Source organism: Pinus tabuliformis, chromosome Q (genome assembly GCF_031772625.1).
Source record: "Pinus tabuliformis cultivar Carrire ecotype Pingquan chromosome Q, CPIR1, whole genome shotgun sequence".
Taxonomy (NCBI): domain Eukaryota; kingdom Viridiplantae; phylum Streptophyta; class Pinopsida; order Pinales; family Pinaceae; genus Pinus; species Pinus tabuliformis.
Genome location: NC_142296.1, coordinates 1,081,220,972 through 1,081,273,739, shown reverse-complemented (window position 1 = coordinate 1,081,273,739; position 52,768 = coordinate 1,081,220,972). Strand labels below are relative to the sequence as shown.

Here is a 52,768-nt window from a genome sequence, read left to right as displayed (position 1 = left end):
TTTATAAGATTCCTGTGGCTTGAAATTTGGCATATGTTTTTCTTTGTCTCATATGTATCTTGTAATGTTTTTCATTTCATTCATAAATCATTTTCAATTTGAATGTTTCTGAGTGAGAAGGGTAAAATTAAGCTTACTGCTTTTCCCTGGAGAAGCATTCATGTTTTGTGTTTCTTCCTCTGTCTGAAAGGGATTCATACATTAATGCCCCTTTCAGCTTTCTTAACAGTCCTTCCATTTCATATAATTTCAGTTTGGATGCTTAAGCTCTTGCCTAGCTTGCCTTATGGAGTAATTTGTGCTTTTGATTAAATCTCTGCTCTTGCTGTCTTTGCCCCATGCAGCCCAGAAACCCAATCATTTGTTAAAAAATTCATTTCTATCAATTTACTAGCCTAAAATCAGTTCCAGTTTGAAGTCATCTCTGTTGACACCTAATCCGAAACGGATGGGTGAACTGGACAGTCATCTAGAAGATGAACTGATCCGTTTTTATTTTTGTATATAAACATGAGTTACCTAATGAATAATATCAATCAGTTTTGTCTCTCGTTCAATGTGGAGTTACCCTGGCCTGACATGGTATCAGAGCACAGGTCCCAAAATAGTGTAACTCCTGCTGAGCGCTGCATCATCCTGAGCGATTCCCTGACATATTCTCTGCGCATATAGTGCTGCCACTGCTGAAGACTGCGCCCTGTCCTGAGCGCCTCTGTCCTGACATTCTCTGCCCTGACATTATCTGCGCATCAGTTTTGATTTCCCTGAGCGTTCTCCTTCCGTCCTGACGTTCTCTGTCCTTTGCATGAATGCTGAGACTTCATTGGTATCATCGTTTGTATCTCCGACTATCAGAGAGAACTCGTTTTCCTTCTTTCGTGCTCCATTCATTCACGTTTGAATATACTGTGTGTATTGGTGTGTATTACGCAGTTTTATGCTGCCTGAGCGTTTTGTATCAAGCTCATTCACGCTCCATTCATTCACGTTTGAATATACGACTTGTCCACACAGCTCTGCAACAGAGTAGCATAAATATAATAGTCCGGGCGGCCCATGGAATCCAGAATTCGAATAGCTTCTTTCAATCGCCCTTGATTGCACAGGGTTTTTAAATCCCCAAAACTTGGTATTGCTGCCATCGCAATTTTTTTATTATTTCAAAAACAATACAATTGGTCTCTTTCAGAATCGAGCCTATCTGCTTCATTTTCTGAATCCATAAATGCTGCGGCAATGCCATGGCTATGAGTCCACGAGTTCCAGCAGTGAGGTATGGGATGGAGTTGCGGTTTGAGTTGAGCCAATAATATTCACTTTGAATGTTATATGTTCTGCGTTGAATGTCTTTTAAGGTCGTGACCTGGTGCATTTTAAACTGCTACATGTGTTTGAACTGTATGTGACTTCAAAGACTGTGTATGGTGCGTTTGAGATTTTGCTGTCCGTGGCCTGTATGGTGCGTTTGAGATTTTGCTGTCCGTTGGTGCGTTTGAGATTTTGAGATTTTTGCGTTTGAGATAAACTGTCTATTCTCCTTCTGCAAAAGGAGAATTCGTTGCCCAGGTGCGCTGTCGGTTATCGTGTGAAGTCGAAGAGCCAGCACTTCCACTGGTTTGTAACATTGTTCTCGTTGGAGGACAAGAAGCGGCTACCTTGGGGGTTGCAAAGTACGACAGTTGGGTGGTGAAAAGGAGAGATGGTGAACATGTTTCCATATTCTGCGTTCGAAGGTGAAAGAATTCATGTTTCGATTTTTCTGTGAGAGCATTGACATCAAGCTCCTACATAGTTTGTTAATCTGACTTGTAGTGCATTTAAAAGGTTGATGTAATATGTAATATTTTATGGGCATTTACTACATTTTGAAGTGATACTTAATATTTGTAATACTGGATGCTTTTGGAGGGATTTAAAGAAATAAATTTGGAGAAAATATGTTGCAGCTTGAAGTATTGAGGCATTTATTGGAAGAGATTTGAAATTTTTAAGAATGCCCTTTTGAGTACAGTTTCACTGTATATCAGCAGAATATTTTTTTATCAGCAGAAGTTTTTTTTTACAAAATGCATTCAATCATTTCTATGGTAGGAATAGTTCTCACTGGCAAGGAGAACTATTCAGAATGGTCTCGGATGGTAAAACACACCCTCATCTACAATGAGCTGTGGAAAGGAGTGTGTGTCGGAGAAGAAGACAAAGACCCTATGCAGCCTACATCAGATAAAGAACTTGTCATCTGGGAAAACAAGAACAGCAAAGCCTATGCATTGATCGCAGCATCTGTAAATGAGGAAGTAAGTCGTCATATTTCATCCTATTCCAATGCCTTTGAAGCTTTACAAAAGCTGAAAGAACTCTATGATACACATTCTGCACTTGAAGTTGTTCAGCTCATGATTAAACTCTTCACTCTTGAACTGAAAAATAATGATCCTCTTGCTCTTGCATCTGAAATAAAGTCTATAATGCATGATATTAAATCCACTAAGGTTGAGCTGGATATCTCTCTTATTGCCTTTCTCAAAGCACTCTATCCTACCTACTCTAATTATCTTGAGTCTTTACAAGCAAATGGAAATCTTAAAGATATAACCTTTGACACTCTTGTGAAAAAGTTTGCTGAAAGAGAGAAAGCCTTTGGAAAGAAAACAGTCCCTGAATCTTCTCAAGAGACTGTTTGCCTTGCTCATAAAGAAAAGCATCCTGCTCAAGATTCTACAAGAGGAAGAGGTGGACGAAGAGGAAGAGGAAGATACTTCAGAGGCAGGGGGGGCAGACATCCTCAAGCAGAAAAGGCAGATCTGCATTGCATTCGCTGCAAACGAAATGGATCACATGATGCTTCTACATGCAAACTACCATGGGACAAGGTTGAGCAGAGAAGAAACCAGCAGAAAGTTAAAACTGATGACACAGACAAAGGTAAAGCACCTGAATCCCCTCACTATATTGAGGCACAATGTAACATTGGAGTAAATGAAGATCTGTTTAATGCTTCACTTACTTCTTCGAAAAATGACTGGTTGCTTGATTCAGGAGCAACCTGTCATATGAATCATAGGAAAGATTTTTTTGAAGATTTCACTGATAATGTTGATGGAGCAGTATACTTTGCAGATCAGTCAAAAATCAAGCCATCAAGGCTTGGCACAGTCAGGCTTAAACTGCCTGGTCTTCCAGACTTTCTTCTGGATCATGTTCTATATCTCCCACAGCTCAAGAGAAACTTGTTGTCCCTCGTCCACATCCGCCAGCAAGGTCACTCCATTCATATGTTTGATGGAAAGCTTGAGGTAAGAAAGGCATCTGACCATTCACTTGTCATGAGGGGTATAGAAGAAGAAAGACTTCTTAAACTGCAAGGAACCTCTGCTCATGCACAACATTTCTCATATATTTCTCAACATGAAGAAGATGCACTTCCATCAAGTTTATTATGGCATGCTAGATTTGGACATTTAAACTATGATAGTCTCCGCTTGTTGAAGAAAAATGGTGTTGCTGGTTTGCCTACAATTCCTAGAAAACATAAACAATGTGATGCTTGCATTCTAGGAAAGCATAGCAAACAGTCTTTTCATGATTCACATTCAAGAGCACATAGGAAGCTTGAACTTATTCATTCAGATTTATGTGGTCCAATGCTTGTTCCTTCTGCAAATGGAAATAAATATATCATGACATTTATTGATGATTACACCAGAATGTGTTGGGTTTATTTTTTGAAGAACAAATCTGATGCTTTTCAAACATTCAAGAATTTTCATAAATGGATTGAAAATGATGCACAATCTCATATTGGGTCTATTCGCACTGATAATGGAAAAGAATATACATCAAATGAATTTGAACACTATCTTCGCCAACATGGGATTAAACATCAAACAACTGTGCCTTATAATCCTCAACAGAATGGTGTAGCTGAAAGAATGAACAGAACAATTTTGAATATGGTACGATCCATGCTTTTCTTCAAAAATGTAAAGACAATGTTTTGGGCTGATGCTGTTCTATGTTTTGCATATATAAAGAATAGATGTCCATCTAGTGCTATAAGAAACAAGACTCCTTATGAATTGTGGTATGGACATGTTCCTTCGGTAAAACATCTCAGGATATTTGGTTCCACCTGTTATGCTTTAATACCAAAGGTACATAGAAACAAACTTGGTGCTAGAAGTCGTAAGTGTATCTTCCTGGGGTATTCAAACACATCTAAAGCATACCGCCTTTATGATGAAGTAAATAAAAAGTTTGTTTTATCTAGAGATGTCATTTTTCTTGAATCATCCAAATCTGACAGTGTTGTTGAGCGGCAACTTGATCGCTTGGATAGATTCACAAAACCAAAATCATTCCAAGAGTTTGATAATGAGATTCCACATCTTGAAGGGGGGATTCCTATACTAGATCAACATGTGGAATCTCCTTGTGAAGAACAATCTCCCCTGCATGAAACTCCAACAACGGATGATGCTTTAAGTGATGTAATTGATAGAATTGGGAGACTTAATCTTGATTCAGTCCCAACTCAATCAACCGAACAGCCTGGACCATCTCAGAAAGGTCCCCAAAGTGGCTGACAAAGACACTTGAAAGTGTTCATCCTGATGAAATTGGAAAAACAGGAACCAGAAATACAAACCGACAAGATGGAGGTGATGTAGATAACTCTAATTCACCTGTTGATATGGATGTTACTTATGATTGTGAATTGAACTTGTCTACAGATTTTGAACCAACTTCCTTCAAAGAAGCTGCTTCTCATGATGAATGGAAAGAAGCGATGCAGAAGGAGTATGATGCCCTCATAAAGAATGGCACTTGGAAGCTGGTTGATCCTCCATTTGGAACCAAACCAATTGGCTGCAAGTGGGTCTACAAGAACAAGTACAAAGTTGATGGCTCACTTGACAAGCACAAAGCTAGGCTTGTGGCAAAAGGTTTTGCACAGAAGGAAGGGGTCGATTATGAGGAAAATTTTGCTCCCACAGCAAAATGGGCCATCATCCGGACACTCTTTGCACTAGCTGCTCAGAACGGTTGGAAAGTCCATCAAATGGATGTAAAAACTGCATTCTTGAATGGAGATCTAAAAGAGAATGTTTTTATGTCCCAGCCTGAAGGATTTGCTGTGAAAGGACATGAACACAAAGTATGCAAACTTGTGAAGTCCTTGTATGGCCTCAAACAAGCACCACGAGCCTGGTATGAAAAACTAACTAAGCATCTTCTGAAACTCAACTTCAAACATTTTGATCTTGATGATGCAACTTTATTTGTCAAGAAAGTTGGCAAAACAGTTGTATATCTTGTGGTATATGTAGATGATCTTTTAATGACAGGGAACAATGAAAGCTATATTGCATCCATAAAGAAAGAATTAGGAAAATTTTTTGAAATGACTGATTTGGGCTATGTTCATTACTATCTTGGCATTGAAGTAACCCAACATCCAAATTCCATATTTCTTTCTCAAAAGAAATACATTGGAGATTTGTTAAACAGATTTGGCATGACAGAGTGCAATCCCCTTTCTACTCCAATGGAACAAAACTTGAAACTCACATCTATTGAAGGAAAGGAATTTGAGGATGCAACAAAGTATAGACAGCTTGTAGGAAGTCTCATCTACCTCACTACTACCAGACCAGACATTTCATGTGCTGTTGGAATCCTCTCCAGGTTTATGCAAAATCCTTGTGAGGGACATTGGTCTGCTGCAAAAAGAGTTCTAAGGTACTTGAAGGGAACTCAAGACCTTGGAATCAAGTATACACAGGTGGACGACTTCAACTTGATTGGATACTCTGATTCAGACTTCGATGGAGACAAAGAAACTGGGGTATCTACTTCAGGATATGCTATGAGTCTTGGATCAGGAGCTGTCTCCTGGAGATCACGCAAACAATCAATACCAGTAGATTCCACAACAGAAGCAGAATATGTGGCAGCAGCTGAAGCAACGAAAGAAATTGTGTGGCTGAGGAAAATTCTTGAAGATTTGCAGGTAAAACAAATACAATCAACTCCACTCATGATTGATAACACATCTGCAATAAAGTTGGCCAAGAATCCAAAGTTCCATGATCGTACTAAGCACATCAATACTAAATATCATCTGATCCGACATCATGTTGAGGCCAAAACAATCCATCTCCGTCATTGTTCCACAAACGAGAAAATTGCAGACATCTTCACCAAAGCGCTTGGAAGAGAAAAGCTTGAAAGATTCAGAACGATGCTTGGACTCACCAACATCCCTTCAGATTAAGGGGGGGAATGTTGACACCTAATCCGAAACGGATGGGTGAACTAGACAGTCATCTAGAAGATGAATTGATCCGTTTTTATTTTTGTATATAAACATGAGTTACCGAATGAATAATATCAATCAGTTTTGTCTCTCGTTCAATGTGGAGTTACCCTGGCCTGACAATCTCGCATCCAATTGCTCATTTTCTCGAGATCGACTAGAGAGAGCCCTCTCCTGTCCTCGTAGGGCTAGCTACGAGGCTGAGCTTGGTTTGATGTTGCCTCGAATTTTTCCTTCTTCAGCCTGAGGCAGATTTGAGCGCTAACATAGTGGCGACCATACTAGGAAGAAATTTGCTTATTACTGTCATTTGCTATAGACGGAGTCTGAAGTCACGCCAGGTAGCCTTCGAACTGTTCTTGCTCTACGATTGCATAGTAGATAAAAGCTGCTTCAATCGATCTCCGGTTTAGCTTGTGAATGTGCCCCTTGATTTGCGAATTTCCCCAGTACGTGTATCGAGTTCAGATCTGATGGTTGATGGTGAACAACGATTAGACATAAGAAGGCTGAAATCATTCACCTGATGACTTCATTCACTGAACAAATCTAGAAATCAATGCTTCATGGTGACTTGACTGCAGGGAGATCAGTAGTTGTGAGGTTTTCAAGATGGACCGAATCACAAGAAGATATGCTCCCATGAGCCGAGACCACATTCCAGGTTTTCCAAATAAGATGCCCAAGGTAGATTGGTCAAGGAATCTGCCTACATTTAATGATGATGGTAAGAAGGATGCTGCTTAACATCTAGTTAGATTTCATATGCATATTCGCAAGTTGAAGGTTGATTTTCCTGAAGATTGCTTGATGAAGATATTCCTGGCTGCTCTGGAAGGTGAAGCCCATTGTTGGTATGAAAATTTTCCGTTGGCCTGTATTTACTGTTTAAAGGATTTTCATGCCTTGTTCATTGGAAGATATCAAGTATCTTACCCATCATTAAAATTAGTTCATGACTGTTGCAAATATGCTTCTAATTTTATTGAAAGCCTTGAGAAATATTATGAAGATGATAAATTCATGGATGATGAGATCATGGAAGCCCTGTATGAAAATCCATTTCAGCAGCATAGAGACAATCATGAAAATTTGCAGCAGGACCAAGATCTTAGTACGGTGGAAAATGAAACAATTTCGCCTCCTGACAGTCAACAGGAATTGCATGAAATGGATCAATAGTATGAGGAAAATCTGTATACTCCTTCACTTGAAATCAATGAAGACAATCACTGTTTGAACAAATGAAAAAAAAATGTATTATCTCCTCTATCTGAAGATGAGATAGATCTACTTTTGAGAGGTCTTGTTCCAGCTCAAGTTAACGCAGATCTGCAGTGTGCACATGGTCAAGAAGGTGATGGTGGACCTTCTTCCTCTTCTTAAAAGGATGATAATCCTGTAAGCAGCTTTATAGATCAGCAGGTTGAAATTTGCTATATGGCTGAAATTGATGAAAGAGAAGAGCTTGTTTCAGATCTGCCCACAGAAGAAGACAACATGCAGATTGCAGAATGTGATAATGTTAGGACAACTACTTCAGTTCTAGATTCAGATTGTGATGACCAAGCATACCTTGTGCTGAATCCTGAAAAGGAGAGTTTTGTTGTTGAGATCATAAACAGAGTTTTTGATCCAAATGTTCTCATGCCATCAGAACAAAGCCTGCATGAGGAGGTAATTCAGTTAGTTCATGAAAAGCAAGATGAGATCTTCATTCAAGTAAGTGAAACAGTTCCTTTGGATGAATTTATGGTAGATGATAGAAATGTCATTTTTGCACTTCAAGAATCAGCTGAAGTTTCTTTCCTTATGATTGAAGAATGTAATAAGGAACTTGATAATTTGGTTGTGATATCATATGAAAATGACCTACCATATTGTCAGACTACAGAAGATCAGAGCATACAGGATTACCTTTCAGATTCTTCATATGTTTCATGTGTTGAAATGTTTTTACAAGAGGAGATCTGCTCATCTACCTGTTCAGAGTTTTTTGAAGCCCAGGAGCATACTTTTACTGAAGTACATGATAAAGACAGATCAGAATCAGAAGAGAAAGACACCTTGTTTCTTCAACAGGAGGTAAATCTTCATGTTTTTCAGGATCCAATGGCAGATTTGTTACAGTCAGCAGTGAAAGTGATTATTGTAGTGTTCAATGATGAAGGAGATCATGGTCAGCTATGTTTTTGGATGCCCAGTTATCAGTTTGTATTGTTGACCAGCAGATCTGATCAGGGAAATCAGCCAAGAAGCTATCTGCTTGATTGGTTACATTAGAAAGCCAATTATACATGATTGTACATATTTCATTAGTATGCAGGTGGTTGTCATCATGATTCCAAATCTTAATGGATTGCTGCCGTTTTTCCAAAAGCTTTCTAAAGTCTTGTTTTAAGTCAGTCATGAGTCATTTGTGTTTGGTCTGTTGAGTCAGTTTTTTCAAGTTATTTCAGTTTGCCATCGAGTCGGTTTGAGTCAAGTTTCAGTCAAGTTTCAGTCAGTTTTTAGTCAAGTTTTCATTCAATAAATGTGTCAAAGGTTTTGTGTTATCTATTCAAAATAATGATTCCATCGCCCAATGGATGAAGGCACTGGTCTGCTCTCCCAAAGATCTGCCGTTCTTGGCACCTCCAAGGAGCTACCATCCCCATTGGAGCCAATGTTAGTGTCAGTCTTTGCAGCCTTCCTCCAGTGATCAAACATGCTCTTACAAAGTGATTTTAAGGTGTCAAGGTCAAATTTTGTCATTTCAAAGAGTCTTCAAGCAAAATTTGGTCACTAGGCATTAGGTCTAGGGTTTGTTTTCACTCTTTTCAAAGTTGTCCAAATGGTAGTCCATGTCATCATTCAGCTGAGTGTATCATCATTCAGAGGGTTTTCATCATCATGTCAAGTTCCATTGGGTCATTTTACAGCTTATTCATGCTTCAGTTGTGCCTTGGTAAGGTCCATTTCCCTCTCCTAGGGTTTTGGAGGTAATTTCTCTTGGATGGTCAAATCATCGAAAAAATTTGTATCCTGATGTTCATACACCTTCCCCTATCATTAATGTACCTTATTAAACACTTCCCATCACTGATATTCCCCAAATTCCTCATTTTTCCACAAACCCTAGTTTCTTGCCACAACTTGGCAATTTTTTAGGCTATGCCTGTGTTTTGCCCTTTTGGACCCCTTCCCCTCACTCGATCTCTGAGATTCCACTTTCCCCTACTTCCTAACATCCATCCCTACTTCGAAAAATTTCCCCAAGAATTTAGAAGCCCCTTATCCCCTTCATTTCGCTTCATTTCGACAAAATCCCTTGTTTCACACATCGGGATAGGTTTCACTCAAATGATGTTTCAGAGCAATAAAGATGCATTTTGGAAAGTTGAGAGAGGTTTTTGTTCACAACATGCCAAGGAAGAAAAACCTCCTTCACTTTTTACACAGGTATAATGGTTTTGGAGAAATGTCAATAATAGCGTTGCCTTAGTAGAATTGATGCACGTTGGGAGATTTGATTTATGACACGGTACATGAACTCCAAATTGAACAATTCTACTTGTTTTGGAAAGTAGACTCTAATGTCTTTCCAACGAGCTATCACACACGTAATTTGGACATCAGGAAGGCCTCCAAAAGCCTCCTGCAAAATGCACTATGTGGCGCGCTACGCATATAAAAGTGGGCGCTACGCATATAGCCCCAAGGTTGGAAAACAACAGTTCATCACCCAAAGTCTCATCAAACCACTTCATTTGTCTGCAAGTAAGTTATTTATGCCTGCTCAGTGATTCGTGAATTTTTTATGGTGTTTCGAATGTGAAGAAAACAAGTGTTTGATATGCTGAACATCAAACCCTACCTTATACCAAATCTGCTCCTAGGGTTATGCATAAAGTTTGAAGATTGTGTTGGTGCTAAATTCTTGCCATTTGTCAACCTTTTCTTTGTATTCCATCACTACTGTCACTACCATGTGATCATGTCGTTGTCCCTTCCGCATATTCATTATCCTCATATCCCTTTATACTTTTGGTTCCCATGTGAAATCCCAAACCCTATTACTTACTACTACATTCCTCCATTGATAAAAGCCTAATATCCATAACATTCAAAGGCTATTTCTTTGTCCTTGATTCCACTTGACTCACTAATATGTTTCCATTTCATTTCACTCCTGTCCTTAAAAACTACCCCCCATCACCATATCCCATTCCTCACTCACTTATAGGTGTTCTCAATCCCTCATTCCCCTTTGGCACACATTTGGCGATTGGAGACAAAGACATCAAGGTCTCATTTCTCATTTTCAACAAGCTGAACATACACATTGCAACACCATCACTGACAACAACACATCATACAACCAAGACAGAGATTGCACCACTGACCTGCATACACCAGGAGGACACTAAAGCACCGTGAAACACATGATCCACTCCGGATATTGGCCGAGGCTTCGTTTGCTGGGCATGATACATGATGGAGGGTCTTCACTCCGAATTTGAGCAAATTCGGAGAAATTTTTGTCATTTTGAAATTTTTTGGTCCCAAAACAGATTTTTCAGCTATACGAGTAGCGCGTCGATGCGCTCGCTTTTTATTGGGACACTTTCTGGTGGGAAACTTTATATTTTTGGGTTTTTCATGGTAAGTTATGCATGCTCAAGTATTGCCGAAGCATTTCATCAAGTTCTGGATGATCAAAAGGCCCAAAAACACCATGAAAACCACCTTGCTGCCACCTTTTGCACCAGCAGGAAGTACTTCTGGGAGAATGAAGGTGTCGAGGGGCAAATGAGCTTCAAATTGAGAAATTCCACTTGGGTTGGATAGCCCACATCCAGGGCTTTCCAACAAGCTATCATGAGCTCAATTTGGATGCCGAGAAGTTTCCCAAAAACAGGTTGAAAGTCACACTACGCTTATGGCTCAGGGGCGCTCCGCATACAGATTTTGGTCAATTTTTCACTTTCCATCTCAGAATTTTGGCCAGTTATGACCAGTTTCACCTCTTGATGTGATTTTTGACCTAGCATGATATAATTTGATGTACATGATGTAAAACTGGCACTTATTTACCATATTCTAGATGATTCATTCACAAAATTGCAAAAATTTAATGTAATGAATCAGTTTCCTTCTTCTTAGAGGCAGGTTGTTTTGGTCACCTAGATTCTTGCTCCATGTTTAGAATTCGTTCAAACTACTCCTAGAAGGAGGAGCTCAACCCCTAGAGGTTAGGGAATGGGTTGGCTTGGTCTATATTATGTAATTTTTCAGTGAGTAGCAAGGGTTGGACTCTTGGGAAGATTTTGGCACACTATTGTACATATGTTTTATATTTTGTCTAAGGAAGGATCAGAGATTTTGTAGCACCTGTTGGGATTCTTGTGGCTTTCAGTTCTTGATGGTGTTATCTCTCAGTTTATTGTAAGTTTATTCATGTTTAATGTATGTCATTCCCTTCTTATGCTTCTGAAACTAAATGAATGAGTAAATGAGGTTGAATCCATTGTTTACAGTGCTCTGCCTTTAAATTTGTTTAGTTTTACATGTTTTCACCAGTTTGGAGAGGATCCATGTTCTCCCTTCCCCTCTTCAGCTCCTTGTCATTCTGATCCATCCATACACCTGATCAAAGGCATCAATACTACTGCCTACCTCGCCCCAACTCGAATTCTGCAAAGATCTGGCCTTATCCCCAGACCCAATTTTTTTTTTCTCGTTTCTCGAACAAAAAACCCAAAAATCTAAAAAAAACATTCCTATCTCTTTACTAGCCTAAAATCAGTATTAATTTTTAGCCATCTCAACCCTTTTGAAAACCTTTTGCCGAGATAGACCCAGAGAGAGCCCTCTCCTGTCCTCGTAGGGCTAGCTACGAGGCTGAGCGTGGTTTGATGTGGCCTCGAGTTTTGCCTTCCTCAGCCTGAGGCAAATTTTAGCGCTAACATAGTGGCAACCATACTGGGGAAGATGGTTTTCTGTTGATGTGACATTCTACTTGAAGATTGTCTTGCCCCAGTACATGAAATCAAGTTGCAAATATGATGCTGATGGTGGACAGCAGTCAGACACATATGAAGGCTGAAACATTCACGTGGCAACTCCAACTCGATCCAGACATTCCAATGCTCGCTGATCCATTCATGCAATGGTAGGGTATGTGGCAAACCCTGCACTGTGTGAAGTTGTAAAGAAGTAAGAAATCAGTTAGCAGATTTTGAAATTAACGAAGTTTTTTTCAATGCCTTGCTTCAATGTTTGAAATCTCTGAAACTTCCTCTTGAAGCTAAAACTAGTGTCTGTGAGTTAGTTGTTGAAATAATTGAGAAGGAGATTCAGTATTTGAATGAGCAGATCCAGTCATATGATTTTCGAGACCCTAAAAAGTTTTTGGAAACTCTTCCTCCTTCGAAACAAAAAATAATAGAGTTGCCTACAGATGTTTGCATTGGCAGTGTGCAGCTGGAAGTATGTATTGCAGAGTTGGGGCAGGAACATATAAAGTTGGTTGGAAAGATTGTGCAGTGGCAATTCAAACTGATAAAACTATCTCAAGTGTGCATGCAGAGATCATAGTTGAGGTAGCCTCTTCTTAGAAGGCGTTGCAGTGATTTTCAAGCATCCCTTCACCAGAAATTCACCTGAAGGATCTTTCAAAGTTTGGCACATATGTCAACAAGGAAATTTGCTCAAAGCCCGTGTTTTCTTTAGCAAATAAGGAGACAATCCTAAGTAACAGGGACTTGATAACGTTTGGAACAAATAATTCAACTTTCAGGTTGGACTTCATTCCATTCTTATTCTGTATACCAGCTCTAGAAAAATTGAACCGGAAACATGGTTTATGTACCATTGTGTCATCAATGAGAGCCTACGCAATAGAGAAATGGATGTCAGAGTGTACACATCTTATTGTTGAAGATTCTTCTCCTATAACAAATGATGTGATGGAAGCTATTCAAACCATGGTGGGGCAAACATCTTTACCTTCAGAGATTCCGAACTGCTTGAGCTTTCCTCCTTCCATGGCACTAAAATGTGGGTGAGTTTCTGTACAAGTCAAGATTGCAGATCCAAAACATCGAGAAGCATGCTTATGTGGAACCACATTTGTTGTTGGGCCATTTCATTTGTACCATTACAAGGAGAAATTGCAGCTTCTGCTGGAAGTTGCTGGGGCTACTGTTATTCAAATTTCCAAAAGGTTTTCAAGTACACAGGCAGGTGTATCAAGAGAACGTGAAGTTTCCAGCAGAGGGCACAAAAGAGAACTTAGGACTTGACTCTAATGGATTCAGTTACATTAAGGAAATCGCTAGATTGAGTGAAGATAAAGTAGTTGAAGAGATTGTAGCTGGAGACTGTAGTGCATTTACCTTCGAAACGACCTTGTGCCCTTCATCATCTTCAACTAAAGAAACAGAAATGTGGCTGATTCTGAAAATGAAGAGGAGGTTACCACAAGACATCAACATTCTAAGGTCATAGATAGCAGCAAGACAAGCTTGAGTGGTAATTGTGTGTAGTTGCCACCAATTTGTAAGGAAAGACAAATTGTTTCAGATACAACTGAAATAGAAAGATTTAAGCATGAGGTCGATTCTATGCGGGAACAGAACTTGTTTTATAAATCCAACGCAGTATTGCCAGCGTTTCAAAAAGGTAAACGACACACAGGTGGCGCGCTACCCATATAAGGGGCACTACGCATATAACGCCCACATCCCATGTTAAATATCAAGTATGCTACGCACTTGCTGCGCGCTACGCGTTGGGTAGGTGTGCTACCCATACAGTCTCAGAGCCAAATAAATTTCTCTTATTCACCCAGATTCGTGCCAAATTACTGCATTTGCCTGCAAACTGAAAGGATATTGAGAATGTCGATGATGATATGGATAATGTGGAAATGCTTAGCTATGATGATTTGGACTGCGTTTTAAAGCTGGTCTAGTGTGTAGACATTGGCATGTTGCTAGTGTTCATGAAGACTTCTGGAGATGTTTGAATTTTGAGAATTGTCGAATTATTGCAGAGCAAGTGGCTAAACAGTGTCGTAGGTATCTAAAGGCTATAGAACTACATTTTCCAGGTTCTCTTTTGGATGTTCCTGTCCGTGAAGCATTACGTACTCTTAGGAGTCTTGAGGTGTTAACTATAGATTGGGGAAACTTTAAAGTAATGCATTTGCAAAGGATGAAACTTGGAAGGTGATTGTATGTCTTCAGGGTTGTGATCTAGAACAATGGGTATCTATGTGGCAGCATGGGAATGTGCCTTCAGCGGAGACACATGTTGTGACATTTTGGGAGGGTGGTATAACTATAATGGAAGTGAATAGACAGTCAAACCCAAATTAAACGTAGAATACCAACCATAAGCAGAGAAATAGGGTCGATTTGCCTATTTTTGACCTCAGTTGCATTTTAGATGGTCTACGCTCCAGATTCTATCTTTTAATTGGCCATCAACAAACAAATGTAACGCTGCTCCTTTTTGGAGCAGACCTTTTTTTTTCATCATTTCAGTTGAAACAACGCCCTTGTTTTGGGTCGATCTGTTTTCTCCTAGCTGAGTTTTATTTAATGTATTGAAAATCATTTGAAAAAGGAGGAGAGTTCTGAGAGGTGCGTGGAGGAGAACAAAGAGCTTTATTGTACAGTTTTTTGATAGAGATTAATTGAATATTACAGCTCTGATTTATAAGATTCCCGTGGCTTGAAATTTGGCATATGTTTTTCTTTGTCTCATATGTATCTTGTAATGTTTTTCATTTCATTCATAAATTGTTTTCAATTTGAATGTTTCTGAGTGAGAAGGGTAAAATTCAGCTTACTGCTTTGCCTTGGAGAAGCATTCATGTTTTGTGTTTCTTCCCCTATCTGAAAGGGATTCATACATTAATGCCCCTTTCAGCTTTCTTAACAGCCCTTCCATTTCATATAATTTCAGTTTGGATGCTTAAGCTCTTGCCTACCTTGCCTTATGGAGTAATCTGTGCTTTTGATTAAATCTCTGTTGTTGCTGTCTTTGCCCGATGCAGCCCAGAAACTCAATCATTTATTAAAAAATTCATTTCTATCAATTTACTAGCCTAAAATCAATTCCAGTTTGAAGTCATCTCGCATCCAATTGCTCATTTTCTCGAGATCGACTAGAGAGAGCCCTCCCCTGTCCTCATAGGGCTAGCTACGAGGCTAAGCTTGGTTTGATGTTGCCTCGAATTTTTCCTTCTTCAGCCTGAGGCAGATTTGAGTGCTAACACCTTCAAATCCAAGGAGGGCCTTTTTGAATGGTTGGTCATGCCATTTGGATTGAAGAATGCCCTTGCAACCTTCATGAAACTGATGGAAAACATCTTGCAACCCTTCACCAATGCATTCGTGGTGGTGTATTTAGATGACATCTTGGTCTTCAGCCAGACTTGGGAAGATCACCTCCACCATATTCGGCAGGTCCTTCAAACCCTATGCCAACACAAGTGCTAACTTGGAGAAATGCACCTTTGGCCTAACCGAGGTTCAATATCTAGGTACATCATTGATGAGAAGGGTGTACATGTGGACCCATCCAAGATACAAGTCATTCGGGATTGGCTAGCCCTAACCACTCTAAGAGAGCACTACAAATTTTTGGGTTTTGCCAATTGCTACCACAAGTTCGTGTTGGGGTTCTCTCATATCAATTGGCCTTTAGGTCAAGACACCGAGGGTAGAGTGAAAGAATTTTTTTTTTGGTCGGAAACCCAACAACAAGCGTTGTTCGAGTTGAAGAATCACCTCTGTCCTGCACCAATGCTCACATTACCAGACCTGCAACAAATATTTGAGATTGAGACAGATTCCTGCAACTATGCTATTGGTGCAGTTCTTACTCAGCATGGGCATCCAGTGGCTTACCAGAGTGAGACACTTTCATACACAGTCCAAAAGTACCCCACTTATGACAAAGAAATGTATTCCATTTTTCGTGTCTGCCATCAATGGAAGCATTACATTGTGAGGAAGGAAACAATCATCCACATAGACCATCGACCTCTACAGTTCATACAAACATGAGGGAAGTTTCAGAACAATTGCAAAAAGAAATGGTCCAACTATTTTTTACAGTTCCATTCGAATATCAAATATAAGAATGACAACACCAATAATGTTGTTGATTTCCTCAAGTAACCACCAGTCAAGACACTGATCACTGTGCTCGACTCCTGTGGGCACAAGACATCAGGGTTGCTGCATATTTACAAGAGCGATCTCGAATTTGGAAGCATATACCAGACACACCAAGAAGGGAAGCAAGTTCCAAATTTTCACCTTCAGGATGCACTGTTATGCCACCTGGGACACATCTGTGTTCCTTCAAGTGAGCATGCCATGATGATTTGGGAGGCGCACTACAGTTGGGTCACTGGGTATTTCGGAGTAGAGAAAATAGTGATGGTATTGTAGAAGTATTTTTATTGGCCGAAACTTCATCAAGATGTTGGGAAATACATTAGATCCTGCATCGCCTGCACCATTGCCAAACCAACCATCAAGAAGCAAGGCCTGTATACTCGTCTACCTACTCCTACCTGGCCTTGGGAATTTGTCTCCATGGATTACATGTCAGGCCTTCTATCTAATAAGCATGACAATGATTGCATTTTTGTGGTCATCGACAGATTCTCTAAGATGAACATCATGGTGACTTGTAAGAAAGTATCACAGTAGAGGCCTCTGCTAAGATCTTCTTTGAGCGAGTATGGGTACACTTTGGGATCCCACAGTCTATTATATCAGATCAGGACAACAGATTCCTGAGTGCATTTTGGTCAAGTCTCTGGTTGATGCTAGATAAAAATATTACTAATTCCATAGCTTTCCATCCCTAAACTAATAGCCAAACAGAGGTTGTCAACATGATGATCGTACACATTCTGCGCATGTACAACTTGAAGCATCCACGCACATGGGATGAAATTCTCCCCTATGTCCAATGCAGCTACAATAGAGCTCTACATAGCTCAATAGGCCATAACCCCTTTTAGGTAGGGTTGGGATTTTAGCTATTATTCCCCATTGATGTGGTCATACCATTTGCAGCCACTCGGGTAGATTCGACTCACATTTAGTCCGAAGCTAAAAGGGCTAACAAGTTCATTGAGTGTATTCAACACATCCATAAGTTGGTCCATGATATATCAAACAAAGGCAATGCTAAGTACAAGCAGCACCATGATCAACATCGATTGTTGCACAAGTTCTAGGTGGGCGACAAAGTTTAGCTACATTTGCAAAAGGAGCATCTTGTTGGACCCCACCACAATATTTGCCCACTCTGATATGGGACATACACCATCACCAAGGCCATCAATGACAACACCTTCGAGATCAGCATCCCACCATTCCTTGGTCTGCACCAAGTGTTCAATGTACATCACCTTTGGCCATACTTTCCACCATTGTTGGACACATCTGACATTGCAGAACAACTCACACTAACAAAGCTCAATCCAGACTGCATGGAACATGCCACAACTCATTAGATCATGGACACACAGATCAAGAACACTTGGCAACAGAGGATACAACTATGTCGATTTTTCAAAGTAGGCCAACTCCTTCACCAGGGAAAGTGGTTCACCAGGGACCAAGTTGAACATAAATTTCCTCACCTCATGGACGCTTTGCATGCAATTGGGACCATTGCTTCCTATGGGAGGAGGAATGATCCAAGTGGATATTGGTGGCCACCCGTCTATTCCACCTAGACCCCCCAGTCAGTTTCACCTGTTTCCTTGTTAATTTCAGCATTTACTATTTGTAGCATTTTTTCAAGTCCTGAACTTCTGGAGCAGTTTTGACCCCCTAAAAGACGTTTGTTTTGGGGTCTGAGATAGACCCATAGTCATAGGAAACGGCCTACAGTGAAACCTATAGTACTTAGAGAGACCTTTCCAACAAGGTATCTTACATGCCAAATGAAGATAATATGACTATGTTACGACCCCGCGAAGTTCGCTACCCAACTAACCCCAACGAGGCCCATAAAATCTTGGTGTTACATCTCCCAGGGTTAGGATTTTGGTTGTTTAGGGTTTTCTCATGTTTTCCAATAATAAATAGGCCCTTGAGCCTCATTGTAACACAGTTCAGAGGCATGTAGCTACCACATCTCTTCTCAGAGATAAGCTATCATCGCCCGAGCTATCTTATTTCCATTCTGTTTGTAAGCATAGTTCAATATTTTTCTATTAATGAAATGAAGTGTTTTTCCACTACATATCTGTTTTTATGATTATATATGTAAATTGTTGCATTCATGTTTAAGTTCGGATCATGCATGATCACTGAGCGAAATCAAGGAAGAACATGGCATGATGATGAAGGTGAAATAAGAAAATGATATTTTTGTTGGTTGTGACTATCTATCTCAAAAAGTGTCTCCCTTTCTACATGTCAGGAAAAGTAACTTTTTTCCTATGTTTTTTTAACATATTCTTTAAACATATTGATAAATTGCACAAACTTCATTATTGATTTGTTTTTGTTTCTCGCTCTCACCTAAGCTAATTTCCCCATCTAGACTACCAACTCCTAAGTACCCCTAACACTTGTATGCCAATAACCTCCTAACCCCTAATGCATTAAACCCTAATTCCCCAGCTTTAAACCCCATATAAATTACACCATAGCCTCTAATTAGTTGGGTCGGGGAAACTTTTTTTCGACACTAAACTTGTGGTCTCCAAGTGAAATCAAGAAAGAATATGACATAATAATGAAGGCAAAATTTCAATAGGTTGTTTTTGATGGTTCTAAATATATATTGCAAAGTCTTTCTCTTTTTAATTTTCAAGAAAACTAACAATTTTCCTATATCTCAGGGTGCAAACTTTTATGATTCATAATGTTTATGACGAGCTTCTTTGGATAAATCACATTGATGATTTTAATATTGACACATTTCGAACCACAAAATGTGGTTCATCATCAATACCAAAATGAAAAAACTGATCAACAAATGTAAATAGATAATGAGATATGCAATGGTTAGTCCTGATAGATATAAATTAAATAATAAAATAATGTTTTCAACTTAGAATTAAAATCATTATTAGACTAAAGAAACGTTTAAAAATAATAAATAAAAATTATATATATATAAACTAATTAATAAATATAAAATGTTATAACTATATCACTCATTTAAAAAAAATACCAAGAAGAGATTAACAAACCAATAATATATTAATATTAAAAATAGAAGATTATGAACCAATCAAATGAATTAAATAAGTTGAAAATTTTGAATTAGAGGAATGCATTAAAAGAATAAAAATACAAAAATGTATAATTATAAACAAGAGCTTAAAATTAGTGAAAAGAAATAGATTTAAAAACAAGAATGTACTGAAATAATAATGGATCCAAAATAAAATCTTAAATATTAATAAATAAGCATGTATAAATAATAAAATCATATATATATATAGGGATTAAAAAATCAATGGAAGGAACAATATATATGAAAATAAAAAGGATATATATCTAAAAAATACAATTATCAAGAGGACTACGGAATAACATAACGAATTAAGACCACATAAAACACTTTAACAAGAAAACAAGAAAAATGGTAAGATATCACTCTGAATCAATAAGAAAATGGGAAAAATATAAATTAAGATTGCACAATCGATTGAAAAAGAAAATATAAAAAGGAAATAAACCAAATAAATGAAATAAAGGGGGAGCAATCATGAAAACACTTAGGAGGATAAGGTGGGGATCCCACTACCGTTGAAATTCCTTCCATCGTCCTTATTCAGTGTATTGGATCTCCTCACAATTTTTATGGCATCCCTAAATTTTCAGTAATGGAAATTATCAGTGATGGAAATGCCTATGAATATTCTATACAAATTTGGTATTTTGTCTTCTTAGCATGCTCAACCGAGGTTGAGGAGCAAGTCCTGCAATGCCAATGCTAGTTGCTTGCTCCTGAATCTTCTGTTTTATGGAGTGTCTAGTTTCTCCAATGGAGGGGGTCCCACATGAACAAGGGACCACATAAAGGCCTTTCATGTCTTTGGGGTCAAAAGGGCCTTTGGCATATCTAAGGGAGCTTTGAATGGTGTTGAGGGGCCTAAAGGTCAAAGAGACCTTATGCTTCTTAAGAAACTGTGCAATCATGTTAGTGGTTCCTTGGATAAAGGGAATTTGAACTTTGGTAACCGAATCTTCGGGCTCTTTCCTTATTCTGGGACCATTTATACCTTTAAGAAAGCTTTGAGACTTAGGTGCATATCATAACCATTATTTTTGAACACTTTAAGAAGATGGAATTTCTCATTTTCCAAGTGAATTTCATTCGAAACCATTAAAGCTCAAGTAGGCAACTTGTTGAGAACTCAAAGCTCTTGGGTAGGGTAATGAAGGGAACTTGCATGAAGATATTGCTCAGTTTGAGTCTTCTTACAAAGGACCTGGTGAGAAAAAGAACCACCGTCTTTATTAGTAACAAGCATGTCTAGGAAAGGCAGGCTACCATTGACTTTTGATTCCATCGTAAATTTGATGGATTTAGATTTTTTGAGGCCAAATGATGAACGTAACATCTACAAACCTTTTTCCAGAGTTTGGGCCTTAATTGGGCTGAAGCCAATGCCTTAGATTTGAAATCTTCCATGAAGAAGTTAGCTATGACATATTTGATTCTTATTATATTTTTACTTTTGATTCTTTTTCTTTTTATTATTATATATATATATATATATATATATATATATATATATATATATATATATATATATATATATATATATATATATATATATATTTATATTTACATTTTATTTTTATCTTTAGACGTTTCTTTTTATCCATGATTAATAATGATTTTAATTTTAAGTTGAAAATATTATTTTATTGTTTAATTTAGTTCGGTTGGGACTAATTGTTACATCTCTACATTATTTATATACATTTGTTGATGAGTCTTTCCTTCTAGGTTCTGATGATGAACCACATTATGTGGTTCGAAACATATCTATTTGAAAAGCATTTTTGTAATATATTTAATTATGCTTCACCTTGAAGGTTGTGATAATGAAGGCAATAGTAATGGGGCATTTCCATGAGGAATGAAAATTTATCCCATACAATTCAGTAAGCTCCACTACTGTGAGAACCTAGAAAATGTTCATTTGTTTTATACAATGTACATTGGGAAGAATGTAACAAAAAAATTATGGCGAATCTTAGATGGAAGGAGTGACAAAGAAAAAATTGTCAAAATTTTTAACGAAATTAAGGAGGCCAATCATGCTATGATAAAGTGTGATTGATTCAAATAGCAATGGAGACCAAAATATGAGCACCCTTCCATGTTTATTGATAGAGAAGAAAAGGAAGGATGAAAGGAGGTCATTGAAAATTTTAAATTTCCCACTGCATTTCTTCAAACATAAAGAATATCCTAACAAAGAAAGGTGAATTAGGATGGGTAAAAACTCATGATTGACAACCCTTGATCAAGGTAATTATTTTGGTTTATATAATTGTATATTAGTGAAATACCTGTTAGTGTTTTTTTCCTTCTAATATAGGAATAAATAATGAATATTCATTTCTTTGTTATAGTATGTTCTACCTTTGACAATAATGGAAAACACATTATATATAATCTTGCAAATACATGAGGTAAGTGGTGACTTATATGCAAAGTGTAATTTAATTTGTTCAATTTGTCGTGCAAGTTATATTTGATTGCATTTGTTTATATATATATATCTCTCTCTCTCTCTCTCTCTATATATATATATATATATATATATATATATTCATTAAAATGTGTGCTTGCATCAATTATAGATGGTTACCATATAAAGAAATTGATAAAGAATTGTTAAACACAATCATGGCGAAGACGGGATGTGAAAGATAAAACAATGAATTGTGTTTTCTGTTAAAGTTGATGTACATTTATCAACATTGGAGTGAACGTTGGATTCCATATTCCAAGGTCCCTTCGACTCCCTTTGACTGCTCACATTCCACACCAACCCTTAGAGGATTCGGTGTCCAACATTGCCCTCCTTAATCCGAAGGGGCATGTATGAGTCCAAGAAGAGATCTGTAATACAAAATGTGTAAAAATGCATGGAAATACTAGGCTGAATGTGATCTTTGAAAATTTGGCATAAGCTAGTGGTTTAAGGATGACCACCAACACTGGAACACCTAGTGCAGTTCCTAGAACTCTTCCAAATATGGCACGAAGTTGAAGTCTTCTATTAGAGGAAGTGCTCCTAATGCTTTGAAGAGGGATACCTTCAAGTTGGAAAAGGAAGGTATGAAACCTGCATAAAAAGGTAGAACCTTAACCTAAAAAGGGAGGTCTCAACCGATGGTGGTTTAAGGATGACCACCAACTCTGGAATGCTTAATGAAATTCCTAGAACTCTTCCAAAACTGGTAAGAAGCTGAAGTCTTCTACTAGAGGAAGTCTCTCCAATTCTTTGAAGAGGGAGAAGCTCAACCTAAAAAAGGAGGTCTTAACCCCACACAGATGGTTTAAGGATGACCACCAACGGAAAGCATACTCAGGGGCAACTTTGTCTCTTTCTACAACTCTGGATTTGGTACGTTAGGTTATGGCTCTAGCTCGCTTGATGTGGCTTTGAAACTTGTATATGGCCATCACTTCCCCCAGTCAGATACAAGGTTAGAAGACAGAGAAAAATTAACTATAAGACGATTCAATACTCTAGAACAAGTTCTGACATATGGCTAAAATATCTTCTTGATTGTTAAATCCCATTGCCGAGAAGCGATCCATCGAAGATGAATCTTTGTTCTTGCAGGAGGTTTGCTTCTAAAGAATCTGTGTGAAGAACGAGTGGTTTTATGATATTTCTCACATGGATGAAGATCAAAACAATGATATTTCATATGGCGAACTCGGTCACAATGTTGGCATTTAACATTTTGTTGTTGTTGTTGTGGAAGAGGAGCATAATTTGGAACAAGTGAAGGTGAACTGTCATGAAAAAACCAAACACTTTGAAATTGAATGGGATTGGAATAGTCTGGAATATGAAAGGACACCTCCTTATAATATCCAAGACGAGTTTTGTGCCTATTGTTGACAAGCTCTTCCCAAGGTCTGATGATTGGCTTGGGAAGTGCAAGCTAAATTTCTTCTTTTGCATGCAAATCTGCTGTTGCACTAAGAACTAAATGTGAATCAACCACAGCTTTATTGATTTCATCACTTGCTGGTTGTTGATGGGTGTTTGTTTTAACCTTGAACAAAGGATTTTTTTGAGAAAAAAAGCAGTTTAGAATGACAAATCTATTGAACCTCATCTCGCTAGAACTGAGACTCTAGTTGCAAAAAATCAATCTTTTCATGTGCATTATGTAGGCAAGTATGAATGCAACATAGAATGTCTTTGTTGATGCTTACCTTCCCATCAACAGTGAAAAGTATTAAAGTATTCAACAATTATAATGCATCATCAAGTCTAGCCATTTTTATTTTGTTGAATGTTGCTACCCAAACTCTACAATGAATCGCTACAATGAATCTTGAGAAAAAAAACATGAATATTCTATTCATCAACCAGTGCAATCAACTAATTTATACACCAGCTTAGTGCTCAAATATGGACCAAACTCAGTTAATATACCATGAATCTTAGAATATATCAATGCACGTATAAGAACCATTTGTTGAACATCAATGTATGCTCTCACTCTCCAACATACTATATGGCCTTCACAGAGAACTCAGCGCATACCATTCAATGTAGAACATCATCCAACCATTGTTTAAACCGACGAATGCATCATACCCAACATTTAAACAACCATCCATAGGAAGAATATATATAAAAATTATGCGACATACCATAATTTACGTCCCTCAAAAACTTCAATGCAGAAAAGAAATATACAGAATGTATATTAAGTTTATGGACCCACTAATATTCATCCACAGTGGTTACCAATATCCAATGCACTAAGTATAATCATATGCCCAACACATATATATATCATGTCTCCTTTGCAACGTTCAATGCATTTCTAACACTTCAACGCCAGCATAACATATATATACCAGGGTCCTACATATAAAGATAAACAATGCATAAAACCATGTCTCAAAAGCATAATTCTGATCCAAGTCTTAAAACAGAAACAAATAAAGGAAGTAGTCACCACCATTGTCTGCCATGGCTTTTGTAACGTCTTTGGTGGCATTCGTCTTTGTTGCTACTGCCGCTTCCCATTCTTTGTTCAATGCCCCACAACCCAATAGAGAAATGGCAGTGGAAATGATAATGGCAATGCCAAGAAGAGGTCACCAATCCCAATCTCAACCAGAGGTTACCCTGTATTACAGAAGGGATGTAACCCTTCTGGGCATGATGGGTCTAATATCTCCAGAAATTTCTACACCTGTAAACATGAGCCTAGAGGAGAATTACTCAAAGGAGACGAAGGAGGTGATAAATCAGGTGAAGAGCACCATCGATATTGAAAAATCCAAGCCCAACACAAGCGCTGCTATGGCATCCCTGAGGGAGAGCTCCAATAATTGGGTGGCCAAGTATAGAAGGGAGAAGCAACTAGCAGGGAAGCCCTCATTCAGCAATATGCATTCTGTCCTTAATGCACTCTCTGGCCACTACATCAACTTCAAACCAACTTCTCCAATTCCTGCCAAGCACAAAGCCATGATCCTTGAAGAAGTGGACGTTGCAGAGAAAGCCATACAACAAAATCCTTCTCAATACACAGGTCACAACCTTTGTCAAATAATTCAACACAAAGTTTGAGATTTTTAATGCAACATGAGTATTTAATGCACCAATCCCAGTTTGTTTGAAGCAAGTGTATAAAATTACAATTCGAAAATGGTATTTGTAAGATTCTTCTGGTTGGTTTTAGCAGGCATGGGATTTATAGGGCCGAAGCCCCAAGACATAAAGCTGGCATATAAACTTGGCTTCCTTTGTGACACAAATCTCAAACCGTTCATATATAAATGAGATTCAACACATAGGATTTTTCTATAATCATCGTAGAACAATACCAAGAACGTGGTCCTGAATCAAAACTCATGCATCGTGGGGTTTATTTTCATAATTAACTGCTCAACCTTTTGTATTCCTTGACCAATGTATGCTGAGGATACATTTAGCCGATGTTCAGAAATACCAGGAGACTAGCGTAACTGGCAAAATGTTCGATTTACAATTTTTGAAATACAGAGAAATGCTCTATCCGCTAGAAAGAACCTCCCCCTTTTATTTTTCTATTTTTTTAAGGGAAGGTCAACGGTCACAGAAAGAGTGTGCACAGAAATGACGGGTGCATTTTTGTCTGTTTTTTTTTATTGTTATTGGAATTGTAGGTAGAAAACCTTACTCAAATCTGGGTGTCACAGGGTTCAAAACAACCGATTTGAGTGGTAGAGGGGAAGGAAAGTTAGCTAGCTTAGAAGTGTAGGACTGATGGGAGGGATCAAATGCACAGAAAAACCACAAAATTAGTGGTTCAGATTTGAGTAGGGCTAGAATTGGCTGGCTCTGATACTATGTTAAACACAACCATACAGAAGAAGAGATGCCAAAGATAAAACAATGAATTTTATTTTCTATTAACATTTATGCACATTTATAATAAATTGGAGTGACCATTGGATTCCATATTCCAAGGTCTCTTGAACTCCCTTTCACTAGTCACGTTCCACACCAACCCTTAGAGGATTAGGTGTCAAACAAGAAGAAATAAAGTATTGGAGGAGAAAAATTCCTCGTCTAATGTGTGAAATGAAAAAGTATCTACCTCCAATGTTTTTCAATGCAAAAGAACAATACCTCATGCACCTAGTTGATGAGTTTGAAAAGTGTGGATCTGTACATGCAAGGTTAATGTGGATGGTTGAGAGGCACTTGAAATCATTGATGGTTCTGATTAGAAAAGAGCATGTCATAAGGGTTTTATGTTATATCCAACCAGGTGTATATTACTCAACATATTCACAAAATTCTTTGCATGTGTTAATTTTGATCGCATTTGGGATGTAAACTCAATGAATAAGTTTGAAGGGGAGAACCTATTGAGGAAATGTAGAATGAGGAAAGAGACATGTAAGTAGACAATGGAGATTATAAGACATTTGACATTTTATTTTTATGTACATGGTATTTATTTAGTTTTTAGTCTTCCTACATAATCCATTATTATCAAGGTATAAGGTGGAAACTAATTATATGTGAATTCTTTTATTTTAATAAAGTTGAATGAGAATGGGATGCAATACATTTATACATTGAAAATAGTTTTGATTGGATGAAGGTATGGATTTAACAATGTAAACTATCTAATATAGTAACTTATCATGGGGTGGTGTGGCTACATTGGTCAAAGAAGTAGAACGACGCGGTGAAAGAGATACCAATATTACAAAAAGGGAATTGATTTAGAAAATAGTTTAAAAGATAAATAGGCTAGCATATACACCCATACTATTTAGTATTTTTTAATACTATATTGATGTATATGGTGTGTTTGTTTTATTGATTTGCATAATTTCTAGGTATAAATATGTTTATCAATTCAAAATGAATTTTTTACGTGCAATGCATATTTCAGTTGAAACATTGCAAATATATGTGGTGCAATCATCACAAATTTCACATAAAAAAATGGGATTACTGCAGTATTTCAGGTTACTAGTGTTTCCTCTAGAAGTGAAAAACATCCAACAATATTTAAAAATTGATACTGTAACACCCTCCTCCCACATCCACCCAAGCAACTAGCCAACCGGGGTAAACATGCAACAAGAGGCCACTGTGATATGATTCGACCTCATAAGTCACATTAAGGAAGTGGAATCAATAGAGGCACACCATACATACATTAATCATCTGCTACAGGACCTTCAAGAATAAAACCAATACTTGGGATAGCTTTCCTTGAGGTCCCACTAATCTTTTGGATGAATTAGGCCAAAGCAGCGCTCCCTAGATACTGCCCAAGTGAGTTATAATGCTCCTCAGACATTGTCCAGGGAAGTTATAATGCTCCCTAGACACTTCCCAGGTGAGTTAGTCTCTGGACTAATGCTTTGTGTTGCTAGCATTCCAGGATTTGAGCCACCTTTGTCATCCCTGAGCCTGGGACACTGCCTAGAATGGAATGATAAATTAAAAACAATAATATAACATCAAAATGAAAATGCCAAAGAAAATACTTGTTCAAGACCTTGACTAGACCCCTACTAACCATGATAGGAATTTGTTCAAACATATCGTGAAAATGTAATCTACATGTGTAATTAACAGATCTAAGCATAGGGGTCTCATACTTATCTGAGATTCACCATGAATCATTGATGCCTTAACACATTAACTTCCATTCTATCCATTAGATCATAAATGCATTGTTCATTCATTTACAAATATAAACATGATTAGAGCCATACATAAATGTTTTCATAAAACATGTACATAACCAGCATAATAGCGACAAAAATATAAATGAAATTACAACCTTGTATGCCACATATAATCCATCATAATACTCATAGAAATACCAAGAGAAATAACCATTCATTAATGATGCAAGATCCAAACCCGAGATGGGACTTCCACGTTCCACCCGATTGTATAATGGCACAGCCAAATCTCTCTTTAGTCATTCACCCCCATGCTATATTCCAAGCATGAATGTGGGATCTCATAGAACACATCAATCAGACTCATCCAAGGCTTCTAGAGTCCATTGACCTCAACCCATAAAACAATTTTTCCACCGCACCATCAGAAATAAAAAAACCATCATTAGATCGGTCTCTATCCCATCCTTCTAGGGCTCTAGAGCATTTGTTCCAACTCGGCTCCCAGGACTAGTAACTCAACCCATAGGTGTCGTCGGGCTCTAGAGCATTTGTTCAAGCAAGGCTTCCAGGACTAGTAATTCAACCCACATCTTTCACTCGAATTCCAAAGTATTTGTCCAACCATGGCTTCTAGGACTAGTAACTAAACCCACCAAGGGCTTCCAAAGCATTTGTCCAACCAAGGCTTCTAGGACTAGTAACTCAACCCAGGCTGTTACCAGGCTTCTAGAGATTTTTTCCAACCAAGGCTACAGGACTAGTAACTCAACCCAAGTCATTACAGACCTTCCAAAAGAATTTTTTCAACCAAGGCTTCAGGTAACTAATATCCCATCCTTCCAAGTTTCTAGAGTTTTTGTTCCAACTCGACTCCCAGGACTAGTAACTCAACCCATGGGTGTCACTGGGCTCTAGAGAATTTGTCCAACCAAGGCTTCCAGGACTACTAACTCAACCCACATCTTTTACCCAGATTCTAGAGCATTTGTCCAGCCAAGGCTTCCAGGACTAGTAGCTCAACCCACCAAGGGATTCCAGAGTGTTTGTCCAACCATGGCTTCTAGGACTAGTAACTCAACCCAGGTTGTTATTGGGATTTTAGAGAATTTTTCCAAACAAGGCTACAAGACCAGTAACTCAACCCAAGACGTTATAGAGCTTCCAAAGCATTTGTCCAACCAAGGCTTCAAGTAACTAATATGTCAGCCCAAGCTAAGGAGACATGATAACCAACCAAAACAAACAATTAAATAAACCCACAATATCCATGGCTATCCAGGAAATGGCAAGACTACGAAAATCCACTCTCAATCCAAGCAATTCTCCATGCTAGTGATAGATCATCACCAAGAAACCACATGCATGTGCCATGCATGCCAAAACTATTGAGGAAAACATACATGCAACTCAGTACTTGCAAGCAAGTCTAATGTAGCTACTAATCCTGATGCCCTCTGGCGCTTTCATCCTCTTCCTTTTCCTTGCTCCAAAAATCCAAGTATGCCACACTCTCCAAGAGTGCTCCAAGAAAACTCTAAGTATCCAAGGGTATGAGAGAGAGAGAAAGAGAATATAAGAGAGCTCCAAAATTGAACTGACCTAGTCTTGCCCACTGATCCTCGGAAGCCTTTTTATTAATGAGGCCTCTATTTTCTTCATTTTCCATTGTTTTCCTTCAATTTCTTCCTCACATGCAACTTGTGACCTTTCACCTTCCTTTTCTCCTAATTTCCATTATTTTCACAAATAAAATGCCAATAAATTCATTTTTCCTTTCCAAAGCCTTAGCCATTTCCTTTTCCAATTTCCTTAGCCATAATGAGCTGAATCAACACCCACCAGGATGCTTTCACTCACCATTCAACTTGGAATATGTGTCCCATCACTGTGGCCTTATATATATTTTTACATGGAAATTTCACCAGGTCTTTTACAAACCCCCCCCCCTAGAGGAACATCATCTTCAATGTTCAATGACACTTATAACCAACAAGACTAATGAAAACATAACATACTGCCCATGGAGCTTTATAACATAGTTCGTTGTAGTATTTACAATGACCACTACTAAAACATGACAAACATGCCATTTACTGCAACTTTATAACATAGCTCATTACGGTATTTACAATAACCACATATACACATACACATTCTCTTCAAACAACAAATAACCATACTCTCTATGGAGCTTTATAAATCTAGCTTGATACAATATTTACAATAATGCACACATATAAACATATGTACATTTTCTCAACCAGCAAATAAAAGGATATGATGCCTGCATATGCCCCAAGGGAATACAAAGGCTCACACCTCCACCCTCAAAGTAATACTAGGATTCACCTCCTTCCTAGGAAGTCCATAATCCACTACAAAGTCAAATCTGCATCCAATGTCAAGCACTACAATCCTGCGCCACTTGTCCTCTCAGTGAATAGTTACCGGCTCATTGTTTCAAGGCACACTCCCAATGTGCATCCGATTCCATCTGGAAATACTAATGACCAAAAAAAATATATCCATGACCTTCCCTTCTCTGCTATATAGTCTCTTAGGAAATCTGGTCACCCCTTCCGTGTAGTCACTCATCTCCCAAGTTCCGCTTGCACCCCCATTCCGGGCAATCCATTCCTTGGCAAGGCTTCCTTGCATCGTAAGATACAAAAACTAAACCACCATACCAGCCGTAGCATGCTCATGGAAATAAATGGACACTATTGGGTACCATTTTCGAACAATGGCCCTATTCCTAAATGCTTTACTAGCATACTACTGCATTTTCCAATTCATTTTGTTGTTGCAAATTCTTGCAATCGATTTCAATCACCCAACTAGGCATTTCATGCATTCCTATACCAAGCACATAACTTCCATTAGATTTAAAATAAATTGAAATAGATTCACATCATATGTCATTAGTGGCTCATCAATAAGGTACACTCACAATCCTGTTTACTTCCTGCCACAACAAGTCAAACTAGCATCCTTGATCAAATCATCATGTATAAACATATCACGTCAGGTTAGCCCAAAACATGAACATCATAGATCAAAGTTATAAATCACATGTAACCATCATAAACTAGAATCATAGATCACATGTAATCATCATAGACCAAAATCATAACTCACATGCATAATAACATTGAAGTAGAATACTAATACTTATCCTTTAATCAATCCTTACTTTTGCCTTTGTTCTTATTCTGTACAAACACTTGATCAGTTGCCACACTTGACAAACACCTAACGGATTCTCTTCAACCATGTGCACATACACATAGTGTGCATCACAGCCATATCACCACACACAACACACAACACCATGCAATACATGAACTTACACTTGGTGTACAACACAACACAACACGTATATTTACACAGTGTACATCACAAGAGATACATCTGGACACAATGTGTGACACCTCAAAATGCATACACATACACTCAATATACAACACAACTCATACATCTATACTTGATGTACAATGCCACTAAATACATGTACCTACACCTGGCATACAACAAACCAAAATAGATGTACTACACAAAGTACAACACAAGGAATACACGTCACGATACCACGACTACACAATACAAATACATAGTACCTCATGAGCACAACACATAATGTACGACATGCGTGTAATACCACACGTACATTAGTACCATATGTAGAACATGTACATAATACCATCTGTACATTGCAACACCTACACAATGTGTACACAATGCCACACGTACATTGCACCACCTGTACAATGTGTACACAATACCACATGTACACAGTACCACATGCATGACATGTACAAGACACTACATGTACACAACGCCACATACACTCCATGTACAATGCACTACCTGCACACGGCACCACTTTTACAACATGTACACAACACCACATGCACACAATGCCACTTGTACAATCATGCACACAACACCATATGTACCTAGCACCACCTGTACAACATGCACATAAAAGGTACATAGCACTGCATATTCAACACGTGCATAGCATCATCTGTACAAAACACTACATTTACAACCTATACATAGCACTATCTATGCCCATACCTTCATATGTAATATCATGTACATAACATTGCATAAACAACATGTACAGAGACTACATATACATAATGTCGCATATGCACAACATCACATATGAAACATGTACAACATATGAACAAAAATAGTACCACATATCAAAAACCTCACTACCTCTGTCAAGCAACCTTGCTTGCAATGTCTTATCCATTCTTATCCTATCATGCTATAGACCACATTGCTTTCACTTTGCTGATGTATCCCTTGTTATAACTTGTCCATAACATAAACATAGGCATAATACAAGCATACAATATAAATTCATATTCTCATGATACTGACCTCATATATTTGTCATGATTACTCTTCCCAATTGCTTCCTCATAAGAACAGCAACCTCGTCATGCCATTCACTTGGATAAGAAATCATTCCTCCATTAGAATCATCCTTGACTATCCCTGTCATACAATGGCATAAATACATAGACACATACATAAACATGCATAAACATTAGCATAAAATAATCATGATCAATGATGACCCTTTCAGATAACAACATACATACATCCATATATGCATATAATCATTAGCATAAAGCAATCATGACCACAACATAAATACTAGATATCAAGGTCAAGGTTTAAGAGAACTTCCTTATTTGTGCAAAGCATGCACAACATGCACAACATTGAGAACAATTGTTCCCAACATATCCAATCAATCTGACACCTCAAATCCATCTACTTTACCTTTTCTAGTTACCTTTCACATGTCGGTGTTGTCATTGTCTGTTTACCACTATGGACCAACTAGTCCAACCGACTCTCATAGTATTACCTTCCACTACGCTTACTCATGCACAAAGCTTCATATGAGTCTTACATTATCTATTGGGTACCACACAACTGTCCCATGAGCTCTATTAACTTTTTTCTTTCCCAAGAAATTTCCCAGACTCAAAGAATAAAAGGAAAGAACAAAAACAACAATAGGAAGACCATGAAAACCAAAAGAAATATTACACCGTAACAAAGTGGCATAGCTATGCACCATACACACACAACAATCGTAAATCAAGTGAAATAATCACAAAATACCAAAAACACAAGTATAAACACAAACACCATGACTCAATCCCCATGGTTTCCAAGGAAAGCAAAACAAGAGCCTTCTTCAAAATTTCATGGAAATGTCTTTGCCATGCAATCCACTGCATCATACCACCATAAACACATAACTATAATTCCATAAATAAATAAAACGATACACCAAATACCTTATCTTGTTGTGCCAAGCATGTTGCTTGCAACTGAACACATCCATGCCATCTCTCAAGGGACTATGATCCTTTGACAGATCCACCTATAACAAAATAATAGCTAATATAGCTGTCGAGATGAACATGCTTATGAACATAACAGGTATCCCCATAATGTTTGACAAGATCAAGGTTAAGAAGACTGTTTGTATGTGAAGCACTCATTCATTTGGAATTAGGGTTTCCAAACATATCCAAAGGAATTCTTGTCCAATTCCTTTCTTTTACCTTGTTGCAATTGAGGCTTACTATGTATGGTCACATCATCTAACTGTTAGTTATATAAACACATCAACTATTACCTTGTCATGCTAATACCAAGCATGTTACCTGCAACTACTCACGCATGTCAAACACATGTTCCAAATATCAAGACAATCATATCTATCAATTTGAAATCAACCTTTACAAACGATCATGTCATAACTCATAGTAAACTCATAGTCATTAGACACAATGCTACAACTATTATCTACTACACTCAAGTATATATCAACTGTTGCAACACATATGTATTAATTCAATCATCTTAAAACACGACCTTTAGAACACCTACTCATATTATGCAATTAATCAAACATTCAAACAAGCTATGAACGCACCATGTCAGGTAAATCAACTAGACGACATAATAGGCACAAAACACTTGAACACCAAATAGATGATATAATCAAAAATCATGCGCAAGGTAGATCACATAAGAAAGCTCATACCTTATTGTATCTCAGGGGAGGCTATCGTGTCTACATAATCAATCGAGATTAGAATGGTATAACTTCACAACATATTAACCCAAACATAAATAAGATCATGTTATCCATAATAATCACTAACTAACATGTTCACATCCTAACTCATAAAATATTATCATTTATGCATAACAATCACATATGTACAAATAGTTTAGATTAGTAGCACACAATGCAACACAATAAGTCGACTCATACCTGAATATCAAAACCACCATCATCTGAATAGGTCAAACCTGGTTAACACAATGCATATAACATCAAGGTCTTCAATGAAATGAACATAATCATCACGCCTATGACCAATCCAAATTACAACATCAATATCTCAATGAAATAACCCTAATCATCAAGTTATCTAATATAAAACAATAATAATAATGCATACAACTACAGGTTACTATCATTCTCGACTATCTGACTCATGTGCATATGACTATGCTAATCAACTATCATCTATCATGTACGTAACCATAAATTAAAAATACACGTACATAAACCTAATGTATATAACCCTGATGCATATAAAAATCCTTGACTTACATACTTGCATGCCAAACTTACACTGCCTATATGATGATCCGATCTTACCCCAAAGTCCAATGCTGCAACCTCATTATGATGATCTACATCTCGCCAACACATTAGCATCCCGATGACCAAAATTTGCATACAATGACTTCAAAAGGAACTTTTTACCTACTATTCATGCATAACTATAACCAAGACCATACGTACATAACAACTACATATAGACACATAACACATGAGTATGAAACCATATACACATCATTCTCGCTATGGTCTAGCCATCAATCCATGACCATATCAACTACACAAACTGTGACCTCTTGCATGACAACAACAACTACATCATGTGCACTTGAGAATATGTGAGAACTAACATGCATACCAAATGCATATACAACCCTACACTCATGACGACGCATCCCAACAACAACATCATCAACATTCACATGGTGACATCACTACAACCATGATCAACACAAGAAAAATTGAACAAGCACATGGACTACAAGCATAAGCAACACATATGCAACTGACATGAATGCTCGACCAACACACCACCCATCTAGTCCTAGGGGTGAACCATGCTCTGATAACACTCTATAATGCCTCCTCCTTCATATACTCAAGAAACCGTCTAGCTGGGATAAACATGCGACGAGAGGCCACTATGATATGATTCTACCTCCTCAGTCACATTAAGGAAGTGGAATCGACAAAAATACACCACACAGACATTAATCATCTTCTACAGGACCTTCAGGAACGAAACCAATACTTGGGATAGATTGCCATGAGGTCCTAGTGATCTTTTAGATGAATTTGGCTACAGTAACACTCCCCAGACACTACCCAAGTGAGTTATGGCACTCCTCTGACACTACCCAGGTGAGTTAGTCTCTAGACTAATGGTTTTCTTTGCTAGCATTATGAGATTTGAGCCACATTTTTTGACCCAGACCCTGAGACACTACTCGGAATGGAATGATAAATTAAAAACAATAATATAACATGGAAATGACAATGCCAAAGAAAATACTTGTTCAAGACCTTGACTAGACCCTTACTAACCATGACAGGTATTTCGTCAAACATATTGTGAAAATGTAATATACAGGTGTAATTAACAATTCTAAGCATAAGAGTCTCATACTTATCTGCATTAGGGGAATTTTGAGGCCTAAAATGGGCTTCCTAAGAAAATTATAAAATAATAGTGGAAGTAATAAAATAAAATTAGATTACATCATCAAATTTTAGAGGGAAAAAAGCAAAAACAAAATTTTCAACTCGTATTTTCAACTTATTTCCGTATGGGTTTACTCAAATTTCAAGTGGAAACACTCGTTGAATGGATAATTTGATTCCTCATCTAAGGAGTACCCATGTTTCATACTTTTGATGGACCTTGCTACACAAAAAATGAGAAATACATGGAAAACATGATTGTGATCACGTTTTTTCATGTATTTCTCATTTTTTGTGTAGCAGGGTCCATCAAAAGTATGCAAAATAGGTACTCCTTTGATGAGGAATTAAAATTTTCAACCAATTTGCACTCCTACTCGAAATTTGAGTAAAACCTTAAGGAGATAAGTTGAAAATACGAATTGAAAAAGTAGTTTTATTATTTTATTATTTTTTATTATTTTTGATTTTTTACTTCAAAAATGGTGAATCGTCCCTCATGGTTGACATCATCTTCTTTAATCCTATTGGTTCTTATAAATTTTATTTTGGTTGTACATTTTTCTTAGGAGGCCCATTTTAGAACTCAAAATTCCCTTAATAGATTTGCCATGAAGCATTGATGTGTTAACACATTAACTACCATTCCATCCATTAGATCATAGATACATTGTTCATTCTTTTACAAATAGAAACATGATGAGAGCCATACATAGTTGTTTTCATAAAACATGTACATAACCAACATAATAGGGATAGAAATATCAATGAAATCATAGCCATGTATACCACATATAATCCATCATCATACTCATAGAAATACCAAGAGAAATAACCTTTCATTAATGATGCAATATCCAAACCTGGGATGGGACTTCCACATTCCACCTGACTGTAGAATGGATGAGCCAAATCTCTATTCGCTCATTCACCCCTGTTATAGTTCTATTTGGGCACATCACTCCTGACATTCATATCAATACTATTAGGGCTCATCAAACCCTAATTTAGTTGTTACATGCCCTAGACAACTCAACTCATTGAATGCTTCCGTCTATGAAAGTTTCTTGGCCTGAAGCCTTGTTAAAATGCCTCCTTGGGACACCAGCACAGCCTTGGTCAGAGGAAACTACGCTGCAGAGCAGGCAGGCCCACTGCGAATTGCACTATAGTGCACTTAGGCCCTCTTTGACCTGCGCTGGTGAGATTGAGCGAAATTTGCATAGCATTCTGGGAATATTCCTTCATTGTAGATGATTCTAAAAGGATCCCAATTCTTATCTCCTCCTATGAGATCGAAATTAGATAGGCTAAGGATTCCTTCACCTCCTATCCTCTCATCCATTGCTCCATGGAAACTAACTGCAAATTTGGAAGGCCATTCAATACCCTCATTTATGAAAAAACGACCTCCATTTCCTATAAATTGAGCACTCATCATAGTGATGAAGGGGCTAGAAACTGAATTTTTTAAGGAAATTCTGTTGGTTTGAGAATTCAGGTTATGTTAAGCAATGTTATGCTACTGGAGTGGTGTGCTTTTGATGTGGTGAGGGTTGGACTGAAGCTGGAGGAGTAGCACGGGATCAATTGGGTGATACTCTTCCTTCTACATTCATAAAGAGTTTATTCCTTTTCTCATATTATTGTTCATATATGTGATGATTATGTGTTTCAATGTCTTCGATTCCATTGTTTTATAGTATATAGATCATGTCTGCTTTGATCATTTCTTGTTTTTGTTTCTCTTGATACAGGTACCTTTTGAGCAAATTTAGTTCAAGTGGGAGTGATGGGAGCGATTCAAAAGAGATCAAGGAAGAAAAAGACTACAAGTAAGTTCCTCCATCTCATCTATCTTCTATAAGAAAAGGTTAAACTACTTTCTTTCTGTTGTTCTAGGAGTCATCACCCACCTAGGGAAAATGTGTTTATCCATAGATGAAAATTCCATATGAAAAACTGGCAACCATACTTAGGAATGAATGTCATTCTTGGTGGCTTACGCTCATCATATTACACCCTAGTGGACTTTTCTAGACTTTATTGATCTTATTTCAGTCTTTTTGAAGTGTTTTTAGTCAAAAATTGTGCTTGAATGTCTCTTGATTTAACTCTCTGGCACTAGCGCAGTGTTGGTCTGGACACAGTGCACTGTAGAGCAGACCCTACCTTAGAGATAGTGCATTGTAGTGAACTATCACCCACTCTAGCCTGCGCTGATTCCTCTTAGGCTAAAAGACCTACCTTTGGCTTGATTTTTCCAAAGTTGCTTTTGTTTTTGCTTGCTGAAAGATTAATGATTCTTGTGGTTCTGAAATCAAGTTGTGTTTCTCCTCCTAGCCCTAATTTGGCCTTGATTATTTAGTGTTTCTTAAATGAATTCTTTATCAATATCAATTCATTGTGAAAATTAGCTTACAGTGGATTAATCTTTTCTAAAAAGGAAGTGTCGTAAAGTATTCATTTCTTTCAAAAAGGAATTGTCGTATAGTCTTCGTTTCTTGTGAAAAGTATTGATTGATTATATGTGAATTTAGTTTCCTTTTGTTCATCTAAACATTAAGGGAATTGAAAAGAAAAACTTGCATTATGCATCTAGATGTTTGTGTGTGCTTGTAGGAATAGTATAGGGAAATTGTATTAGATGTGCTCTTTGCTCTTTGATTAAACATTCTGATTTGTCTATCCCATGTAGTTAAGGTTTTCATTGTTCAAATAAAATGAAAAGAATGTTTCTCATCATAGTTGCATTCTAGGAATTTCGAAGACATCATGCGGTGAATGTGAAGGACAAACTCTTAATCAATATCAACTTAAAAGTTATCTCAATTAACCTAATGAAGCATTGTCACCTAACGAATAACATTTAGATGTTCTAAGCTAGAGACATGTTTTGGCATTGTAAAACATAGCAGCTGTCGCTAATTGTCTGTTCAATACATTCTGAGTGTGATACCTCATTCCATGTATGTAAGTATATCGTAGCTCATCCACATACCTGCGGGTATATAGGCAGTGTTATAGTACGAAAAGTATAAATGAATGCTCTCATTGTGTGGTTTCACATTAGATAGCACTAACATGGATTGGGCCTCCACGTACTTTCGAGTATATATGGGAGGACTACATTAGGTTTCTATCCATCCTTAGGTAACCAAGTCAGCCACCTTGTACACTATGATACACTGAACACATCATTCAAGGAGATTTCCTGCACATATGTTAAGTCCTTAGTTTACTGAGGAAGTATATTGCAGTTCACAGTTGCTTGGTAATCCTTTTGCCTAGGTTACCCTCTTTTTGTTTATTTCCTTTTGTAATAAAATCAATCAACAATCGGGGAGGAACATCAACCCTTACCCCATCTTTCACGGAGGACAGCGAGTAAACCTCCTTTACCCCCTAAAGCTACACCTAGTCAGCGAAAGCGATCTCATTTAACTGAATCCAATACATCACAAACTTCTGGTTCTTCATCTGAATTACTAGAGTTGCGTATACCAATAAGTATTGTGACCCCAGTTACTCCTACAATTACTGGTACATATGTTACTGAAGTGGAACCTTTACAATTACCTGAGGACACTAAAAGTGAGCTTAGTGAAACGGTAACCCAATTTGTTCAACAAGAAGTTGATTCTCAACCAAAAGTTGTCTAACAAGAAATTACTTCTGAACCTGAATCTATTCAACCAGAAGTAAATCCTGAACCTATCATAGTTCAATCAGAAGTTACTTATGAACTAGAACTTGTTCAAGAAGCCCAACCTGAACCCATTGTTCTTTTACGAGAACACTTGGATCTTGAAGTTGAACAATCAGAATTTGTTCTCGTACCGGAAGACAATTGACCGATTTATCCTCAAATATATGTAATTGTTGAGACTTCCCCTTTACTGTAGAGTCCTATACTGGAAATCTATTATGGACCTCACGGTGAAATCCTTCCACCTGGTTTGATTTCGATTAAAGAGGAACCCAAGAAGAAACACCCTGAACTCCAACTCATTTTGGACCCTGGATTTATCTTTATCCTCATACTCCTCATTTTACTGCTCCTTTTGATCCTGATTACTTTCAGACTCCCGTTGATTCGTCAGGACATTTATTAGGACATTTGACTATGGCAGAATCAACATCCCAGATTGTACCATTTATTACAGCTGTAGCAGAATCTACTGTCGCTACTTCTTTGATGTTTACCACAACACCTAAGTCACATCTGTATGTTGTTCCGTCCATCCCACCCGGTTACCAATATTTATCTGGAACCCACTCAGGTGTTGCTTCTAGTCCATGGTTTTCACCCATGTCCTCAATAGGAATTTTACCTGGTTCTTCACTTATGGATATTAAACATTTTGATCCATCAAGTCAATATCAAGCTGGTCCATCTGGTTACCATCCAATGTATCCACTTTACACTGGACTACCCCCATATGCAGAAAAATATGCACCATCTCCTTATCCTCCATTTTCTGGGGGGAAACCATATGGCAGTATGCCGTCATCTTTAGGTCACCCCGGAATGACTGTTTGTTAGTGGCAACCTACAATACCCATTCATCCAAGGCTAGTGTATCCATCACAACCAATGCAATCTATTTAATCCATACCTACTATGCCTATCGTTATGACTTTACCACTGTCGCAAGCTCAATTAGTTGTATCCCAACCTTTGCCAGCTAGTCCTTCAACCTCTAACTCCCAAGTTTCAAGTTTACAGATTCAGTCTTCTTAGTCCATTTTACAACCTTTTGTGCTGGAATCCAACAACCTCATGCCATTTTACCATTTACTGGAATGACTTAGACTTATACTGGTTTAATATATTCAAAACCTAGTCAAACTTACATTAGTGGGAAACAACTGTTAAATCAAAAACCATGGTAGCCACAATATCAACAATAGAAATTCCAACAATACCAAACTTATCCTGGACTTGGTCAACAAGCCTATGTTGGGTTTTTTCAATAGCAAGTTTACCTAGGTCCTGGTCAGCAAGCCTATGCTGGGTTTGGACAACAACAAATTTATCCTGGTGCTCAGCAACCACCTTATACTAGATTTGCTCAACGAACTTACCCATATCAAGGTTACCAGTAGCAGATTCCTTATGTTGGTATGGAAATTCCTATTGCCTAGGCAATTCCATCTTACCCTGGTTACGTTCAGCCTGACCTAAACAAATAGCTTCCTTTTGTCACAACACTTGAATTACTGATTTAAATCGACTTACCAATGATCCAATTCTTTATGCACCTTGGTGGCCTGTGATTCCTCATAAATTGCCTTTCGATATTCGGAAATTTAATGAAAACCCTGGAGAAGACCTGTCCAACCATGTTATGACTTTTCATTTATGGTGTTCATCCAACTCGCTGAATGATGATTCAGTTAGACTACGTCTTTTGCAACGAACACTTACTGGTCTGGCTGCAAAGTGGTATATTGAATTACCATGAGCTTCCTTTGATAACTTTACATCCTTAGCCACCATGTTTTTAACCCACTTCCAGTTACCAATCAGATATGGAACTGGATTGGAAATATTGAACACCTTTAAATAGACTACTACTACTCACATTTCTGATCATATTCATGAGTGGCATCATCATCGTTGAATGGTCAAAAATTATGTTCCTGATCAGCTTTTAGTTGAGTGGTTTATAAAGTCCTTATTGCCCTCTATCACCGAGGATGTAGCTAAAGGAGGAGTTGTCACTGAAGAGAAAGTAATTGCTCAAGCTAAATACTTAGACTTGATTTACACCTAGTCTGGCATGCTCTATGACAAAAATCCAAATGCACCTATACTAGATTTTACTATTCCTCCACCTCCATCTAGGAAGGACTCTCATGCCAGTGATAGTGTGATTGGTTTCTCAAGCACATAAACAAGAAGTAGACAATCTGGTTAAACACTTTATATTTCTAATCAAACTTCTAGTGCATCCAATAATACTTCTTCTTTCGAAATAAATATCATGTCATCTAACAAAGGTAAGAATGAAAATCAACTCAGAAACAAGAAGAAGGGGAAAGCTAAAAAGAAACAAAACCCTCCCCCTCAAGAGAAATCATTTTATTCCGCTTCTCCAGCTAGGAAACCTCGTTATCCATGTTTAATCTATAACGGGGAGCATTTTACACAAGACTATCCTCACCTTTCTGAAGTCTCAAAAATTCTTAAGACTTTTAATGCATCTGCGGTGTTGACAGATCCTTTTCCGAATTTAGAGACTCATTTGGTTGCTATATATCATGCTTCTATTTCACAAGTGCTTATGCTATCCACCGCTAAGCCTGAAATTGATGTTTTGGTGTCTACACGAAGTAAATATTATGGTAATACATCATCATCATCGAGTAACCAGGCTTAAGATCAACCAAATACTTCGACTTCAACATCATCTAATTGTTAGGACCATATAATACTAGTGTAACCCCTTATTGTTATTAGTACAACCCCATTATTATATTGTTGTACACATGTAGTCTCCATATTGTTATTATTGTGCCCTTACATTATTATTGTTATGTCGGCTCTGATCATATTATGACCCCTTAGTCTCTTATATATAGAAAGGAAGTCTTTTCATTTGTATCATCCAAGAATTGTTCATTTTTGTAATGTAAAGGAGGTTTCCCCCTCGAAGAGGCTTATTTCTAAGGTGTTGATTTATCATTTCTATCTTTTTGTGAGTTGGTTTCATAACATTTGGTATCAGAGCTTTGGATTGTAGGATTTCACTGCTCCAAATAGATCATCATGGAATTTTCGCTATAATAATTTTTCTACAATGTTTCAGAAGCTAAAAAAAAAACACATTTGAGAGGAAATCTTGCTGAACCTCAGCTCCGAATTTTTGATCTTGTCTTCCTATATTTTTGGCGATATGATCTGAGGAAGTTAGGGTTTTTGCAAGCTCCAAAATTTCATCTAAAATAGGTCATCGTGGAATTTTCTCTATAACGTTTTTTCTGTGAAGTTTCAAAATCTAAAACCAAAACCCATTTGCGAAGACATCGGTCTGACCTCAAGTCTGAATTTCATATCTTTGCCCACTATACTTTCAGATATATGATCTGAGGAAGTTAGAGTTTTTGCAGACTCCCGAATTAAATCCTAAACATGTGACATTGGGCAAATCATCATAACTTTCTCTCTGAGAATCAAATTGAAATTTCGTAAGAAGTTAAAAAAAGAGGACGAACTGTATTTTGTTTGGGTATAAGTTTAAGAACCTAAGGTGGAAACAGTGATATGTGGCACATCATACAAGTTAACTCTACTGACTAGTCTATAATTAGGTCATCGCGGGAGATTGGGAATAAATATTTCTTTAGGAATCCAATTGTGATCAAACTTGTGGAGTTAGAAATAAGACTTAGAGGGATATTGTAGACTGAAATTTTAGAACTTAAAGATTCGAAAGTACAGAGTTATAGTCGTTTCAAGATCGATCTCCTAAAATCAAGAAAAAATGAGATGAGGAAGTTTGATGGCAAGGATCTGGTAAAATAGATACTACAGATGGAGAAATATTTTGATCTACATGGTGTACCATTGTTACAAAAGGTATGTATTACATATAATTATTTAGAATCGAATCAATTTTATGGTATAAAGGGCTTTGTTCTCGTAAATCACTTGTCACGTGGTCAATTTTCACGGAGGAAGTGATAACACATTATGAGGATACAAAGAGAAACACCTTCTTTAGACAATTGATAAATCCCAAACAACAGGGTTCAATGGTACAACACATTGATGACTTCCAAAAATTGAACATAAGGGTAAATGATATTCCAGATAATAAAATGGTTGATGTCTTCATAGGGACTTTAAAGGATAACCTTCAACATGAGGTTCATCTTTGGGAACCTGATTCATTGGAGAAGGCATTCATGTTGGCAAGAAAAATTGAAAGTGAAATTATGGAAACAAGGAATCCCATCACTCACGACTATAATTATGGAAGTGTTTCTTCTCCTAGCCTTACGCAACCTACAAGGTTTACACCACAACAATTGGAAGAAAAAAGAGAAAAAGGGCTTTGTTACAATTGTGATAGAAAATGCACTAAAGGTCCTAAGTATGCTGAGAAGAAATTATTTTACATAGAGTATGAAGAGGAGGAAGAAAAGGATCAAGAAACATCAAAAGAAGAGGATATATGCTAGGACCCAACCCCAGAAAAAGAAGAAATGAATCCGACCATATCTTGTAAAGCATTGGCAAGAATTACCACTCCTCAAACTCTCAAGATAGAAGGAAATATCAAGAAGAAAAAGGTTCAAGAAGTGAAATATCACATTGAGAAAGAAGAAATGAATCCAATCATATATTGTAATGCATTGGCCAGAATTACCACTCCTCAAACTATCAAGATAGAAGGACATATCAAGAAGAAAAATGTTCAAGAAATGAAAGATCACATCGAGCATCAAGAAATGAATCCGACCATATATTGTAAAGCATTGGAAGAAATTACCACTCCTCAAACTTAATATAGAAGGAAATATCATGAAGAAAAAGGTTCAAGCAGTGAAAGATCACATCGAGCATCAACAACAAGTTCTCAAACTTTTAAATGATAATGCCACTTTGGTGCAGAATCGAATGAAACAACAAGTAGATCAACGTTGCAGTGAAATAAATTTTGATGTAGGTGATTGGGCATTTTTATGGCTGCATATCAAGTAAGCTATTTATGAGAACGAAATGTTGGCAATACTACATGCACTTAAGAACTGGTGACCTTACCCAATGGGAAGACACTTCAAGGTAAAAATGGATCTTGATAGTCTTAAATACTTCTTAGAAAAAATATTATCTTTAGAAGAACAGAAAAAATGGGTCACAAATATGTTGGGTTATGACTTTGACATCATCTACAGAAAAGGGAAGAAAATTTTTGTTGCAGATGCACTCTCAAGAAAGGATGAGGATGTGGAAGCATTGTTTTGTGATATTTCTATTATCCAACCAGATTGGATACACGAAGCAAGCAATGAATGGAATAAGGACAAAGAAGTGTGGCCACTCATTCAAAAGTTGCAAAATATCCCACTTCAAACAATATTTCCAGAACTTGAAGAGGAAGGAAAAATCATATTGGAACTTAGAGCAGTCATAGAAACAAGAACCCAACAGCTACAAAGTCGATCAATTTCAAAGTATCTCATCAAGTGGAATAACTTACGCGCTGAAGATTCCATGTAGGAGGACAAGAAGTTTATATGGAAGCATCAAGAACTACTCAAGCATTTAGGACAACACTTTTTGAAGGAGAGGGGCATGTTAGGACCCTACACTACTAGTGTAACCCCTTATTGTCATTAGTACAACGCCCTTATTATATTTTTGTACCCATGTAGTCTCCATATTGTTATTATTGTGCCCCATAGAAGCCCACTATTGTTATTATTGTGCCCTTACATTATTATTGTTATGTCGGCTCTGATCATATTATGACCCCTTAGACTCCTATATATAGAAAGGAGGTCTTGTCATTTGTATCATCGACGAATTATTCATTTGTGTAATGTAAATGGGGTTGCCCCCTCGAAGAGGCTTATTTCTAAGGCGTTGATTTATCTTTTCTATATTTTTGTGAGCTGGTTTCATAACACTGATCCTACTCCACCACCCATTGCACTAGAGTTAACAATAAAACCGCCTAAAGGAGTTGTACATAAGTCTACATTCAACCCTCGAGTTCGAGCAGTGCAAAACTATAACATAGTAGAAGATTTGGCTCAGTCACCTTTTGCTATGTCAATGCTTGAGGTTCTTCAAAACTATCCCTCCCAAAAGTAGGCTTTATTGTCAAGAATTGGTGGAATTGATCCAACGTATTCTAATCTTGTGGTTTTTAACCATGCATGATATACATCACAATCACGAGCTCAGTTAGCTTTCTTGATCCAAGTAAAGCCTTTGAATAAACTCGTTCACCAAACCATTGTTGACAAGGGTGCATCTACTTGTATCATGTCAATGAATTGCTAGAAAACACTTGGCTCACTGCCTTTGTCATGGTCACCTACAATGTTAAAATCTTTTGACGATCGCACTTATACACCTTGTGGAATTTTGAGTAACCTACAGATAGAACTAGGGGGAAAAATTGTAACTATTGAAGTTGAGGTCGTTGATGGACTCCTTGACTAAAAGATTTTGCTAGGAATACCTTGGGTTTATGCTATGGCTACTGTGGTTTCAACATACTTTCGTATGATCGCTTTCCCTCATAAAGGCAAAATCACATTAATTTATGAACTCAGCCTCCTTGCCCCTAGTTCACAGGCTACTGGAAGCATTCCATTAGTTCGCAGACCCCCAATATATCTTTAGAACATTGGAGTAGGTCTCTTCAAGGATTCTTCCCTAATGGGTACCTTTTCGCTACTGTCACCATCACAAATGGCGGAAGTTGCAAAATTTGAGACTTAGAACATGATATCTTCCACTTCATCTGATTCATGGAAGATTTCCAATAATTTTGAAGATGATATGCATAATGAAACAATGTCGCTAAGCTCCATTGAGATTGCATAGCAATCAATCTTTTTGGCTTGTGCGGCAAACCCAAATCCATTATCACCAATTGTATGGGTTGATCATTCATTACAATATGGTACCTCCTCTAATCCTTTTTCACGTACATTTTCTACAGATGAAGGAATCATCCAATCAATGATGATAGAAGAAGAACCATGGGAAGATTATCATCATCGATCCCATCTTCCAGATCACATAGAAGATGTTTCAAATGAACCAAATCACCTTTCAATTGTTGATTTCCTTTCGAATTCTATATTTATAGATAGTCGATTTCGAAAAAAACTTGTCAAATATTGAAGAAACCATTTCTATCGACATTTCGACCAAACCTGGAATTGTAGAAAACATCCATGTTGGAAAATCTTGTTCTCCATCGGAACTTGAAATTTACCATGCTCTTTTCCATGAATTCCACGATATATTTTCCTAGTCATATGAGGAAATGCCAGGTATTGATTCTAGTATAGTTGAACATGAGATTAAAATGTATCCCAATGTCAAACCAATATGACAGCGCCTCTGTCATGTTCATCCAAAGAAGGCTGCTACGACTAAAGTAGAAATTGAAAAAATTCTGCATGCTGGTTTCATTTACCCTGTTCCTCTTACTGATTAGGTTTCCAATCTTGTTCGTGTTATGAAGAAACAAGGAACAATACGAGTGTGTGTTGATTATAGGGATGTTAAAAACGCTTGTCCAAAAGACAACTATCCCACTCCCTTTATCGACCAGATAATTGATGACTGTGTCGGATGTGAAATATTCTCATTGATAGATGGCTTTTTCGGCTATACTCAGATCTATATCCACCCAGAAGACCAATATAAAACTGCTTTTATTTGTCCCTAGGGAAAATTCACATATAGGAAACTCGCTTTTGGTTTGAAGAACATTGGGGAAAATTTTCAGAGGGAAATGAATTATGCCTTCCATGACATCAAACACATTGTTCAACCCTATCTGGATGATTTACTTGCTCATTCACGGAAATACGTTGATCACCTGCAACATCTAAGAGCTATATTTTTATGGTGCCGACACTACAAAATTCGACTCTGTTATGAAGCCAACTCACAAAAATATAGAAAGATAGATAAACACCTTAGAAATAAGCCTCTTTGAGTGGGAAAGCTCCTTTACATAACAAAAATGAACAATTCTTCGATGATACAAATGAAAAGACCTCATTTCTATATACAGGAGTCTAATGCGTCATAATATAATTAGAGCTAACATAACAATAATAATGTAAGGTGACAATAATAACAATAGTGGGCTTCTATGGGGCGCAATAATAATAATATGGTGACTACATGGGCAAAACAATATAATAAGGGGGTTGTACTAATAACAATAATGGGTTACACTAGTAGTATAGGGACCTAACATGCCCCTCTCCTTCAAAAGTGTTGTCCTCAACGCTTGAGAAGTTCTTAATGCTTCTGTATAAAATTATTGTCCTCCCATGTGGAATTTTCAGTGGGTAAGTTCTTCCACTTGATGAGATACTCTGAAATTGATCGATTCCATAGTTTTCGGGTTCTTGTTTCTGTGACTGCTCCAGGTTCCAATATGATTTTTCCTTCCTCATCAAGTTCTTGCAATATTTTTTGAACTGGGATCTTCTGCAACTTTTGAATGAGTGGCCACACGTCTTCATCCTTCTTCCGTTCATCCCTTGCTTCATTTATCCAATCTAGTTGGATAATAGAAATAACACAAAACAATGCTTCCACATCCTCATCCTTTATTGAGAGTGCATCTACAACAACATTTTGCTTCCCTTTTTTGTAGATGATTTCAAAGTCATAACCCAACATATTTGTGACCCATTTTTCCCATTCTTCTAATGATAATATTTGTTATAAAAAGTATTTAAGACTATCATGATCCATGTTTACCTTGAAGTGTCTTCCCATTAGATAAGGTCACCATTTCTTAAGTGCATGTAGTATTGCCAACGTTTCCTTCTCATAAATAGCTTGCTTGAGATGTAGTCATAAAAATACTCAATCATCTACATCAAAACTTCTTTCACTGCGATGTTGATCTACCTGTTGTTTCATATGATTCTGCACCAAAGTGGCGTTATCCTTTAAAAGTTGGAGACTTTGTTGTTGATGCTCGATGTGATCTTTCACTGATTGAATCTTTTTCTTCTTGCTATGTCCTTCTATCTTAAGAGTTTGAGGACTGGTAATTTATTCCAATGCATTACAAGATATGGTCAGATTCATTTCTTGATGCTCGATGTGATCTTTCACCTCTTGAAAATTTTTATTCTTGATATGTCCTTCTATATTGATAGTTTGAGGAGTGGTAATTCTGGCCAGTGCATTACAAGATATGGTCAGATTCATTTCTTCTTTCTCAATGTGATCTTTCACTTCTTGAACCTTTTTCTTCTTGATATGTCCTTCTATCTTGAGAGTTTGAGGAGTGGTAATTCTTGCCAATGCTTTACAAGATATGGTCGGATTCATTTCTTTTTTCTTTAGGGTTGGTTCCTAGTGTATATCCTCTTCTTTTGATGTTTCTTGATCCTTTTCTTCCTCCTCTTCATAATCTATGTAAAATAATTTCTTCTCAACACACTTATGACCTTTAGTGTATTTGCTATCACAATTGTAACAAAGCCCTTTTTCTCTTTTTTTCTTCCAATTGTTGTGGTGTAAAACTTGTAGGTTGTGGAAGGCTAGGAGAAAAAACACTTCCATAATTATAGTCGTGAGTGGTGGGATTCCTTGTTTCCATAATTTCGCTTTCAATTTTTCTTGCCAACCCGAATGCCTTCTCCAATGAACCAGGTTCCCAAATACAAACCTCATGTTGAATGTTATCATTTAAAGTCCCGATGAAGACATCAATTATTTTCTTCTCTAGAATATCATTTACCCTTATATTTAGTTTTTGAAAGCCCTCAATGTGCTCTACCATTTAACCCTTTTGTTTGAGATTTATCTATTGGCTAAAGAAGGTGTTTCTCTTTGTATCCTCATAATGTGCTATCATTTCCTCTGTGAAAATTTACCATGTGAAAAGTGGTTTACAAGAACAAAGCCCTTCATACCATAAAAATTGATTCGTTTCTAAATATAAAGATGCAATACGTACCTTTTGTAACAGTCGCACCTCATGTAGATCAAAATATTGCTCCATATATAGTATCCAATTTACGGATCCTTGCCATCAAACTTCCTCATATAGCTTTTTCTTGAATTTAGGAGCTCGATCTTGAAATGAATATAACTATGTAATTTTAGATCTCCAAGTTCTGAAATTGCATCCCGCAGTATCCATCTGAGTCCTGTTTCTAACCTCGCAAGTCTGATCAAGATTGGATTCTACAAGGAAGAGTTATGTCAAATCTCCCACGATGACCTATTTATAGACTGGTTCAATAGAGCGCACTTGTACAAAGTTCCACGTGTCACTGTTTTAACCTTAGGATTTGAAACCAAGATACAGAACACTTTAGTCAGTCGTCTTTCTATAACTTCTGACGAAAGTTCAATCTGATGCTCAGAGAGAACGTTATGACGATTTTCCCAAGGTCACCTATTTGGTATGTAATTCGAGAGTCTACAGACACCCTAAATATAGTGGAATGTATCTCCAAAAATGTATTGAAATAAGATCTAAAATTAAGGCTCGAGCTTCACCAAGTTTGTGACTCAAATGGGTTTTAATTTTAGAGTTTGAAACTTCGTAGAAAAACAATTATAGCGAAAATTCCATGATGCCCTGTTTGAGATGGAATTCTAGATTTGCAAAAACCCTAACTTCCTCATATTAGATCTTCGAAAATATAGTGAGAAAAGATCTGAAATTCGGACCCAAGGTTAAGCGAGATTTCTTCTCAAATGGGGTTTTTCGTTAGCTTCTGAAACATCATAGAAAACAAGTTATAGCAAAAATTCCACGATGACCTGTTTGGAGAAGCGAAACCCTAGAATCCAAAGCTCTGACACCAAATGTTATGAAACCAGCTCACAAAAAGATAGAAAGATAGAGAAACAACTTAGAAGTAAGCCTATTCAAGGGGGCAACCTCCTTTACATTACAAAAATGAATAATTCTTCGATTATACAAATGATAAGACCTCTTTTCTATATATAGGAGTCTAAGGGGTCCTAATATAATCAAAGCCGACATAACAATAACAATGTAAGGGCACAATAATAACAATAGTGGGCTTCTATGGGGCACAATAATAACAATATGGTGACTACATGGGCACAACAATATAATAATGGGGTTTTACTAATAACAATATGGGGTTACACTAGTAGTATAGGGACCTAACAAACTCAATCCACATAAATGTGTGTTTTGTGTTGGTTCTGGTCATTTGCTTGGTTTCGTAGTGTCTAAAGAAGGAATTCAACTCGACAGTTTGACGGTTAAGGCAATTCTTGATCTGCCTCCACCTTCCAATTTAATGCAGTTATAGAGAATCCAAGGGAAGGCTAACATTCTAAGGAGGTTCATTCCCAATTATGCTGAAATGGCTAAAGGATTTACTCATCTTTTGAAAAAGGTGATACCCTTCCATTGGGACCAGGTTGTGCAAGCTTCCTTTGATGCTCTCAAAGATATACTGATTCGAGCATCATTAATGTATGTCCCTAATTATCAAAATGACTATTTCCTGTATCTCACCACTGCAGATACAACCATTGCTATGGTTTTAGTCCAAGAATAAGATGGGATTGAATATCCGATCTATTATTTGAGTCGAAATCTCAATGATACAGAAGTTAAGTACTCTTATGTCAAAAAGTTAGCTTTGGCTACTATTCAAGCTGTACAAAAATTTCGCCACTATATCCTGCTCTAAAAGACTACTATCATTTTAGATTGCAACCCTATGACATACATTTGGTCACGTCAATTGCTGGGGGGAAATACTTGAAATGGATTTTCATTTTACAAGTGTTTGATTTGGAATTCATCAAATCCAAATCAAAGAAATCTCTAGTCTTCGTCGAGCTTCTTTGTGACCTTCCTTCTACCAGCATTGATTCAACAACGAAACCATCAATTCCAGATGATTCTCTGCTTCTGATTTCGTCATATAACCCATGGTATGGAGATATACTGATCTATCTCCAGACCCAAACTTTCCAGCCTGATACCTCTCGCTCGCAATAGAGACGTATTCATTACAAAGCCGAAGATTATCTGATCATTGGTGACACCCTTTACCATCATGGTATCGATACGATTTTATGGAGGTGCCTCACTCACGAGGAAGACAAGAAAGTTTTTAATGATTTCCATTCTGATGCTTGTGGTGGACATTTATCTGGTTATGCTACCACACAGAAGATTCTCCATGCTGGCTACTTCTAGCCAACTATATTCAATGATTGCATAATTGTGGTCAAAAGTTGTCATGCATGCCATATTTTTTATCACAAAACATGATTACCACCTACACCATTGCATCCTCTCTTCGTTGTTGGAACATTTGAAAAATGGGACATTGATCTTATGACATGTAACCCTACCTCGGTTGGGGGGCATGAGTATATTATTTTCATCGTGGACTATTTTATGAAATGGGTTGAGGCCATGCCTACATTAAACAACAGCAGTGAGACGGCTACTTTTTTCTTCTTCAACCATGTGGTTGCATGGGTTGGTGTACCACAAGCTATAGTTACACATCATGGGTTGGATTTTCGCAGCATATTGATGTGAATTTACTGCCAAGTTAGGACTTTCACATGATAGTTCTACTCCTTATTATCCACAAGCTAATGGACAAGTTGAGGCCATCAACAAAATCGTTAAGTGAATGCTCCAATGAACGATAGGATTTCATAAATGAAACTGGCATTTAATTCTCTACTTGGCTTTGTGGGCTTACTAAACCATGGTAAGAAATGCAACCGGATTCACACTTTTTCAATTGGTGTATGGTCTAGAGGCAACCTTGCCTGTACAATGTGAAGTTTCGTCATTAAAAATCGTGATTGACCTGTTACCCGACACTTTTGATGAAGAATCACATTTCTTAGAGCTCATCCATCTAGATGAAACACATCATGAAGCCGCATTGCCTAACGAAGACATAAGAAAGGAATTAAGGTACAATACGATCGAAATGTCAAGCCTCACATTTTCTTAGAAGGAGACCCCATCTTGCTTTACGAACAGGAAGCTGATAAACTAGGAGTAGGGAAATTTGAACCATTATGGATGGGACCATATATTGTCAAGCGTGTTTTGGCGAAAGGTTCTTATGAGTTAGTTGATTATCATGGAATTCATTGTTAGAGCCCCATAAACAAGTTGTATTTGAAACATTACTATACCTAATTTTACGTAGTAATAAGCATTGTATTTATCATTGATTGCGTTTGTGTGTTACAGTGTGATTTTTAGAGTTTTTATGTGGTTAAGTAATCCGCTTTGCATTTTTTGCAGATGTTAGAATCTTTGGAACCATTTTTTGGTTATGCCAATGGTTCTAGTCGTAGTACGCAGAAACCTATCTTCTGCCGCATGGGCCATATTCGCTCCAGGTGGAGAGTTAGTGAGTTTTCAAGGGATTTGTATCGATCATTCTAGAACAATATCGTTGAGTATAGCGCATTGACTGAACTTCTTTCTGATGCCATT

The 52,768-nt window shown here is 37.4% G+C and overlaps 1 protein-coding gene and 1 pseudogene across 1 annotated transcript; both read left to right on the top strand.

Moving 5' to 3' along the window:
• Positions 1 to 12,792: 12,792 nt before the first annotated feature.
• LOC149223283 (nibrin homolog) lies at positions 12,793 to 13,848 on the top strand (annotated as a pseudogene).
• A 10,697-nt stretch (positions 13,849 to 24,545) lies between these two features.
• LOC149223282 (photosystem II repair protein PSB27-H1, chloroplastic-like) lies at positions 24,546 to 25,824 on the top strand. The gene is made up of 2 exons (XM_089387855.1): positions 24,546 to 25,113; positions 25,730 to 25,824. The coding sequence occupies exons 1-2, from the start codon at positions 24,546 to 24,548 to the stop codon at positions 25,822 to 25,824; spliced, it is 663 nt and encodes a 220-aa protein (XP_089243981.1).
• The last annotated feature ends 26,944 nt before the right edge of the window (positions 25,825 to 52,768 follow it).

Excerpts from the sequence above, each read along its gene's own strand:
- LOC149223282 (XM_089387855.1), top strand. The coding sequence starts at position 24,546 with ATGGCTTTTGTAACGTCTTTGGTGGCATTCGTCTTTGTTGCTACTGCC. Across the intron at positions 25,114-25,729 it reads AAATCCTTCTCAATACACAG|GTAGAAAACCTTACTCAAAT; the intron begins GTCACAACCTTT and ends TTGGAATTGTAG.